Source organism: Dermacentor silvarum, chromosome 1 (genome assembly GCF_013339745.2).
Source record: "Dermacentor silvarum isolate Dsil-2018 chromosome 1, BIME_Dsil_1.4, whole genome shotgun sequence".
Lineage (NCBI taxonomy): Eukaryota > Metazoa > Arthropoda > Arachnida > Ixodida > Ixodidae > Dermacentor > Dermacentor silvarum.
The window spans coordinates 319,333,860-319,405,948 of NC_051154.1; the positions used below are offsets into that span (position 1 = coordinate 319,333,860).

At 47.0% G+C, this 72,089-nt stretch overlaps 3 protein-coding genes across 3 annotated transcripts; all 3 read right to left on the bottom strand.

Moving 5' to 3' along the window:
- Positions 1-10,246: 10,246 nt before the first annotated feature.
- On the bottom strand, positions 10,247-11,113 carry LOC119442695 (transcription factor SOX-18). Its single transcript, XM_037707666.1, has 2 exons — positions 10,763-11,113; positions 10,247-10,687 (listed from the first exon to the last, which is right to left on the bottom strand). The coding sequence occupies exons 1-2, from the start codon at positions 11,111-11,113 to the stop codon at positions 10,247-10,249; spliced, it is 792 nt and encodes a 263-aa protein (XP_037563594.1).
- Positions 11,114-22,793: 11,680 nt separating this feature from the next.
- LOC119442705 (sex-determining region Y protein-like) lies at positions 22,794-23,444 on the bottom strand. Its single transcript, XM_037707676.1, has one exon. The coding sequence runs from the start codon at positions 23,442-23,444 to the stop codon at positions 22,794-22,796; it is 651 nt and encodes a 216-aa protein (XP_037563604.1).
- Positions 23,445-42,127: 18,683 nt separating this feature from the next.
- On the bottom strand, positions 42,128-42,778 carry LOC119442711 (sex-determining region Y protein-like). Its single transcript, XM_037707689.1, has one exon. It carries the CDS (start codon positions 42,776-42,778, stop codon positions 42,128-42,130), a length of 651 nt encoding a protein of 216 aa, XP_037563617.1.
- Between the last annotated feature and the right edge of the window lie 29,311 nt (positions 42,779-72,089).

Sequence of the window (72,089 nt, forward strand, 5' to 3'; positions counted from 1 at the left end):
AAAGCTGGCTTGATCCTGAATTCCAAGAAATGTCGTTTCGGGGAAACTGAGACGTTAGTACTTGGGCATCTGGTCGACAAGAACGGCGTGAGGCCAGATCCACGGAAAATTGAGGCTGTCAGCTCCTTCGAAGCACCGAAGTCAGTGCGGGAGTTGAGGAGTTTCTTGGGCCTGTGTTCATATTTTCGTCGCTTCGTCCCAAGATTCGCCGACGTGGTGTACCCCCTAACATGTCTTCTCCAAAAAGCCGTCCCTTTCAACTGGACATCGGCTTGCGACGACGCATTCCGCCAGCTAAAATTTCTACTAACGTCAGGGCCCATATTGCGTCACTTCGATGCGTCCGCACCTACGGAAGTGCACGCTGATGCCAGTGGCATCGGCATCGGTGCCGTACTCGTGCAACGTCATCAAGAAGCTGAACACGTTGTGGCTTATGCTAGTCGCTCTTTGAATAAGGCGGAACGCAATTACACTGTCACCGAGCAAGAATGCTTGGCAGCTGTTTTCGCTGTCCACAAATTTCGGCCCTATATCTACGGACGCCCGTTCACTATCGTTACCGACCACCACGCGTTATGCTGGTTGGTGAATCTCCGTGACCCGAGTGGACGACTGGCACGTTGGGCTCTTCGAATGCAGGAATACGACTTCGTTATTTCCTACAAGTCTGGGCGTCGCCACACAGATGCGGACTGTCTCTCCCGTCTTCCTCTGACGACGACGACCGACTGTGACGAAGACAATGTTGATGACTGTTTTGCTCTCATTTCTTGTACATTCCCGGACTCGATGACTTTCACAGCAGAGCAGGAAAATGATATTAGTTTGGAACCTCTATTTGTAGCCGCATCGCGTCCTGGAGCCACCGGTCGATTTTGTGTCCGTGACGGCCTGCTTTACAAGACCAATTATTCGGCTAAAGGCGCACGCTTCCTTCTGGTGGTGCCGCAGAGTCTGCGAGCGGACATACTGAGAGCCATGCACGACGATGCGACTTCTGGCCATCTAGGATTCATCAGAACTTTGAACCGGACACAGGAACGTTTTTACTGGCCCAGAATGCGGGACACAGTCAAGCACTATGTCGCCAGTTGCGAACAATGTCAACGCTACAAGCGCCCTACGACCGCTCCGCCAGGTCTTCTCCAACCTCTGCCGCCGCCTCGCCTGCCATTTGAACAAGTGGGTATTGATCTTCTGGGCCCATTTCCCCGATCATCTAACGACAACCGATGGGTGATCGTATGTGTCGACCATCTGACCCGTTACGCGGAAACGGCGGCCGTACCATCTTCAACAGCTGCGTCCGTTGCAACCTTTTTGCTTCGCTTCGTTATTCTTCGGCATGGTGCCCCCCGTGTAATCATTAGCGATCGCGGTCGTCAATTCGTTGCGGACGCCGTAGAAGAACTGCTTCGTCTCTGCAATTCGCAGTTCCGCCATTCAACGCCTTATCACCCTCAGACAAATGGGCTTGTAGAACGTACGAACAGAACTCTAACTAACATGCTGGCCATGTACGTATCTTCCGATCACAGAGACTGGGATGACGTACTCCCCTTCATCACCTATGCTTATAATACTGCAAAGCATGAGACGACCGATTACAGTCCTTTTTATCTCCTTTACGCACGTCCACCGCTAAGCTGCATTGACACTATACTACCGTTTGACTTTCACAGCGAGTACTCTGTTGCCAAGACGCTTTGTCTTGCCGAAGAAGCCCGGCGTATTGCTCGTCTTCGTACTGTGGCATCGCAACACCGATCGAAAGAGCGCTATGACAGCCGACACCAGTCTGTCTCGTACGCTAAAGGAGACTTTGTGTGGTTGTGGACCCCGCTACGTAAGCGTGGCTTATGCGAAAAGTTTTTACCCCAGTACACGGGCCCATTCGTCGTTGTAGATCGCTTGAGTGACTTGACGTACGTGGTGGCACGCTTGACGTCAGCTGGTCGTCGGTCTAGCCGGACCCAGTTAGTACATGTTGCTCGTCTTAAGCGGTTTCACCCCACGCTTTCCGAGTGATTTGGACTTGCCCAGCGGGCTTCGTCTGGCAACCGGGGATTGCTACGGCATGAGCCGGGCAAGGAGAAGAGGAGGAAGACGTTAGCTGGCGCAGCCTCAGGACGCCATCTTGACTTCAGCATCAACCTCGTCCTTTAAATAAAGCCGGTTCAACATTAACCGTAACAATATATATATTTTTCAAGGCCACCAAAACTAGAATTTTTGTACCTGAAATTTAATATTCAAAAATTATTCCTTTAAGTGGCACCAAACTCGGGCTGTTTTAGTGTTACCATATATACAGGTTGTTTCTGTTAACTTAAGCCAAACTTTAAATAAATGCAAATGCTACATAGCTGGACAGAACCAAGGTAATGTTGTTTGCCGTCGCTCGGAGATACTCAGACAAATTTTTCTGTTTTGCCTAATTCGATAATTAGACTTAATTATTTATTCAACTTCTCAATTATTACAATTAGATGAAAAGTGTCAACGAGTAAATTGTAGAGCAACATGAGAAACTCCCAATACAGCTTTCTGTTGCTCAATACGTGCAACATAAAATGGTTTTTCCGAGCGTGAAAGAAGTCCGCCAATACACGCAAAATTGTCGTGAGACTGTCCGCTCGAGACACTACGTGTATTCGGGGGCATCTTTCACGCTCGGAAAAACACTTTTGTGTTGCACGTATTGAGCAACAGAAAGCTGTATCGGGAGTTTCTCATGTTGTTCTATACAATTGTCTAATTGACACTGTTCATCTAGTTATATAATTGACAAGTTGAATAAATAAATAAGCCTAATTATCTAATTAGGCGGAATACAAAAAATAGTCTGAGTATCCCCTACCGACGGCAAACAACATTACCTTGGTTCTGTCACGGCCGGGCTCGACTGGCATGCGCGCTCGCTACTTACGGCCTTCTCACCCGTCGGGGAAACAATGGGAGAGTTTCTCAGCGCGTTACGCCACCCGTCGGCGGTAGGGGCGCTGCGACCCTTACATGCGCTTGCCTTCGCGCTCGCACGATCGTTTTCCCGCGCATTTTATTCGGTGCTCTGTCAGTGTTGTTCAGTATGCAGTAATTTGTGGGATCCTGAAGACGGTCGTACAGCCTTGAGTACGAGCTGCTACAGCCAAGACTTCGCGCCGTTCATTGCACATCGGTATATAACTGCTGTGTGATGGTGTATTGCTGCCTTCCGTATTGCAAGTCCCGTTCCGGGAATTTTCACCAGTTCCCAAGCAATGAGTTTCTCGCCCGAGTTTCTAGCGCTTTTAGACAAGATAGCATCAACTAATAAAGGGGAATTATAAGATGGACATAACAAAGATCGTAGCCTTCTCCTCCGGATACGCTACTCGGCAAATACATAATTTCACTATAACTCCTTTTCCTCACGCAGCTACTCTTTTAGGTATTGTTTTTTTTTCGCGCACAATAGTGAACTTGAACCAGCTAAAAATTGACGTCGTCTTTGCGCCAACATTAACTTCTTTGGTATCATGTTTACAGTGACATCATTTAGTTTGTGCCATGTTTGCAGTGACAGTGTTTTACTTCTTTAGTGTAACGTTGCGTGTGCCCAACCTGTACGCTTTGTATTTATTCAAATAACAGTTTTTTTATTAACCTGTGCATTTTCTGTACATACCAATGTATTCGTTATGCTTGTACCATCCTGCTAAAATCACCGCTTGGTGATTGCAGTATTTATAAAATAAAAATAAATAAATAATATCGTTTTTTTTTCGATAAAGCCTCCGAACACTTATCACTCAGGAATGTACTAGAAGTACTCGAAAGAGCAGTCCAGCCCTATTTAGCTGCCCCATCTTCAGGGGAGTTCCCATCTTGAGCTGCTCTGAAGGTGTTGACGACAGTCATGCAATACGATCCGCAAATCTAATTGCCGAGAAGTTTCTGAGAATACTCCTTGTAAGTAAGTCAAACCAACTGACTGATGAAAACGACAAGCCTTCGGCCTATGTACACAAGCCGCGAAGGAAACACTTTAGATTGTAATTGTGAATAAGACACATTTGTGAGTTGCTGTGTCCGCGAGAGTTCTCGCGTGAAAGTATGGCAGCCATTGTAAGTGCATACGAACAATAAATATTTATTTTCATTCCTCAAAATGCATTTGATGGTGGAGAGCTGTTCTCCCGGCGCATGCATTCCCAGTGAATTTAAAGCTCGATGTATTAATACGGTTACACTGCATCCATTTATAAGAAGCCTAGATGAACCAATTACGCGTCCTCTACAATTAGGCGACTTGTTCTTGAATGCACGGTGAGGTAAGAAGTGCGCCCGACCCAATCTTCCAGCGTTGCGCGCGCTGCACAGATCGGCTGGGAACAGCTGAGCAGGGTGGGGTCGCAGCGCCCCCCTCCAAGCAGCGGGGATAGGCATGAACTAGCCCCGATGCGAAGGCCGTAAGAAGCGAGCGCGCGCGCCAGTGGAGCCCGGCCGTGGTTCTGTCCAGCTACGTAGCATTTGCATATTTTTAAGGTTTGTCCCAAGTTAACTGAAACACCCTGTATATAGGACCGATTTGATCAGTTATATGTAAAAAAACATACTTTTGTAGGAAATGTAAACTTTCGTGTACTTACAAATGTATTTGGTGATTGCGCGTTTTAGGTTGTTATTTATGTGTTATGTAGTTATGTATTCTAGCATGGAATAAATACATTTACTTTCCTTGAGAATGCAGTATCATATATGTCTTGCTGGTCTGTATTACATTTTATATGGTTATGTAAAACGCAATAACCATTGATGTAGATCTACACGCTCAGAAGTTATAATTTGCTAGGTTGCATTTGTGCAGTGAAGACGGGTTTGGCCCTGAATTACTCATATTTATTATGATCCACATGTATAAATGTTGTGTATATGCCTATCGTAGCTTCAAGCTTGGCTGTCAGACGCCGTGTTTGGTAACTGAACTTGAACCTTCTGGCACACACGAGTTATGCGTGGATCGCACTATAAAGTCGAAATTCAAGGCATGTACAGCAGAGCCTGCCTTCCGTATACTGTAGAAATAAAAGGGTGTACACCCTTTCAACACCTAAGAAAATGGGTGTTAATAAGAACTAACACCCTAACACTCTTCATAATTTTTGCTGGACACCCTTCTTCTAGGGTGCTGTAATAGCACCCCAACTGTAGGGTGTAGGAAACACCACCCTTAGGGTGTGCGTCTGGCGACAAACTGTTTTACACCCTTAAGGGTGTTAAAATGCTTAGTGTGTTGTCTTCTTTGAGACACTGTTGTCTGTTGGCTCTTTTGATCAGTCTCATAACGGTGTCTGTCTTGTTCATTAGCCTGTTCAACGCCTTAGTGTTGGCTCCGTTTGCTTCGATTACCATACCAAGAACTTCGATTCCACTATCGGAATTGCGCCGCCATTTCTAGTGTGAATATTGATGTTACGGTCCTTAGCGAAGAACCATCCTTTTGGCTTGGGTACGGGCCTAGTTTGGCGGTATAGGAGTTCTTCTGATTTTACTGCGGAGCATCTCAGGCCTGTTGATTCCAGATGTTCTTCAACTGCATAGATGGTATCCTGTAAAGTCGTTTCAATAAAGCCGTTGCAACCACCAGTGCACCATGCATATTGTGATATCATCGGCGTCCATTGTGTACTTGATGCCTTCCATAGTGCTGAGTTTTCTGCCTAGTCCTACCAGGGCTAGGTTGAAAACGGTAGGTGAAATGACTGCTCCTTGTGGTGTGCCCTTGTTACCTAGGGTGAGCATTTGCGACGTCAGCTCTCCCATCTTGAGCGTAGCTGTTCTGCTGGTTAAGAAAGAACTGACGTATGCATGGAATCTAGGGCCGAGATTAAGGTCCGAGATAGTCTCTAGTCAAAACTCATGTGATATGTTATCGAATGTTTTTTCGAGGTCGAGTCCTAATTTGGCTTTTAGGTCTCTGGATTTGTTGTCGATGATCTGATGTTTGATGAGTTTCATTGCGTCTTGTGTCGATAGCCCCGCTCTGAAGCCGATCATTGAATGTGGGTAAATTTCATTGTCTTCTAGGTATTTGGTAAGGCGTTTAAGGATAACATGTTCGGCAGCTTTGCCGACGCATGATGTGAGCGAGATTGGTCTCAGGTTATCTGTGCTGGGAAATTTGCCGGGTTTTGGTATTAAGACTGTTAGTGCCGTTTTCTATTTGGGGGGAAGGATGCCCTGCCTCCAGACTGTGTTGATTTTCTCGGTAAGGAACTTGATTGAGTTCGGTTCTAGATTCTTGATGATCTTATTGGTAATACCATCCGGGCCCGAGGCTGATTTGGTCTTGAGCTATTGTAGTGCGGTTAGCACCTCTTCGACCTGGAACTCTTGGTCTAGTATTGGATTTTGGTCTAGTATTGCAGTAATAAAAATAAAACAAAGTACGTCCTTTTTAGAGCTCGTAAGACCATCGCTAACAATGTTTCCTTACATTTTCGTAACAACCTGGCTACATCACGTTGTTACGAAAATGTAAGGAAACATTGTTAGCGATTGTTTTACGAGATCTAAAAAGGACGTACTTTGTTTCATTGTTATTACACTCTAATTCATTTCAATCCAGCCATTCAGAGAGTTAACGCAGCCAGTTATTCTCACCTGTTCCTACTTTTGATAGACTAGTGCCAGAAAAAAAAAACCGTTGGTGTCGCCGGCGTACAGGAGTATTTTTTGTGTGTATGTGGGAGAGAGGCTATATCATTTATGTACTGAAATAAAGCAGTGGTCCTAAGATCGAACCCTGGGGCACGCCCGCTAATATACTGGGTGTTCAAAATTAAGCTTTACGGAAATTTAAAAAAATCGCTTGTGGCAGATAGCATAATTCCTATCATTGAGCTGGGTTATTAGATGAAGCAGACATTAGTAGCACGAGAAATCAAAAAATAAATTCAAGTAATTCGCAAAAATTCACTAATTATCTTCTTAGTTATTTAGTTCGCGACACATATTGCAATTTACGAATTGCAGCCGGTGAGCTTGTCAGGCGTATCCACTTGGAATTAATTCACAGAATGACACCACTTTGAAGATATGCTTTATCAAACTCGACATAAAAATGCACTGTTGTTCCACTTACTTTTATACCAATATGCTGTTTTATACATTGAAGCAGACAAAAAAAAACTGGAACGCCCATAGATTTAAAATAAATTATGAGGTTTTACGTGCCAAAACCATGATATGATTATGAGGCACGCCGTAGAGGGGGACTCCGGAAATTTGGACCACCTGGGGTTCTTTAACGTGCACCTAAATCTAAGTACACGGGTGTTTTCGCATTTCGCCCCTATCGAAATGCGGCCGCCGTGGCAGGGATTCGATCCCGCGACCTCGTGTTCAGCAGCTCATCACCATAATTAAATTAAATTATGGGGTTTTACGTGCCAAAACCAGTTCTGATTATGAGGCACGCCGTAGTGGGGGGGACTCCGGAAATTTGGACCACCTGGGGCTTTTAACGTGCACCTAAATCTAAGTACACGGGTGTTTTCGCATTTCGCCCCCATCGAAATGCGGCCGCCGTGGCCGGCATTCGATCCCGCGACCTCGCGATCAGCAGCCCAACACCATAGCCACTGATAATGGTACCACAATTTTTGGTAATGAGTTGAAAATATGTTTCAAATTTTCGTGCTACTATTGTCCGCCTCTTCGAATTACCAAGCTCAACGATGAGAATTATGCTACCTGCCACAGGCGATTTTTAAACATTTCGCAAATCTTAATTTTGACCACACGGTAGGCTTTATGTTTCAGAAGCCTGAGTCATATGCCACACAGTTTTCGATCGTTTAGGTACCTTTCTATAAGTTCAAGGGCTCGCCCTCATATGCCCTATCTAGGAAGCTTACTTAGTAAGATGTGATGCTTGACGGAATCAAAGGCTTTCTTCATATCCAGGAATATTCCAATTATTAGTAATTTTTGTTCAGTGTTTTTTATAAGCCATTCTGTAACATACAAAGTGCTAATTCTGTTGACTTCGTTTTTTGGAATCCAAACCGGTATGGTGAAATTAACTTGAATTTCACTAAATGTTCAAAGAGATGACAAAAAGCACGTTCAATAACCTTCGAAACAATACCTAGCACTAATATCGGCCGGCAATTGTCGAAATCATTCTTCGCGCCTCCCTTGCGAATAACACTTATCAGGGCTAATTTGAGCTCATCCGGGAACGGCCCCTCTTAAAGCACGCAGTTGCATACATGAGTGAGGTGGAGAGCAAACATGGTAGCAACCGCTTTAATTGGTTCAGCTTTAATCTCATCAAGACCTGCTGCACTACTGTTGTTCAAGGAATTGATAATGCCCATCATTTTCGCCTCACTCGTAAGTTCTGAGAAAACGCTCTCTTACTTGTGAATGAACGTAATACATGTGATCACTTGCTCTTGTCATGGGGTTCTTTAATTTACCGGAAGATCAGAAGTGCTCATTAAAATTATCCGGCAGCTCAGTTATAGAAAGGGTCACTTCGTCGATAGCGAATTCTTCCAGGAACATATCAATGCTGCTTGTACCGCAAACTTCATTGTAGGCTTTCCAGAATCTATGTTGATCAGTATGTCACAGACCCCGTTGAACGAGGCGCAGACGCCGGACTAAATTCCAAAGCCGACTTATCAGCTTCCGAAAATAATCCCACGAATGCAAGGACAATTAAGAGTGGGCCCTCTGGTGCGCCAGCGAACGCTGGTTGCTGTCCAAAGACCGAGTCAGAGCCCAGATTTGTCAAAACACAACAAAATATATTCTTCACACAAGGCAGTTACACACACACTTGCACACTTAGGCTAGACACAACACAATACAAATCAGATGGGTATTAACAAACACAAGAAAGTAACGACAAGCACTGAGAGTCCAACACGTGAAACACAAAATAAAAAGGAACACTAAGTGTCCAATCGTATTCACCGTGCTGGTTGGTCTTGGAGTCGGACGATCTCGGCGTAACTTGGGGGCAAATCTCGAAGAAAGAACTTCTTCCGGAAATGCAGACGCTCGAAGAACTCGTCGACTAGCTTGCCAGGGAATCCCCTTCTTCCGCAGACGCTCTGTCTTCACGTTACATCACTTCACCGGTGCGGACTAACTCTTGAATTCCTCACTGGACTCCGCTAAACGATTCTCGCACGGCGGTTATATAGCTTCCACAGGCGTTCTCGAACATTCTTATCGGTGTCGTGATCTCGTAGCATTGCCATAGCTTGGGAAGCTTCTACTCTTTTCTCGTACCTTCGACCGCCGCTTTCGCAACATTCTGGAGGGGGGGTGATGACTCATGCTGATGGCGCGCGCGCTCACGCTGTAGTAATGTCTGTCGACTCGCCGGGTGAGAAGGTGTCTCGGCGCGCGCGTGTGCTCCCTCTCTCTCTCTACCTCTCCAGTTAACGTCGCTTCGTCGAGCCTCTTCCAGACGTTTCGGCGCCGTTGTTAGCGTTGTTGCTTGAGGCGTATGCGCTCTCCGTCTATGTTGAAGTTGCCGCGGGGCCGGCGTGTTCTTTCGCTGGCTTGCGTGATACGCGGCGCGCGCTTGGATTACGCACTCTTTTGTGACACAGTAGCATTGTCAAACGTGTGCAAATATTAGGCATCTTTAGCCTCTATAATTTTCGAATTCACTTTATTTTGCAATTTGCTGGATTTTTTAAATTTATAGCCTCCTTTCTTTTCTGAAACTCCACGTATAACTTTTTTTCTTTTTTGTATGCTGCTATAGAGTGCCGAAGATATCCAAGGCTTTCTTGCCTTTTTATGCCTTTTTTTGCAAACTCGGAGCGGAAACGCGCGATCGTAGAAATCGACCATTATTCTTTGAAAGCGAGAGAAAGAAGATGCTCCATTACTGTCACTAATCACCTCAGACCAGTCAGTGTGCATAATCAGAGATATTAACGTATTTATTGTTGCTTCGTTAATTTGTCTTTATCAAATGGACGGTTGCAATTCACGGCGACGCGCAAAGCAGTCCGATATGCAAAAAATAGACAAATGGTGGTCTACATCGACCACTAGAACACCGGAATCAAGTTTTTCCATTCAGAGCCGACCACGCCATGCAACGTCACCCTACAAAATACTTCCGCCTTCGATAGACAATTCTCGCCATCATCCTATGCCTTCACCAAAAAGGACATCATCTGAGGCACAAGTTCCACAATTATCCTTTTTTGGATGCACTTCCACGTTACGAGACATGACCTTGATTGCAGCGACGGTCATCCGACTGCCCGGTGAGCGAGTGTAGGAGCCCCATTGTTTGTTCGGGTGGTAACGCAGCAGCAGCCTCTATAGAACACAGCTCGGCAGCACGGCTCTCCTCAGGCTGCTTGAATGCTCCGAAGATCTTGATCAAGGTCAGCTCAGCATAATTGTGGAAGTGTTGCGGCTGCCTCTTCAACAATTCAGCCAAGGCTCTTAAGGCAGCCACTTTTACAGGCACCATGTGTCCTTCGAGATCCTTGGTCGTGGCCGGGACATTGTCCGTCGTCATAGAAGCCACAGTTCCCTGACCTGCGCCCGAAGCGCCGACTCGAGCAGCACTGATGGTACCACGGTGTTTGCTGCTTGGCGTCGGCGGCAGTGGTAGCGGATGCAGCTGCTGCTGGAACTTCAGGCTGCTTCGACCCTGGGCCGCGACCGTGCAAGTTGTCGGCTGCTGCTCCTTGTCCCAGGAACTGGCGTTCTTCAGCTAGCTGGTAACCTGCTTGGCAATGCGTTCCTGCTCCTTGCGCCGGCGGGCCTCACGCGGGTGGTGCGCGTAGTCCGGGTACTTCCTTCGGTGGACGGCGACTGCTTCGGCTAACTTGCGCTGGAGGGGCTCCTTGTCGGCGGCGCGGAGAGGACGCTGCATCTTTGTTAGGCGGCTGCTAACGCGCCGGTTGTTTTCTTTCGCCTTCATGGCGGCCACCGAACGCCTCTTTTCCTGTTCGAACGGCATCAAGGCACTTGGCGGTGGCGGAATGTGCGATCGCCGCTTGCAGCAGTGTTGCACCTCCCTGCTCAACGATGCACCCGCCACGGCGGGATGCGAGGCCTCATCGGGAACTGCCATCGATGCTTCTGCTGCTGGTGCGCAGCCTGTACAAACAGGCCCTGAATGCTTCCTAGGCACGTAATGGCGGTGCTTGGCTGAAGCGGATCCAGGGACCACCGACGATGGCTGGCCTTTGCTGCGACTTCACTCTGCGGAGCCGACAGCGTCTGGAAATCAGCCGTTGTCGAAGAATGAGCTGCCCAGAAAGGAGTCGTCACCTTCTTCGTCTCGTACAGGAGCGTGCGTAATAGGGATGATAATGACGATGGTACCGACGATGAAGCTCGCCATTTATGGCGTGTACTTTCTAAGGAAATATGCCAATATTAAGAGGAATTATTTTAAATGTTATTCTAAGAACAGAAAGAAAAAAAAGCAGGACTATACGAAAGACCAGAGAAACGAGTGTAGTACATAGGTGAGCAGTCTATTTGAAACAAAGTTATTAAATACCTATTTATCAAGAGAATAGAAAACAAAACAGTAAAGAATTCTCGCGATTCACTGAAATTAAAAACGTGAAATAAATTATGAACAGAGAAGTAGTGTGAAGCTACACAAATTTGCACGGACTTGTTTCTTTAAAAAAATTACCGACGATTACGAAACTTCCTAATGCGAAATATGAGCGCAGTACTGTAGCGCCCACCAACGCCGTAGCGCGGAGCGCTGTGGTCGGCGCTGCAAAGAGAAAAAAATAAAGAAGCGCAGCGCGTGCTCGAAACGCCAGCTCGGCACGCGCAGTGTCGTTTTGAAAGCTATCCACGCTGGTCGTCGCAGCCGCCGCTCGGTTCGCCGCCTTCCCCTTCTGCGTAGGGCACGAAGGCACGACCCGTACGGCCGCCGTCACGTTCCTCCTACAGTACTATACATGTATTCATTTCGCGAGACTTTGAGACCTCGCAGCCATCACCGCACCGACTGGCAGAGCCGCGACGCTATATACCATATAAACCGGAAAACAGTTGCCGGTGCTCCTCAATTGCAGCTTATGCCACCGTAATCTTTACCGGGAAACACCGCGAACGCTATGCGAGAAGGCGAGCTTTCTGGTTTCTCTTACTTCCCCCGCCTCGCCCGGCACCACCGCTGCCGCGGATGCGCGGACGTGAGCGCGAGCTGATGGTGTTTCAAGGTGGCTTCCTCCGTTTCATCCTCGCCCTCTCTTCGTTATCGCTGTCTTTCCCCCGCTATCCCCTGCTGCGCTCTGCGGTCGCTCTTTCATCACTCGCTGTGTTCGTTCGCTCCGTTACGTCGCCGAGCCACGCCGACGGTCAACGTGGGAACGGGCGCCTCAACGGCTTCCGACTGCCATTATATATATTTAGGCGGGCTCAATGCGATCGTCTGCTAAAACAATGCACCTAATAATGATAGCTGCAACGCCCGTACTTCTTGTATGTATATTTTTCTTGTGCTCGAAACGAATAGAAACGTGCTTTGGAAGTCCTTAGTCTGGATAATCAGCACTTGCCTACCGCCGATGTTGTTTACATTACGCGTTGGCGTAGCGCGTCCGTCGAGTTCGTAACCGGCGAGTGAAAGAACCCAGCTGAGAAAATCTGCCGAAGAAAATGTATTTTCAGTCCCGTTTAGCGCTGCAGAGATTTGAAGTATGGCACTCCTGACTTCGTGTGGTGTGTGGTGCGGTGAATGAACCGTGTGGTTCATTCACCGCACCACACACCACACGAAGAATGAATGAACTTCAGGTGGTGAACCGCGGCGTGGTTCGTGTTTGACTTATGTGGTCTAGGGGCCTTAAGTTTAGCGGGCGAGCACTGCGTTGTTTCCAGCGGCAAAGATAACTTTCGAAAGCGAAAGATACAAAAAGCCGAACAAAGGGAAGTACACCTTCAATTATGCCGTCGGCTTCAGATGAGAGTGCGCGTTTCGATTAGGCATGTGAAATCTAATTCAGCGCAAGGTCACAGTACTCCTTCACTCATGTCTTTCAAGTGCAGGCGCCTTATGGACTAGTTGGGGATAAATCGCTCAAGAACGCTTGCGCAGTGAAGGAAACGTGACACAGCGCTGTATGTTTGAGTCTGTGTCTTTGTACTTGAGCACCGCAAGAAGAAATGGTCTGTTCGCAATATTCGCAACGTGTGCAATGCATAGGAGGACCGGTACCATACAAGACCTACGCATGCACCCACGTGTACCAAGATTGCTTCGATGTCGGCTTGAAAATCAGCACGTACTGAGTGAATGAAACTATAATTGGATTTTTATCCTTTTTCTCTTTTTTATCGAAAGAGCAGATGTGAGTACATTGCGGGGAAGAGGATTGGTGTCATCAGTGCTTTGGGCAGTCGGTATGCCAAAACTGCCGAAATATTTTTAGCTTGCACTAAAATGATTCTCGCGTGATACCATACACTGTAGTCGGGAAAAAGATTACGTACTAACTATAGGTGGTGCCCTAAACATGGCCTCAATGGCGTGTTTCCCGCTCCGCAAAATCTTCTGGCGCAGGCATTTACCAAAGGACCTTATATATAGGTTTTTGTTACTTTGATAGGTTTCTGTTGCAGGATTTTGACACCACATGTTGGAGCCGCGCGCGTGCAGTTGCCAAAATGGGCGATAGCCTAACACGGAGATAACTTTAAAAAAAACAACTAGCGCGCAATAAAACGTGCAGGCCTTTGCAATAAATGTAGCAAGGTTGAAGCCTGTGGCCCTTTAACACATTTATCATTATTGTAAGTAAAAAGTCACGTACTTACAGACGGAATTAATGAACATGGCCGATACGATTTTGAAATTTATGTCAGATTGTGTGTACACCAATTTTGTGTTTCTGAGCAATAAATAGGATGGATTTTTTGGAAGGCCATGCATACATGTAACATATTGTCGCCGAGTTGTACAAGTCGTTGTTTCCTGTAATAAAGTGCTGCTGGAAGATAACGCTCTGTCTTGTGCATTCTTCCTTCATTTCCATGTACTTGTTCGCTCTGCAAACTTTTCCTTTGTACCTGGCGGGTGTGTGTAACGCATGCTTTGGAGCTTGTAGAATGCCGTATAGGCATTTATAGGTATCTGCTATACCTATACCTATATACCTATAGCTATATACGTATACCTATAGGCATAGGTATAGGCAGGTTGTTTATAAAGATAATTTCATCTGCGACAAACTTTATGTATGCAAGGTAGGCTGTGTCAATCGGAGATTAATGTAGCGCAAATATCTTTCACCGGTGGTGTGGGGGTTAACATTTAGATGGACTACAATAATTGTATGTGTGCTTCAAAATTTGCGGGCAGTGAATTTTTGTTCAGGCTCAGCCTCCCACACATAGTCAGACCACTTAGGGACATAATTGCTTGTCGGGTGGATTTTTATTATTCGTAACACTGTGACTGGTATCTAACGAACATGAATGTCATTTTCTGTTTAAATAACCAGGTTAGAGGGCGAAGTCAGAATATTCATACAAGTGGAGAAAGTAATTGTCTTCTGTTATACTTTTCGTACGCACTGTTTTGCATAGCATGTTGATGCTGCATCCTGGGTTTTTTAAGTCAGCTCGCGGTATGCGAAAATCGCTTGACGATTGTTTTTCGTCATCTGCCACAAAGCAACCGTCTAGACCAAATAAGTGGGAATTTCCCAAACGTTAGCACTCAAGCCACTTCGTACAGCTGCATATTATGTTGTGATGACTACGTAGATCATTGCCGAGCCAAAACTGTCTGTCATGAATCTAACTCTTTATTGGGCGAACGTGTGCCCAGAAAAAAAAAGTTACACTCAAAGCACAACGTCTGTGGCGAGCACAGTCGTGGATCGTCGAAACCTGACCAACGGGTCGAGTCCGCTGGCTATTTATACAGGGTATTTCTACGGAGACTTCAAGTAATATTAAAGAAACCGCCGTTTTGAAATAATTGGATGCTTCCTTCGGAGACATGCCACCAGTGGTGGCGACCACGGGGTATGGCTTGTATGGGGTAATAAGGCTGCTAATGATGACGTTATGTATGGAACCGTTATTCATGCATCATATCTTGCACAACATGAAGTTGGCAGCCTGTATGGCAAAAATAAGAGCTGGCTATCTTTTATCCGTCTTAATGCAGTCTGCCCGTATTAAACAACAGATTTTTTCACTCAACGCTAGGTTTGGCTTTGCTCCTGACAAACTTATGGTGACAGAAACGTGGTATCAATCCGAATCAGTGCTTAAATCGCCCGGCAACACAGGCACTATTGCACATGAGGAACAAAGGCACAGGCAACACAGGCACAATTGCACATGAGGAACAAAGAAAAATGAAGCCAAAAATGCATGTGTCTAAAAAAAAGGAAAATAAAAGAGCATGTCTAAAACACAAAGCTCCATAAGCTTAAAGAAGCATTACTTCAGTCAAAGTACCCTTAAAAGCAGCTACTGACGAGTGTGGTTGATTTATTTTAAGATTCTTATTCTCGTTCGAAAGTATAGGTATTTTATATTTTAGAGTTTGTTCATCGTTATTTGCTCTCAATTTGATACTCTATATTTTATTGTTCTAAGATAAAAATTCCGATTCATACCAATGAACGAAAGTTCAAAACTTTGGAGGTATTCTTTTTTTGTTTCTGTATGCATGTATGTCGCAAGCTTGCGTTTGTAAAGCAGGTCTACCCTCAATATTCCGAGGCAGCCTCGGAATGACGGTGTGCTTTCGCTATGTTTTAAGCCTACTAGAGCTCTAAATTACTAAAATGTTTTTAATATTTAAGCAGTAGTGGTACCCCATTACAATACAAAAATAAATATCGGAATGAATCATTGAAAAGTAAAGAATTCATCTGAATTACCTGGGGATTGAATTTCTTATTTTCCACAATGCTCCTATTACCCTGCAGAGTCTTAATTTCAGGTAATTTGTGTTATCCTTGACAGGTTTTCATGAAAAAAATGCTTAGGAATTTCATAGAATCCATACGGCTCTATCGCGTTGGTATGAAAATGTAAGGAAACATTGTTAGCGCTGGTTTTACGAGCTCTAAAAAGAACGTACTTTGTTTTTTTTGTATAACACTCTAATTCATTACTATCAAGCCATTCAGAGAGTTAAAGCAGCCAGTTATTCTCACCTGTTCCTAGTTTTGATAGACTAGTGCCAGAAAAGAAAAGAAACGTTGGTGTCGTCGGCGTACCGGAGTATTTTTTTGTGTGTGTGTGGGATAGAGGCTATATCATTTATGTACTGAAATAAAGCAGTGGTCCTAAGATCGAACACTGGGGCACGCGCGTTGATATACCGGATGTTCAAAATTAAGCTTTACGGAATTAAAAAAAATCGCCTGTGGCAGATATCATAATTCCTATCATTTAGCTAGGTTATTAGATGAAGCAGACATTAGTAGCACGAGAAATAAAAAACAAATTCAACTAATTCACAAAAATTCAATAATTATCTTCTTGGTTAATTTGTTCACGACACATTGCAATTTACGAATTGTAACCGGTGAGCTTGTCACGTGTCGCAGATCGCATCGACGCCATTGAAGCGCGAATGGCTTCATCCGCCACCGTCGTTCAACCGCTGCTGAGGGAAGCTAGACTTAAGTGTCCCACCAGCGCTCCGACAGAAGGTCCCATTCTTTGCGCAGCCCTAACTGCCCCGTTAGGTGGTAGTCCGTCCGGTCAGCCCAATAATGGATAGATCCAAAGAGAGTTTTCGCATTTGGAAATGGAACGGCAGGGGGTATTCTAACAGGAAAGCCCCGCTGCAGCAGTTTTTCAGGTCTTTGGTGATCAAACCTCAGGTCATTGCTCTTCAGGAAACATTAGTCTCCGCTGCCTCGCTCCAGGGCTACAGGGCCGTGTCGGGCCGGCCTGGGGGGCGAGGCATTTGTACCTTGATCGATAAAAGGCTCACTCATCTCACCCACGACCTCAAGCTGGGGAGCGGTAGAATCGAATATGTCATGGTTGAGATCCTGCTCGAGGCGCCGCAGCGGAATCAGCGCAGAAACAGTGTCTTCGTTCTCAATATCTATAGCAACCCCAGGGACTCGCGCCAACAGTTCAAGACCATCCTCAAGAAAGCAACCGACCTGGCCGGCCCACGACCCTTGGTCGTCGTCGGCGACTTCAACGCCCGGTACGGCCTCTGGGGTTACATCTACGACACTACCAAGGGGCGCAACCTGTGGCAAGACGCCAACGAGATGGACCTCACTCTGGTCACGGACAAAGCTTTTCCCACGCGCATCGGCAACTCCGTCACCCGGGACACGACACCCGACCTCGCCTTCGTCAAGAACGTCGAGGACGTGGGCTGGGAGAACACCGCCATGGAGTTTGGCAGCGACCACTACATTCTCGAGACCCACTTCAAGGTGGCTCGGAGTAGGGTCAAGGAATTCACGTTCGTCGATTGGGACCATTTTCGCAAGATTCGGGAAGAACCCGGGAGAGCCAGGGAAACCACCAGCCTCGAAGAATGGTGCGAATGCATCCGCAACGACGCTTCCGCGGCCACAAAGAAAGTGGAAACTGATCTCGACGTCGAGCGAATGGACAGCAGACTCGCCCATCTCATCGAGGCCAAAAACGCCCTGCTCCGTCGATGGAAGGGTCAAAGGCTCAATCGCAGACTCCAAAAGAAAATCTCGGAGCTCAACAAGGTCATCGATGACCACTGTAAAGCGCTATGCCAGCAGCAGTGGGACGAGCTCTGCGAATCCATTGACGGACAGATGCGCAATGGCAAGTCCTGGGGTATGCTGAAGCACCTTCTCGACGAAAGCGGCTCCAAGTCAAATCAGAAGCATACGTTGGCCCGGGCCCTTCACGAAGCCACCAGGTCTCACACGGTCGATGTACTCGTCTCCAAGCTCATTCAGAAGTACCTGCCCATCCGGCGCGACGGCGATCCGGCGACCCAACTCCCTGACTACCGAGGCCCTTCTCGCCCCGAGATGGACGAAGACTTCTCCGTTGCCGAGGTCAGACATGCCATCTTCGCGCTCAACCGCAAGTCTGCGCCGGGTCCGGACGGAGTCACCAACAGAATGTTGAGAAACCTCGACGACCCGTCGATTGTCTTTCTCACCGAAAAGTTCAACGAGTCCTGGAAGAGCAGCGTGGTTCCTGCAGAATGGAAGTCGGCCTGCACGGTGCTCATTCCCAAGCACGGCAAGGCCCCGAACATCGAGAACCTGAGGCCGATTTCTCTAACCTCCTGCGTCGGCAAGGTCATGGAGCGCGTCGTCCTCAACAGACTCAACGGGTACCTCGAAGACAACGACGTTTACACGTACAACATGATCGGGTTCCGCGCCGGACTCTCGACGCAGGATGCAATGAAACTAATCAAGCATCAGATTGTGGACGGCCGTTCCAGAGACGTCAAGGCTCTGCTCGGTCTGGACCTCGAGAAGGCTTTCGACAACGTGCTCCACGCCTTTATCGTCAAGACCATTTCAGACCTAGGTCTCGGTTCCATATTCCACAGCTACGTCAGCTCTTTTTTAACGGACAGGAAGGCCAAGCTTCGCATTGGAGACTTCAGCTCCGAAGATGTGCCCCTCGGAGCACGGGGCACTCCTCAGGGCGCCGTAATCTCCCCCACACTATTTAACATCTGTATGATTGGTCTTTCCGAGAGGTTGCAATGCGTTGAGGACGTCAAGCACACCATCTACGCCGACGACATTACCATCTGGTGCGCCGGAGGATGCGAGGGCAGAGTCGAAGAAGCCATGCAGGAGGCGATCGACGTGATCGAGGAGTATCTCCGCCCCACCGGACTTCGGTGCTCCCCCGCCAAGTCGGAGCTTCTGCTTTACAGAAAAGAGAAGGGAAGAAGACCCAACGATTGGAAGCCAGTCTCCGAAAGCAGCATCTGTCTTCACACTTGTGATGGAGGGGTGATACCCAGTGTCGACGTCATTCGGGTCCTGGGCATGTTTGTCGAATTCAACGGCGGGAACGGAACGGCTCTCCGCAAGATCATGGCAAAGACGGACAACGCCTTCCGCCTCGTTCGCAGAATCGCAAACAGACACAGAGGCATGAAGGAAGCCAATCTCCTCACCCTTATCAACGCCTTCGTATTATGCCACTTCACGTACACGATTTCTATGCACAACTGGCTCAGAGCGGAGCGAGACAAGCTCAATGCTCTCATCCGCAAAGTATTGAAAAGGGCTCTCGGGCTACCCATTAGGACCCATACTGAAGATCTCCTCAAGCTGGGGGTACACAACACCGCCGAGGAGATTGCCGAAGCCCAAGAACGCGCGCAACTCGCTCGTCTGACCACCACAGAGGCAGGTAAAATCATCCTCGAAGAGCTGGGTTACCCTCCTGTGGTATCTTCGAGGGTCAGTACCCCGATCCCTAGGTGCATTCGAGACAAGTTCGAAGTGGCCCCCGTGCCTCGAAACGTCCATCCCGTCCACAACGAGGGCAGACGCAAGGCGAGAGCAGTAGCAATTCTGAAAAAGATCTATCAACAAGGCACCAGAGCACGCTTCGTCTACGCCGTGGAGTACAGCAATGGAAAGACCTTTGCCGTCGTCGTGGTCGACTCCAGCGGCAAGCTTTCCAATAGCGCTTCAATTCGCACTTCAGACTCCGAAGTCGCCGAACAAGCCGCCATCGCCCTCGCCCTACTAGACAGTCGTGGGTCTGAGATCTACAGCGATTCCAAAACGGCAGTTAGGGCTTTTCAGAAGGGTCGCATCACCGAGCAGGCTGCTCGTCTTCTTAGCGTCTCCAATCCGGATGCTCTCACGCATCATTCGATTCACTGGTTTACCGCTCACGTAGGGTCGGTCGAGGGTGCTTCCCCGAACCTCAATGAGTCTGCTCACGAGGCTGCGCGCGACCTCACCGACCGCGCTTCCTCTGTAAGGAGAGCCGACACCCCTCCCCCCTACGGCCACAGGGATGCTCCCGCTACTCACAACGAGGTGACAAAATTTTTCTACATGTCCAGAAGGGTCTTTCCACCCCCTCATCCCAAATTGAATAGGGCGCAAGCTGTTTCGCTTAGACTTTTACAGACCGGCACATATCCGTGTCTGGCCGTTCTGCACGAAGTTTACCCTGACGTATATCGCGACGACGCCTGCCCATCCTGTGGGCAGACCTCCACTCTAGCACACATGCTCTGGGAGTGCGGGTCGAGATACCCCAAGTTCAGAAAGGATGAGTGGAACTTGCTTCTGCGTAGCCCCGCTCTAGACAAGCAAATCCTGGCTGTCCGGCGTGCCCGCGACCGGGCCGGTGGGCTAGACCTGCCGGTCCCGACGTGGGACTAGCCGGGTGCGCGACGAGTTCGAGTCCTCGCCGGACCTGTAATAAAAGATATTTCACTCACTCACTCACTCACGCTTGTCACGTGTATTCACTTGGAACGAATTTCCACAATGACACCACTTTGGAGATATGCTCAATCAAACTCGACTTAAAAATGCACTGTTGTTCCACTTCATTTTATACCAAAATGCTGTTTTATACATTGAAGCAGACAAGAAAAGTCGAACGCCCATGTATTTAAAATAAATTATGGGGTTTCACGTGCTAAAACCAGGATCTGATTATGAGGCACGCCGTAGTGGGGGACTCCGGAAATTTGAACCACCTGGGGTTCTTTAACTTGCACCTAAATCCAAGTACACGAGTGTCTTGGCATTTCGCCCCCATCTGAATGCGGCCGCCGCAGCCGGGATTCGATCACCATAGCCACTGAGAAACCACTGCGGGTCACCCATGTATTTCGTCCCGCACTTTGGGAAATAATATCTCGAAACTGGTGTTATATGTTCTGGAAATTCATTTCAAGTGGACGCGTCTTGCAACTTCACCGGCTACAATTCGTAAACTGCAATATCTGTCATAAAATAATTAAATAAGAAGTTCATTGGACAATTTTTGGTAATGAGTTGAAAATATGTTTCGAATTTTCGTGCTACTATTGTCCGCCTCTTCGAATAACCGATCTTAACGATAAGAATTATGCTACCCGCCACAGGCGATTTTTAAAATGTTCGTAAATCTTAATTTTGACCACACGGTAGGCTCTTTGTTTCAGAAGGCTGAGTCATATGTCACACACTTTTCGATCTTTTAGGTACCTTTCTACAAGTTGAAGGGCTCGCCCTCGTATGCCTTATCTAGGAAGTTTGCTTAGTAAGATGTGATGTTTGACGGAATCAAAGGCTTTCTTCATATCGAGGAATATTCCAATTATTAGTAATTTTTGTTCAGACTTTTCTATAAGCCATTCTGCAACACACAAAAGTGCTAATTCTGTTGACTTGTTTTTTTTTAATCCAAACTGGTATGGTGAAATAACTTGAATTTCAATAAATAGTTAGACATATGACAAAAAAACACCTTCAATACCCTCGAAAAAATACCTAGCACTGATATCGGCCGGCTATTGTCGAAATCGTTCTTCGCGCCTCCCTTGAGAATTACACTTATCCGGGCTAATTTGAGCTCATCCGGGAACCGCCCGTCTTGAAGCACGCATTTGCATACATGAGTGAGCAGGAGAGCAATTATGATAACAAGCGCTTTATTGGTTCAGCTTTAATCCCATCAAGACCTGCTGCACTACTGTTGTTCAAGGAGTTCATAATGCCCATCATTTTCGCCTCACTCGTAAGTTCTGAGAAGACGCTCTCTTACTTGTAAATGAACGTAATACATGTCATCACTTGCTCTTGTCGTGGGGTTCTTTAATTTACCTGAAGATAAGAAGTGCTCATTAAAATTATACGGCAGATCAGTTATAGAAAGGGTCACTTCGTCGATAGTGAATTCTTCCAGTAGCATATCAATGCTGCTTGTACCCCAAACCTCATTGTAGGCTTTGCAGAATCTATGTAGATAAGTAGTATTGTCAAACTTGTGCAAATAATACGCATCTTTAGCCTTTATGATTTTCGAATTCACTTTATTTTGAAATATCCTGTATTTTTTAAAATTTATAGCATCCTTTCTTTTCAGAAACTCCATGCATAAACTTTTTATATTTGGTATGCTGTTATCAAGTGCCGAAGATATCCAAGGCTTTTTTGCCTTACTATGCTTTTTTTCCAAATGCGAAGCGGAAACGCGCGATCATAGAAATCGACCATTATTCTTTGAAAGCGAGTGTAAGTAGACGCTACATTACTGTCACTAATCACCTCAAACCAGTCAGTCTGCATAATCAGAGATATTAACGTATTTATTGTTGCTTCGTTAATTTGTCTTTATCGAATGGACGGTTGCAATTCACGGCGACGCGCAAAGCAGTCCGATATGCAAAAAATAGAGAAATGGTGGTTTACATCGACCTCTAGAACACCGGAATCAAAATTTTCAATTCAGAGCCGACCACGCCATGAGACGTCACCCCACAAAATACTGCCGCCTTCGATAGACAATTCTCGCCGTCATCCTATGCCTTCACCAAAGGGACATCATCTGAGGCAGAAGCTCCACAATTATCCTTCTTTGGATGCACTTCCACGTGCCGAGAGATGACCTTGATTGCAGCGACGGTCATCCGACTGCCCGATGAGCGAATGTAGGAGCCCCATTGTTTGCTCGGGTGGTAGCGCAGCAGCAGCCTCTATAGAACACAGCTCGGCAGCACGGCTCTCCTCAGGCTGCTTGAATGCTCCGAAGATCTTGATCGAGGTCAGCTGAGCATAATTGTGGAAGTGTTGTGGCTGCCTCTTCAACAATTAAGCCAAGGCTCTTAAGGCACCCACCTTTACAGGCACCACTTGTCCTTCGAGATCCTTGGTCGTGGCCGGGACATTGTCCATCGTCATAGAAGCCACAGTTCCCTGACGTACGCCCGAAGCGCCGACTCGAGCAGCACTGATGGTACCACGGTGTTTGCTGCTTGGCGTCGGCGGCAGTCGTGGTGGATGCAGCTGCTGCTGGAACTTCGGGCTGCTTCGACCCTGGGCCGCGACCGTGCAAGTTGTCGGCTGCTGCTCCTTGTCCCAGGAACTGGCGTTCTTCAGCTTGCTGGTAACCTGCTTGGCAATGCGTTCTTGCTCCTTGCGCCGGCGGCCCTCACGCGGGTGGTGCGCGTAGTCCGGGTACTTCCTTCGGTGGACGGCGACTGCTTCGGCTAGCTTGCGGTGGAGGGGCTCCTTGTCGGCGGCGCGGAGAGGACGCTGCATCTTTGTTATGCGGCTGCTAACGCGCCGGTTGTTTTCTTTCGCCTTCATGGCGGCCACCGAACGCCTCTTTTCCTGTGCGAACTGCATCAAAGCACTTGGCGGTGGCGGAACGTGCGATCGCCGCTGGTAGCAGTGTTGCACCTCCCTGCTCAACGATGCACCCACCACGGCGGGAAGCGAGGCCTCATCGGGAACTGCCATCGCTGCTTCTGCTGCTGGTGCACAGCCTGTACGAACAGGCCCTGAATGCTTCGTAGGCACGTAATGGCGGTGCTTGGCTGAAGCGGATCCAGGGGCCACCGACGATGGCTGGCCTTTGCTGCGACTTCACTCTGCGGAGCCGACAGCGTCTAGAAATCAGCCGTTGTCGAAGAATGAGCTCAACAGAAAGGAGTCGTCGTCTTCTTTGTCTCGTGCAGGAGCGTGCATAATAGGGATGATAATGATGATGGTAACGACGATGAAGCTCGCCATTTATGGGGTGTACTTACTAAGGAAATATGCCAATATTAAGAGGAATTATTTTAAATGTTATTCTAAGAACAGAAACGAAAAAAGCCGGACTATACGAAAGACAGGAGAAACGAGTGAAGTACATAAGTGAACAGTCTGACTATTTGAAACAAAGTGATTTAATTCCTATGTATGAATAAAATAAACAAAACAGTAAAGAATTTCCGCGATTCACTGAAATTAAATTAGGTGAAATAAATTATGAACAGAGAAGTAGTGTGAAGCTGCACAAATTTGCACGGACATGTTTCTTTAAAAAAATCACCGACGATTTCGAAACTCCCGAATGCGAAATATGAGCGCAGTACTGTAGCGCCCACCAACGCCGTAGCGCGGAGTGCTATGGTCGGCGCTGCAAAGAGAAAAAAAATCACAGCGTATCCACGAAGTGAATGATGATGAGTGGGCGAAGCACCGGGGGATCATTTGGGTAAACCACAGCTACGGACGAGAGATAAAGAGAGCGCGCGTCGGGAACGAACACCCTTGTGCAATGCAGCGCCCCTAGCTACGGACGAGAAAGAGCGCGCGTCGGGAACGAACGCCCTTGTGCACCGCAGCGCCCCTAGCTACGGACCAGAAAGAAAGAGAGCGCGCGTCGGGAACGAGAGAAAGAGAACGCGCGTCGGGAACGAACGCCCTTGTGCACCGCAGCGCACCTAGCTAAGGACGAGAGAGAAAAACGCCGGAAGCGTTCTCCGGAAGTCGGAAGCTGGCTTCCGGAACCGGAAGTGGAAACGGAACCGGAAGTGGAACCGGAAGTGGAAACGGAAGCGGAAGTCGGCTTCCGGTTTTACTATACATATATGTATATATGCGTATACATACATGCATAGCGGTCTCCATGCCAACCAGAGGTACGGACTTCTAGTGAACACTTCATAAAACTACATGCGGCGTCTCTTTCATGATGATGATGATGATTTATTAGCATCCCCTTTGAAACGGGGCGGCGACAAATAGTCACCTAGCCTGCTTGATTTAATCAGGTATACTATACATGTTCTTTATCTAGCATTTTCGTATACCTCTCATTATTTTTATTTTTCAAAAATTTACCTTGTACCGCTGCCTATGATTTTAAGAGATCAGGTCGTATCCATATTTTCCCTGCTTTTTTTGCACCAGTACTCTGATCGTCTCTTGCTGATCTCTACGGCTGATCTGTTTATGTTTCCTTCCACTTTAAACCCAAGCGCTTCTGGGAGTTGCACGTTACCTACGGTTCTCGCTGGGTGGATCCCGTCGCATTCCATTAGGATGTGCTGAGTGGTCTCTGGATCTTTACTGCAGCATACACATGTCTCATCTAGTTCCGAATATTTGTTCCGATATGTTTTCGTCCTTAGGCAACCAGCTCGAGCCTCAAATAGCAAGGCACTGCCCTTTGTGTTATCGTACAGATTTTCCCTTCTAATTTCTTTCTTCTCATTCTTGTAAATCTCCATTGTCCTTTTCGTTTCCATTCTTTGCATCCAATTCACGGTCTCTGTTTCTCTCACTTTCTTTCTGATGACCCGTGGTTGTCTATTTACAGTTTCGATTATCCTGTACTTGGTTGCCAACTTCCTTGACCTGTTCCTCCATTCTGTGTCCACGCTCTTCATGTAGAGATACTTGTGCACTTTAGCCGCCCATTTATTTTCACCCATGTTCCTGAGCCTTTCTTCAAAACTAATTTTGCTTTGTGCTTGTCTGACTTCAAAAGAGGCCCAACCCATGTCACCATGCACTGCCTCATTTGTCGTATTACCGTGTGCTCCCAAAGCCAACCAGCCTACTGATCTTTGGTTAACTTCCAAACCCGCCAATATATCCGATTTTAAGCATATAATGGCATTTGCGAATGTTAGCGCTGGCACCATTACTCCTTTCGAGATTCCACGCACCACCTCATACTTATTGCGGCCCCACAGTGCTCTGTGTTTCATTATTGCTGCATTCCGCTTCCCCTTTATTTTCAGATTATCTTGGTGGTTGCTTGAGTAATTCTTTCCTTCGTTTATGTGTACGCCGAGGTACTTATATTGCTTCACTATGGGTATTACTTGCTGTTGAATTGACTCCACGAAGTTACTCGTGTGTTCATTAAAGATCATAATCCCTGATTTCTCTGTGCTAAACTTAAGGCCTAGATTTGTCGCTGCGTTCCCACAGATATTCGCAAGTATCTGTAAATCTTTTTTATTGTCCGCTAGTAGCGCAATGTCGTCTGCGTACATCAGTCCAGGGACCTTCTGTTGCACCATTTGTCCATTACGCATGTAGGATAAATCAAAACCTAATTCGCTGTTTTGCCCTTGACGTAAAGCTTGAACAACAATGGTGACAGAGGGCATCCTTGCTTCAATCCTTGGTGAATTCCCACCATTTCATTTCCTTTTCGGCCTTTCCATGCCACTTCTACTTGGTTGTCACGATATATCTCCCTCAGCAGCTCCACGAAATCGTCATCTATGCCTTCGTATTGAAGAATATCCCACAACAATTCCCTGTCTACGTTGTCATAAGCTCCTTTAATATCTAGAAATGCTATCCATAAAGGTCTTTTCTGGGCTACTGAAATCTCTATGCACGGAGTTAGTACAAACTTATTGTCTTCTAAGCGTCTGCCTGGCCTGAACCCATTCTGTAGTTCCCCCAATACACCGTTTTCCTCCACCCAATTCGACAGTTCTAATTTTATGGCTTGCATTGCCATTCTATATATCACCGACGTTACTATAACTGGCCTGTACAAGCTCGTCTTATCCTTATCTCCTTTGCCTTTGTAGATGAGATTCATCTTGCTTTTACGCCATCCAACGGGAATATTCTTTGTTCTAATCACTTGCTCTATGGCATTAGTCAGCAGTGCCTTGCTTTTTGGACCGAGGTTTTTGATTAGCTGTATTGGGATTTCATCGGGTCCTGCTGCCGTGTTGTTAGGGACATTTTCTGCTGCCTTTTTCCAATAAAAGCTTTCTATGCTAAATTTTGATCTCTCAGGCCTCTCTGTTGTTGCTGTATCTGTTGTCTGAACTATGCTTTTTCTCGTGCCGAAGTTATGCCTGATAACGTCTGTGATGTACCGCAGCGCATCATCGCCTTCATAGATGTTACCGTCTTCATCCCTTATAGCCGTTTGCGAGTTTCTAGTTGGAGCTCCGAGTGCTTTTATATGGTTCCAGAATCTTTTTGGGGCGCCTTTGTCTCTTTTGTGAATGTTATGCACCCAACGTTCAATTGCGCATTTAATTTTCTCTTGCACGAGCTCACTCGCAACCCTTTTTTTTTCTCGGTATGTATTCCATCTAAGGAGCACCTCTTCTTCTAATCCCAACTTTTTGGCTTCTCGATGAACCCTAGATGCCTCTTTACGCTCTTCTATAGCTTGTTTAATTTCCTTGTTCCACCACTTACGTGGTTTCCTCTTTCCAATCCAACAATTGTTTTGCCGTGTCCGCCTTATTTCATGCTGCATAACCTCCACCAGTTCCTTATATTCCCAGACTGCTGTAGGAAAAGCCTCAATTTTCTTCTCTATGTTGTTTGCGATCTCTGTTATTTGCTCGTCATTCATTTTTAAAAACTCTGAGGCTATTGGTTCATGTTCTGCGCTGGTATCTCGCCCAAACTTTAATGCTAAACGTCTATGATCGCTTCCATGGCAATTTTTTTCCATTTTCGTCTATTATCATTTGGTCTAGTTGTTCGTAGACCATTTCTGAGACTAAGGCGTAGTCGATACATGACTGCCTTTTTCCGCATTGCCACGTTACCTGTACATGACACTTATTCTCCCTGTTGACTACTATAAGGTTCTGTTCATCAAACAAATCCAGCACTAGAGAGCCGTTGTACTCCGTATATCCGTCTAAATCGTCCATGTGCGCGTTCATATCTCCCACTAATATCACCTGGCCCGAGTTACTGATCTCATTATTATCGCTTCTAATGCAATCGACCAATTCCTTATTTTTTTCTCTGCTATCACTACCTGTCCATAGGTAAGCTACTCCCAGCCACGTATTTTTACCTTGCCATGTACCACTAATCCATAAATGCTCTTTACATGTCTCGTTTACCCTTCGCCACTTCAGAACTCGCCTAATTAGTACGCCTATGCCTACGCCTTTCCTTGACCCAGTCATTCTGTTGCACCCTTCCCATACAAAGTTGTCAATAACAGGCGGCTGCTCCAAATCTCGTAGATGCGTTTCGGTCAAGGCGTACACACTAATCGCTTCATAATTCAGTTGCGTTTGAATTTCCAGCCATTTTTCCTGCTTGCGGTGACCACCCTGCATGTTAATGTAGCAAATTTTAGCTTTTCTATTCTTATCCTTTCTGCGTCTTTTCCTGACTCCTGGTCGCCTAATTCTGCCCTTTACTGGTGTTTCGCTATGTTCAAAACTCAATCCTGCTTCCTGATTGCCTGGGGCCCGCCTAAAAAAGCTAGAGCTCGTGCCACGAATCGACGTCCGACCGGTGTTGCTACACTTTCACTAAAATGTATCCCGTCAACCACAAAAGCGCCTTCGCAGCCTGCTCGGTGCACTTCTCGGTTGATGTCAATGACCGTAAAATTCATTGCTTTAGCTAGAGTCCAAATTTCCCTGTTTACTGCAAGAACTGCCCTTTGAATTTTATAACCCTGCCTTTCAAACTCTGGCACCGTGCACACCGCGATTTCTACTTCCTTTGAAACATTCCGCAGGTCGGTGACCCCTTTGGCTATTTGCTTTGTGATCCCTGCTCCTCGTCCGTGCAGTACGTCAATCACTCCGTCCATTATCACCACTAGGTGTCTCTCCTCCATTGTGTCCCACATGGGTTCCCTGGCCTTCGCTATCACCTCTCTAATCGGCTTTCCCGGAAGCGCGCTAACCTGGACTCGTTCGTCTGCCCCTACCCTCTCTGCTATCGCCGGTTCTACTTTACGCATGTTGGAATCCCCAACAAAGACAACTCGACGCTTTCCTTCCCCCTCATCGCCGAAAGCTGCCCCCGAAGTCACAATGCCCCCCCCCCCTCCTTTCTTATCCTTGCCCTTGGCTTTGTTTTCTTCCCCGGCCGCGTCAGTGGTATCCCCTTCGTGACTATCACTGACGTTTCCGCCACTGCTTCCCGGCGTGGAGGGTTCGGCTGTCAATGCACTCGCATCGGAGCCAGCTCCGTTCGCGGTGCTCGCCTCGATGCGTTCATCATTGCTTTGCAGAATGGTGGCGCTCAGCTGGATTTCTGCGTTAGCTAGCTTTTCTTCTGCCTCCTTCCTCTGCTTCTGCTCGATTTTAAGGTCCTTTTCTAGCTTTCCAACGCGCTTAGCTAACTTATCCTTGTCTTGCTCTAGGCGGTCTAGCCGCGACCCTAGCACACACATCCTACAGATAAAATCTGCACCATTCGCTTCGCGTGCTGACTTAAACCGCGTTTCTTCCAGCGCGTAGGAACGCTCGCACTCAGAACAACGCACGCGTGGGTTCCCCCTAGTACCAACCATCATCTCGTACTAACAAGGCGTAGATGTGGCAAAAAAATATTCTTTACCTACTTTTATCTAAGCGAGAAGACCAAGAAAGTGAAAAAGCATTGAAATAATTTATAAAGATTGCTTGGCTAAGCTAACCCTCCTAAAAAAACCAAAAAGTGAAATATAAAATAACAAAACTTATCTCTTTGGCACGCTGCTCCTGCTGTGCTTAAATGGCACCTCAACTCGACACGTCCGCTCCCGTCGGCTTCAATCGTGAGGACACACGTACTAGAGTTACTGTATATGAGTATATACAGCAACTCTAACACGTACGGACACACAACGCCATCTATTGAGCAATTCATAAACTAGAGGTGGCTACATACTACTATTACAGAGGAGGGAACGACCCACACCCTAAGGAGCTTCGCCCCTAAAAAATAAAGAAGCGCAGCGCGTGCTCGAAACGCCAGCTCGGCACGGGCATTGTCGTTTTCAAAGCTATCCACGCTGGTCGTCGCAGCCGCCGCTCGGCTCGCCGCCTTCGCCCTTCTGAGTAGGGCACGACCCGTACGGCCGCCGTCACGTTCCTCCTACGGTACTATACGTCTCTTCATTTCGCGAGACTTTGAGACCTTGCAGCTATCACCGCACCGACTGGCAGAGCCGCGACGCTATACCATATAGACCGGCCACACAGTTGACGGTTATCGGCAACTGCAGCTTATGCCACCGTAATATTTACCGGGAAACACTCTTTCATCCCTCGCTGTGTTCGTTCGCTCCGTTAAGTCACCGAGGCACGCCGACGCTCAACGCAGAAACGGGCGCCTGAAGGCCTTCCGACGGCCATTATATATATAAGCGGGCTCAATGCGATCGTCTGCTAAAACATTGCACCTAATAATGAGAGCGGCAACGCCCGTACCTCTTGTATGTATATGTTCTTGTGCTCCAAAGGAATGGAAACATGCTTTTGAAGTCCTTAGTATCGATAATCAGCACTTGCGCAACGCCGATGTTGTTTACATTACGCGTTGGCCTAGCGCGTCCGTCGAGTTCGTAACCGCCGAGTGCACGAGCCCAGCTGAGAAACTTTGCCGAATAAAATGAATTTTCAGTTCCGTTTAGCGCTGCAGAGATTTGAAATATGGCACTCCTGATTTCGTCTGGTGTGTGGTGCGGTGAATGAACCGTGTGGAACTTCGGGTGGTGAACCGCGGCGTGGTTCGTGTGTGACTTATGGGGTCTCAGGTGCCTTAACCTTAGCGGGCGAGCTCTGCGATGTTTCCTGCAGCAAAGATAACTTTCGAAAGCGAAAGACACAAATATCCCATCAATGGGAAGTACACCTTTAAATATGCCGTCCGCTTCAGATGACGGTGCGCTTTTCGATTAGGCATGTGAAATCTTATTCAGCACAAGGTCACAGTACTCCTTCACTCATGTCTTCCAAGTGCAGGCGCCTTATGGGCTTGTTGGGGATAAATCGCTCAAAAACGCTTATGCAGTGAAGGAAACGTGACACAGCGCTGTATGTTTGAGTATGTGTCTTTGTACTTGAGCACTGCAAGAAGAAATGGTCTGTTCGCAATATTCGCAACGTGCCCAAGTAACCACGGACATCCGGGCAACGTCCGACGGGCGTCCATTTTGGATATTCCAGACGTCCGTGGGATATCCGTGAATGTCCATCGTACGTCCGAGGGACGTCCCTGGGAAATCCAAAGGTAACCGCTTTGGTCGTCCGTAGGACGTCCGACGTGGATATCCAACACGGATATTCACAGGACCTTCAAGGTATATATAGATTTGTGTGCGCACACCTTGAATCATGAATAGTAGAATGCATTCAAGCACCTATATATATATATATATATATATATATATATATATATATATAAATGCACTGGTCGGGTGCTTCGATGCATTTCACTGTCACTGCTCTGCTGTAACAAAACGTAAAAAATAGGCCCACACAAGTTTCAAAACACAATAAATATTTTATTGCTAGCGTAAACATAAGTCCAAAATGCACACATGAATAATGTTCATAACAACAAATATACTCGCCGATAAAAAAGAAAATTGACAGAACCAGATATCATGACTGAAGCTGGGACAGCGCGAATACCTAAAATCAATAGAAACTCCTTTCAGCATGTTAAACAGAGTAACAAATATGGGAAAGGCAACACCATTGAATGAGGTGTCGTTCGATTATCACATTTACTTATTTGTACTGTCAAACCCTACGACGATTCATTACAGGCACAAGCTTTAAAATAAAGAAAAGAACAGTTACAAGCAAGAATATACGTGTGGCAGAAACCACAAAACGGCAGCACAGTACATAGTGTGCGCCTACCTCCTGCTCGTCGCGCGGGACCCCGGCCGGCACACGCGTGTCACATTGCTCCCAAGCAGGGAGCGGCTTCCCGCTGGCCGACGCGCGCCGTCCCGCACTTTCTGGAGCCTGCACATTCAGTTGCGCGGTACCGACCGGCGAACACAACGTTTGCACTGCTAGGAAATAAACAGTTGTTTCTTTACGAAGATGTGTTGACTTGCTACTCGGGCCGTTGACTGCTGGCTGCCGGTTCGACATCCGAAGCCCTCAAATACAGCATTTGTGTGCAGTGGCGCTTTCTTTCGCGTGTACGGCTTTTCACTCATTTTAGGGCTTGATGGCACCTGCAAACAAAACACATTCCGTTATTGTAATGGCTAAAATAGAGATCGATGTAGCCGTCATACCTCAATAGCTGAGCAGGCGACTTCGGCAGGAAGTGAAGATGGCAAATGAACCGACAGTGCACCGGCCGTATAGTGCCTAGCATATACTGGCCAGTATATTCTAGGCACTATACCGGCCGCATGGGCACTTCGCCGCCATTGAGACGATGGCTTTACCTCGGATTGGATTGGATTGGATCGCAACACGACACTGAATCGTCGCACAGCGTGCTTTGCCATGGGTTTTTGACACATCAACGTCAATATAGTTTGTTGAAACATTATTATTAATACTTAAAATTAGACAGCGAAACAATAACTTGTTTTAGGAATAAGTGGTGTCGTAAAACTAAACATTTTGGACGTGTTTCCAGCTTCCAATGAATTCAATTAGAGAAAGCGTAGTAAAAGTATAGCCTTAGAGATTGGCAACTACTACATGGCGCCTGTTTTATTTTTTGCTTCTGTAATCATTCATGCACCCAGCGAAAACATAGCCTTTGAGATCTGTTAGGCTGCTGAGATTAAGGTCGCGAGTTCGATTCAGGTCGTGGCGGCTGCATTTCGATAAAGGAGAAATGCAAAAACGCTCGTGTACTTCGATACAGGTGCATGCTAAGGAACCCCCAGGTGATCAAAATTATTAGATCATGGTCCTGGCAAAATAAATTCGAGAATTTGTCCCAGTTACAAGTTGGAGGGCGGGGCTCATAATCGGCCTTTCCGCAATGATGGATAGTTTTAGTACACTCCCTCCATGTTCCATAATTAGTGATTTCTAGTGGGCGATTCAATGTTCTGCAAGTTTTCCATAAACATAATTTTAAATGTTACTGTATTCATGATCTAGGCATGTAATAAATAATGCCAATTGCTGTACGGAGAAAAATTGCGCAATTTTCATGCTAGAGTGGGTTTGTCCAAATATTAATTTTCATAATTGTCATCTTAAGTTGCAAGGATAGGTCAGTTACTCGTTTCGCCTTCCAAAATGAACTCCAAGCATCCGGTAGAGCGCAGAAACATGGAAATATTAATTACAAACCTATACAATTTCCAACCATTTTTTTCATATTAGGACATTGATCCATCCATGTCCTAAAGTATGTTTGTCCTAGGCATGCACATTTATGTACAGCCACTGGACGATCAAAATCGGATGTCCGAAGGACATCCGAACGGGATATGGACATTCCTTGTACGTCCTATGGACGTCCGTGCTGGATATCCTGATGGATGGACATTCGGACTTGTGGCGGACGTCCCACGGATATCCGTGGTTAATTGGGTGTTGAATGCATAGGAGGACCGGCACCATACAAGACCGATGCATGCACCCACGTGTACCAGGATTGCTTCGATGTCGGCTTGAAAATCAGCACGTACTGAGTGAATGAAACTATAATTGTATTTTTATCCTTTTTTATCGAAAAAGCAGATGTGAGTACTTTGCGGGGAAGAGGATAGGTGTCATCAGTGCTTTGGGCAGTCGGTATGCCTAAACTGCCGATATATTTTCAGCTTGCACTCAAATGATTCTCGCGTGATACCATAAACTGTAGTCGGGAAAAAGATTACGTACTAACTATAGGTGGGGCCCGAAACATGGCCTCAATGGCGTGTTTCCCGCTCCGCAATCTCTTCTCGCGCAGGCATTTACCAAAGGACCTTATATATAGGTTTTTGTTGCTTTGATAGGTTTCTGTTTCTGGATTTTGACACCACATGTTGGAGCCGCGCGCGTGCAGTTGCCAAAATGGGCGATAGCCTAACAAGGCAATAATTAAAAAAACAACTAGCGCGCAATAAAACGTGCATGCCATTGCACTAAATGTAGCAAGGTTGAAGCCTGTGGCCCTTTAATGAATTTACCATTATAAGTAAAAAGTAACGTACTTACAGACGGAATTAATAAACATGGCCGATAAGATTTTGAAACTTATGTCAGATTGTGTGTACACCCATTTTGTGTTTCTGAGCAATAAATAGGATGCATTTCTTGGAAGGCCATGCATACATGTAACATATTGTCGCCGAGTTGTACAAGTCGTTGTTTCCTGCAATAAAGTGCTGTTGGAAGATAACGCTCTGTCTTGTGCATTCTTCCTTCGTTTCCATGTACTTGTTCGCTCTGCAAACTTTTCCTTAGTACCTGACGGGTGTATGTAACGCATGCTATGGAGCTTGTAGAATGCCGTATACGCATTTATAGGTATATGCAATTCCTATACCTATATACCTATACCTATATACTTATACCTATAGGCATAGGTATAGGCAGGTTGTTTAAAAGATAATTTCAACTGCGAGCAATTTTATGTATGCAAGGTAGGCTGTGTCAATCGAAGATTGATCTAGCACAAGCTATCTTTCACCGGTGGTGTGGGGTAAACATTTAGGTGGACTGCAAAAATTGTATGTGTGCTTCAAAATTTGCGGGCAGTGAATTTGTGTTCAGGCTTAGCCTCCCACACATAGACAGACCACTTAGGAACATAATTGCTTGTCGGGTCGATTTTTATTATTCGTAACATTTTGACTGGTATCGAACGAACATGAATGTCATTTTATGTTTAAATAACCAGGTTAGATTGCGAAGTCAGAATCTTCATATAAGTGGACAAAGTAATTGTCTTCTAATATCCTTTTCGTAAGAACTGTTTTTCTTAGCCTAAACATAGAGATGAAGATGTAACAGCGCGTGGTAGGTTGCATGGCATGTTGATGCTGCATCCTGGATTCTTTAAGTCAGCTCGTGGTATGCGAAAATCACTTGACGAGTGCTTTTCGTCGTCGGCGACAAAGCAACCGTCTAGAACAAATAAGTGGGAATGTTCACAACCGTTAGCGCTAAAGCCACTTCCGTACAGCTCCATATTATCATGTCGTGATCACTACGCGTAGATGAATGTCGAGCCAAAACTGTCCGTCATGAATCTAACTCTTTGTTGGGCGAACATGTGCCCAGAAAAAAAGTTACACTCAAAGCATAACGTCTGCGGCGAGCACAGTCGTGGATCGTCGAAACCTCACCAACGGGTCGAGTCCGCTGGCTATTTATACAGGGTATTATTACGGAGACATCAAGTAATATTAAAGAAATCGGAGTTTTGAAATAATTCGAAGCTTCCTTCGGAGATATGCCGCCAGTGGTGGCGACCACGGGGTGATGGCTGATATGGGGTAATAGGGCTGTTAATGATGACGTTATGTATGGAAGCGCTATTCATGCACCACATGAAGTTGGCAGCCTGTATGGCAAAAATAAGAGCTGGCTATCTTTTATCCGTCTTAATGCAGTCTGCCCGAAATAAAGAACAGATTTTTTCACTCAACGCTAGGTTCGGCTTTGCTCCTGACAAACTTATGGTGGCAGAAACGTGGTATCAATCCGAATCAGTGCTTAAGTCGCCCGGCAACACAGGCACAATTGCACATGAGGAACAAAGGTACAAAGAACATAAGGAACAAAGGCACAGGCAACAGAGGTACAATTGCACATAAGGAACAAAGAAAAATGAAGCCAAAAATGTATCTGTCGCAAAAAGGAAAATAAAAGAGTATGACTCAAACACAATGCTCAATAAGCTTAAAGAAGCTATACTTCAGTCAAAGCACCCTTAAAAGGAGCTACTGATGAGTGGGGTTCAATTATTTTAAGATTATTATTCTCGTTCGAAAGTATAGGTATTTTATATTTTAGAGTTTGTTCATCGCTATTTGCTCTCGATTTGATACTCTATATTTTATTGTTCTAATATGAAAATACCGATTCACAACAAGCAGTAGTGGTACCCCATATCAGGAGACAAAAATAAATATGAAAATGAATCATTGCAAAGTAAAGAATAGCTATGAATTTCCTGAGAATTAAATTTCTTATGTTCCATAATGCTCCTATTACTCTCCATAGTATTAATTTCAGGTAATTTGTGTTAACCTTGACAAATTTTTATGAAAAAAATACCTAGGATTTTAATAGAATCAACACGCTCTATGACGTTGTTACGAAGGAAGGAAGGAAAACATTTATTAGGTCCTGCAAATTGTGAGTTGCCTCAGAAAGTGCGCTGCTCCCACGTTGGGACCGGCACGCAGAGCCTTTTGGCTGCGTCGTGGGCTTGCTGGACGGCCCATAGTTGCTCGATCAGGTCCGGGCTGCGAATCGCCGCCTTAAGCTTGTCGCAATCCTTGGCTAAATTTTCGTTGGTTCGGTTGCACGACCAGAGCATATGTTCTAAGTCAAGTGGTGCATTGCAGTCTGCACACTGTGTGTTGGGGTATTCGTCTGCCATGTAGAAATGCAGTCTTCTTGGTGTGGGATAAGTGTTTGTTTGTAGTAGTAACCTCACATTAAAAAGGCCTGTGACCTTTTTAATGTGAGGTGTAGAGTGCTAAATTCTCTTCGGATGAGATAGAAATTTTTTGTGAGCTCGTTGAATGTGGAGAGAGCATCCGTGTTCTCTTGGAGATGGTTTGTACGCTGGAGGGTGGCGTTGCGGAGGGCCAGTTCTCGCGTGCTCTTATGAGCCATCTCGTTGAGATTCGGGGGGCCTTCTCTATATTGCCTAGGTGTGCTGGGAACCAGCATAAGGAGTGGTAATAGATCTTGCTCTTTTTGATTATGCGTAATGCCTGTTGTGATATTGTACCTTTCTGAAAAGCTCGGACTGCACTTCGTGAATCGCTATAAATATATGGACTACTTCTATCAGTTAGTGCTAGAGCGATCGCTACTTGCTCCGCGATCTCTGGTTTGTCAGTGTTGACCGTGGCTGAGTTTATGGTTTTGCCTTTGTTGTCTACTAGCGCTACAGTGAAAGCTTTTCAGTCCACATGTTGGGGGCCGTCTACGAAGCACACTCTTTGGTTTTCTTTGCGAATGGTCCGGAGTAGGCAGGCTCCTCTGGCTAGTCTTCTCCCTACATTGTGTTCAGGGTTCATGTTGCGAGGCAATGGTCTGACTTCATATTGTTTGCGAATGTCCAGTGATATTTCTGCATATAGGGAGTTGATCATTGCTGCGTCAAAGTCTAGTTCTTGCAGTAAGGCTCGACCCGATCTGGTGTTTGATAGTCTTGCGATTTGAGTTCTTTCTTGTGCTTCTGCAATCTCCTCTAGGGTGTTATGTATGCCAAGTTGCATTAGACGTTCCGTGCATGTGCAGTTAGGGATACCTAGCGCTTGTTTGGCTATTTTCCTGAGCTGGACATTTAGGTTTTCTTTCTCCGAGGCTTTCCATTTGTGCATTGCCGCTACGTATGTGAAGTGGCATAAAGCGAAGGCGTGCATTAATCTCAGCAGGTTCTCTTCTTTGAGACCCTGTTGTCTGTTGGCCCCTCTTTTTTGAGTCTCATAGCGTTGTCGGTCTTGTTGATTAGCCGTTTCAACGTCTTAGTGTTGGCTCCGTTTGCTTCGATTACCATGCCAAGAACTTTGATTCCACTATCAGAATTGTGCCCCATTTCTCGTGTGAATATTGATTTTACGGTCCTTAGCGAAGAACAATCCTTTTGGCTTGGGTCCGGGCCTAGTTGGGGTGTATAGGAGTTGTTCTGATTTTGCATGAATCGCACTTCATGCATGCTCGCTTATACTCTCTGGACCCAACCCTAAGCCTTCGAGTACCATCAAGGCTTCGCCGAGGAGACGCAACACTTTTGTGCAGATTATGGGTGGGCGTTGCGTTTACCAACGCCTATGCGTTCCGCATAGGAATGGCCGACAGCGCAGCCTGTGACCACTGCGGCAATGAAGAATCAATTGTACATATTTTGTGCGACTGCCCGCAGTACAATGCGCAACGACATTCTCTTACCAACGCGTTCAACCAATTGGACGACCGGCCTCTGTCGGAAGAAAAAATTCTCCACCACAGACTGGACCCAACGTCACAGAAGAAGGCCGTGCAGGCGCTTCTGCGCTTCTTGAGAACCACCGGCCTATCTGACCGACTGTGATTCGAACGCTCTTCCGGTGCAACGAAACAATCGCACACCTTCTTTGTGAGTGCCCTCGTTTTAACCCGCACAGAGCAGCTCTCTCAGCCACGATAGGTCAACTGGACAAACGCTTAATAACGCAAATCAACATCCTTGTAAACTGGCCTACACGAAGCAACAGCGCGAGCCACCTTGAAGGCACTGCTGCGTTATTTAAAAGACACCGAACTGAGTGACAAATTGTGACTCTACACTGTGTGACGTAGGATGGGACGTTGACACTATTCAACACTAGAACGCCTTCGCAGACTGCGTGACCATGCCCACAGAAACAGTTCTGTTTGTTTGTGTGTGTGTGTGATTTTTTTTCTTTCCTTTTTTCCCCTTTTTTGTACTTATTTTTTCTCTCTCTCTCCTGTCGAATCCCTTTACCCCTCCCCCGGTACAGGGTAGCCAACCGTAGCTAATGTCTGGTTAACCTCCCTGTCTTTCCTTTACCTTTTTTCTCTCTCTTGCTGCGGAGCATCTCAGGCCTGTTGATTCCAGATATTCTTCAATTGCATAGATGGTATCCTGTAAAGTCGTTTCAATAAAGCCGTTGCTACCAGCGGTGCACCATGCATATTGTGATATCATCTGCAAACATTATGTACTTGATGCCTTCCTTAGTGCTGAGTTTTCTGCCTAGTCCTACCAGGGCTAGGTTGAAAAGGGTAGGTGAAATGACTGCTCCATGTGGTGTGCCCTTGTTACCTAGGGGGAGCATTTGCGACGTCAGCTCTCCTATCTTGAGCGTAGCTGTTCTGTTGGTTAAGAAAGAGCTGACATATGCATGGAATCTAGGGCCAAGATTGAGGTCCGGGATAGTCTCTAGTATAAACTCATGTGATATGTTATCGAATACTTTTTCGAGGTCGACTCCTAGGATGGCTTTTAGGTCTCTGGAGTTGTTGTCGATGATCTGATGTTTGATGGGTTTCATTGCGTCTTGTGTCGATAGCCGCGCTCTGAAGCCGATTATCGAATGTGGGTAAATTTCATTGTCTTCTAGGTATCAGCTGAGGCGATTAAGGATAACATGTTCTGCAGCTTTGCCGACGCATGATGTGAGCGAGATTGGTCTCAGGTTATCTGTGCTGGGAAATTTGCCTGGTTTTGGTATTAAGACTGTTAGGGCCGTTTTCCATGTGGGGGGAAGGGCGCCTTGCCTCCAGACTGTGTTGATTTCCTAGGTAAGGAACTTGATTGAGTCCGGTTCTAGATTCTTTAGGATCTTATTAGTAATACCATCCGGGCCCGAGGCTGATTTGCTGTTGAGCTCTTGTAGTGCTGTTCGCACCTCTTCGACCTCGAACTTTTGGTCTAGTATTGGATTTGGTCTAGTATTGGTTAGTATTGGTCTAGTATTGCAGTAATAAAAAAATAAAACAACGTACGTCCTTTTTAGAGCTCGTAAGACCATCGCTAACAATGTTTCCTTACATTTTCGTAACAAACTCGCTACATCACGTTGTTACGAAATGTTAGGAAACATTGTTAGCGATAGTTTTACGAGCTCTAAAAAGACGTACTTTGTTTTATTTTCATTACAATCTAATTCATTTCTATCTAGCCATTCAGAGAGTTAATGCAGCCAGTTATTCTCACCTGTTCCTACTTTTGATAGACTAGTGCCAGAAAAAAAACCGTTGGTGTCGCCAGCGTATAGGGGTATTTTTTGTGTGTATGTGGGATAGACGCTACATCATTTATGTACTGAAATAAAGCAGTGGTCCTAAGATTGAACCATGGGGCACGCGCGTTAATATACCGGGTGTTAAAAATTAAGCTTTACGGAATTTAAAAAAATCGCTTGTGGCAGATAGCATAATTCCTATCATTGAGCTGGGTTATTAGATGAAGCAGACATTAGTAGCACGAGAAATCAAAAAATAAATTCAAGTAATTCACAAAAATTCACTAATTATCTTCTTAGTTATTTAGTTCGCGACACATATTGCAATTTACGAATTGCAGCCGGTGATCTTGTCCCGCGTATCCACTTGGAATGAATTTCCAGAATGACGCCACTTTGGAGATATGCTCCATCAAACTCGACGTAAAAATGCACTGTTGTTCCACTTACTTTTATACCAAAATGCTGTTTGATACATTAAAGCAGACAAAAAAAAAACTGGAACGCCCATATATTTAAAATAAATTATGGGGTTTTACGTGCCAAAACCAGGATCTGATAATGAGGCACGCCGTAGAGGGGGACTCCGGAAATTTGGACCACCTGGGGTTTTTTAACGTGCACCCAAATCTAAGTACACGGGTGTTTGTGTTTTCGCATTTCGCCCCCTTCGAAATGCGGCCGCCGTGGCAGGGAATCGATCCCGCGACCTCGTGTTCAGCAGCCCATCACCATAGCCACTGAGCAACCGTGGCGGGTCGCCCATGTATTTCGTCCCACACTTTGGGAAATATTATCACGAAACTGGTGTTATTCTGGAAATTCATTTCAAGCGGACGCGTCTTGCAACCTCACCGGCTACAATTCGTAAACTGCATTATGTCTCGTAAAATAATTAACTAAGAAGTTCATTAGACAATTTTTGGTAATGAGTTGAAAATATGGTTGGAATTTTCGTGCTACTATTGTCCACCTCTTCGAATAACCAACCTCAACCATAAGAATTACGCTACCTGCCACAGGCGATTTTTTTAAAATTTCGTAAATCCTAATTTTGACCACACAGTAGGCTCTATGTTTCAGAAGGCTGAGTCATATGTCACACAGTCTTCGATCTTTTAGGTACCTTTCTATAAGTTCAAGGGCTCACCCTCGTATGCCCTATCTAGGAAGTTTACTTAGTAAGATGTGATGTTTGACGGAATCCAAGGCTTTCTTCATATCGAGGAATACTCCAATTATGAGGAGTTTTTGTTCAGTGTTTTCTATAAGGCGTTCTGTAACATACAAAAGTGCTAATTCTGTTGACTTCGTTTTCTGGAATCCAAACTGGTATGGTGAAATTAGCTTGAATTTCACTAAATAGTCAAAGAGATGACAAAAATACAGGTTCAATAACCTTCGAAAAATACCTAGCACTGATATCGGCCGGCAATTGTCGAAATCATTCTTCGCGCCTCTCTTCCGAATAACATTTATCCGGGCTAATTTGAGCTCATCCGGGAACCGCCCGTCTTGAAGCACGCAGTTGTATACATGAGTGAGCTGGAGAGCAATCATGCTAGCAACCGCTTTAATTGGTTCAGCTTTAATCTCATCAAGACCTGCTGCACAACTGTTGTTGAAGGAAATGATAATGGCCATTATTTTCGCCTCACTCGTAAGTTCTGAGAAAACGCCCTCTTACTTGTAAATGAACGTAATACATGTGATCACTTGCTCTTGTCATGGGGTTCTTTAATTTACCGGAAAATAACAATGCTCATTAAAATTATCCGGCAACTCAGTTATAGAAAATGTCACTTCGTCGATAGTGAATTCTTCCAGGAACATATCAATGCTGCTTGTACCGCAAACCTCACACCCCACGTATAACCTTTTTCCTTTTTGTATGCTGCTATCAAGTGCCGAAGATATCCAAGGCTTGCAAAAGCGTAGCGGAAATGCGCGATTGTAGAAATCGACCATCATTCTTTGAAAGCGAGAGAAAGAAGATGCTACATTACTGTCACTAATCACCTCAGACCAGTCAGTGTGCATAATCAGAGATATTAACGTATTTAATGTTGCTTCGTTAATGTGTCTTTATTGAATGGACGGTTGCAATTCACGGCGACGCGCACAGCAGTCGAATATGCAAAAAATAGATAAATGGTGGTCTACATCGACCGCTAGAACACCGGAATCAAGTTTTTCAATTCCGAGCTGACCACGCCATGCAACGTCACCCTACAAAATACTGCCGCCTTTGATAGACAATTCTCGCCGTCATCCTATGCCTTCACCAAAAGGGACATTATCTGAGGCAGAAGCTCCACAATTATACTTCTTTGGATGCACTTCCACGTTACGAGACATGACCTTGATTGCAGCGACGGTCACCCGACTGCCCGGTGAGCGAGTGTAGGAGCCCCATTGTTTGTTCAGGTGGTAACGCAGCAGCAGCCTCTATAGAACACAGCTCGGCAGCACGGCTCTCCTCAGGCTGCTTGAATGCTCCGAAGATCTTGATCAAGGTCAGCTCAGCATAATTGTGGAAGTGTTGTGGCTGCCTCTTCAACAATTAAGCCAAGGCTCTTAAGGCAGCCACCTTTACAGGCACCACTTGTCCTTCGAGATCCTTGGTCGTGGCCGGGACATTGTCCGTCGTCATAGAAGCCACAGTTCCCTGACGTACGCCCGAAGCGCCGACTCGAGCAGCACTGATGGTACCACGGTGTTTGCTGCTTGGCGTCGGCGGCAGTCGTGGTGGATGCAGCTGCTGCTTGAACTTCGGGCTGCTTCGACCCTGGGCCGCGACCGTGCAAGTTGTCGGCTGCTGCTCCTTGTCCCAGGAACTGGCGTTCTTCAGCTTGCTGGTAACCTGCTTGGCAATGCGTTCTTGCTCCTTGCGCCGGCGGGCCTCACGCGGGTGGTGCGCGTAGTCCGGGTACTGCCTTCGGTGGACGGCGACTGCTTCGGCTAGCTTGCGGTGGAGGGGCTCCTTGTCGGCGGCGCGGAGAGGACGCTGCATCTTTGTTATGCGGCTGCTAACGCGCCGGTTGTTTTCTTTCGCCTTCATGGCGGCCACCGAACGCCTCTTTTCCTGTTCGAACGGCATCAAGGCACTTGGCGGTGGCGGAACGTGCGATCGCCGCTTGCAGCAGTGTTGCACCTCCCTGCTCAACGATGCACCCGCCACGGCGGGATGCGAGGCCTCATCGGGAACTGCCATCGCTGCTTCTGCTGCTGGTGCGCAGCCTGTACGAACAGGTACTGAATGCTTCGTAGGCAAGTAATGGCGCTGCTTGGGCGAAGCGGAGCCAGTGGTACCGACGATGGCTGGCCTTTGCTTGGAATTCACTCTGCGGAGCCGACAGCGTCCAGAAATCAGCCGTTGTCGAAGAATGAGCTGCGCAGAAAGGAGTCGTCGTCTTCTTCGTCTCGTACAGGAGCGTGCGTAATAGGGATGATAATGATGATGGTACCGACGATGAAGCTCGCCATTTATGGCGTGTACTTACTAAGGAAATATGCCAATAATAAGAGGAATTATTTTAAATGTTATTCTAAGAACAGAAACGAAAAAAGCCGGACTATACGAAAGACGGGAGAAACGAGTGTAGTACATAAGTGAGCAGTCTGACTATTTGAAACAAAGTTATTTAATTCCTATGTATGAGGAAAATAAAAAACAAAACAGTAAAGAATTTCCGCGATTCACTGAAATTAAATTAGGTGAAATAAATTATGAACAGAGAAGTAGTGTGAAGCTACACAAATTTGCACGGACATGTTTCTTTAAAAAAATCACCGACGATTACGAAACTCCCTAATGCGAAATATGAGCGCAGTACTGTAGCGCCCACCAACGCCGTAGCGCGGAGCGCTGTGGTCGGCGCTGCAAAGAGAAAAAAATAATGCGCAGCGCATGCTCGAAACGTCAGCTCGGCACGCGCAGTGTCGTTTTGAAAGCTATCCACGCTGGTCGTCGCAGCCGCCGCTCGGCTCGCCGCCTTCGCCCTTCTGAGTACGGCACGACGGCACGACCCGTACGGCCGCCGTCACGTTCCTCCTACAGTACTATACGTCTGTTCATTTCGCGAGACTTTGAGACCTCGCAGCTATCACCGCACCGACTGGCAGAGCCGCGACGCTATACCATATAGACCGGCCACACAGTTGACGGTTATCGGCAACTGCAGCTTATGCCACCGTAATATTTACCGGGAAACACTCTTTCATCCCTCGCTGTGTTCGTTCGCTCCGTTAAGTCACCGAGGCACGCCGACGCTCAACGCAGAAACGGGCGCCTGAAGGCCTTCCGACGGCCATTATATATATAAGCGGGCTCAATGCGATCGTCTGCTAAAACATTGCACCTAATAATGAGAGCGGCAACGCCCGTACCTCTTGTATGTATATGTTCTTGTGCTCCAAAGGAATGGAAACATGCTTTTGAAGTCCTTAGTATCGATAATCAGCACTTGCGTAACGCCGGTGTTGTTTACATTACGCGTTGGCCTAGCGCGTCCGTCGAGTTCGTAACCGCCGAGTGCACGAGCCCAGCTGAGAAACTTTGCTGAAGAAAATGAATTTTCAGTTCTGTTTAGCGCTGCAGAGATTTGAAATATGGCACTCCTGATTTCGTGTGGTGTGTGGTGCGGTGAATGAACCGTGTGGAACTTCGGGTGGTGAACCGCGGCGTGGTTCGTGTGTGACTTATAGGGTCTCAGGTGCCTTAACCTTAGCGGGCGAGCTCTGCGATGTTTCCTGCGGCAAAGATAACTTTCGAAAGCGAAAGACACAAATAGCCCATCAATGGGAAGTACACTTTCAAATATGCCGTCCGCTTCAGATGACAGTGCGCTTTTCGATTAGGCATGTGAAATCTTATTCAGCACAAGGTCACAGTACTCCTTCACTCATGTCTTCCAAGTGCAGGCGCCTTATGGGCTTGTTGGGGTTAAATCGCTCAAAAACGCTTATGCAGTGAAGGAAACGTGACACAGCGCTGTATGTTTGAGTATGTGTCTTTGTACTTGAGCACCGCAAGAAGATATGGTCTGTTCGCAATATTCGCAACGTGTGGAATGCCTAGGAGGACCGGCACCATACAAGACCTATGCATGCACCCGCGTATACCAGGATTGCTTCGATGTCTGCTTGAAAATCAGCACGTACTGAGTCAATCAACCTATAATTGGATTTTTATGCTTTTTTAATATTTTTTATGGAAAGGGCAGAAGTGAGTACATTGCGGGGAAGAGGATAGGTGTCATCAGTGCTTTGGGCAGTCGGTATGCCTAAACTGCCGAAATATTTTCAGCTTGCATTAAAATGATTCTCGCGTAATACCCTAAACTGCAGTCGGGAAAAAGATTACGTACTAACTATAGGTGGTGGCCGCAACATGGCCTCAATGGCGTGTTTCCCGCTCCGCAATCTCTTCCGGCGCATGCATTTACCAAAAGACCTTAGATACTGGTTTTTGTTAGTTTTGATAGGTTTATGTTTCTGGATTTTGACACCACATGTTGGAGCCGCGCGCGTGCAATTGCCAAAATGGTCGATAGCCTAACACGGAGATAACTTTAAAAAACGACTAACGCGCAATAAAACGTGCATGCCATTGCAGTAAATGAAGCAAGGTTGAAGTCTGTGGCCCTTTAATGCATTTACCATTCTAAGTAAAAAGTAACGTACTTACAGACGGAATTAAAGAACATGGCCGATACGATTTTGAAACTTATGTCAGATTGTGTGTGCACCAATTTTGTGTTTCTGAGCAATAAATAGGATGGATTTTTTGGAAGGCCATGCATACATGTAACATATTGTCGCCGAGTTGTACAAGTCGTTGTTTCCTGTAATAAAGTGCTGTTGGGAGGTAACGCTCTGTCTTGTGCATTCTTCCTTCATTTCCATGTACTTGTTCGCTCTGCAAACTTTTCCTTAGTACCTGGCGGGTGGATGTAACGCATGCTATGGAGCTTGTAGAATGCCGTATAAGCATTTATAGGTATTTGCTATACCTATACCTATATACCTATAGCTATATACGTATACCTATGGGCATAGGTATAGGCAGGTTGTTTATAAAGATAATTTCATCTGCGACAAGTTTTATGTATGCAAGGTAGGCTGTGTCAATCAGAGATTAATGTTGCACAAATATCTTTCACCGGTGGTGTGGGGGTTAACATTTAGATGGTCTGCAATAATTGTATGTGTGCTTCAAAATTTCCGGGCAGTGAATTTGTATTCAGGCTTAGCCTCCCACACATAGACAGACCACTTAGGGATATAATTGGTTGTCGGGTCGATTTTTGTTATTCGTAACATTGTGACTGGTATCTAACGAACATGAATGTCATTTTCTGTTTAAATAACCAGGTTGGATGGCGAAGTCAGAATCTTCATATAAGTGAGGAGAGTAATTGTCTTCTGTTAGCCTTTTCGTTAACACTGTTTTTCTTACCCTAAACTTAAATATGAAGATGTAACAGCGCGTGGTATGTTGCATGGCATGTTGATGCTGCATCCTGGAGTTTTTAAGTCAGCTCGCGACAGGCGAAAATCACTTCAGTGCTTTTCGTCGTCTGCGACAAAGCAACAAATAAGTGGGAATTTTCACAAACGTTAGCGCTAAAGCCACTTCCGTACAGCTCCATATTATCATGTCGTGATGACTACATTGTAGCGCCCACCGACGCTGCTAAGCGGGAACGCTAAGGTCAGCGCTCTCGGCCGGCGCCTTGGGGCTGGCTGCGACTGACGAGAAAAATAGAGTTGGGCGGCGCGTGCCAGCGGCGCAAGCACGGCACGCGCTAGTCCGTTCTGAAAGCCTGATGAGCTGGTCCTCTTGTTCTGGCGCTCCGCTGCGACCCCTCAGTTCCCCACAGTGGTGACTCCGGCCGTAGAGATGACCGACCCCAGCAACCTCCCGCCCTCAGGTAACCTTCCGCCTGACGCTACCTCGTGCCCGCGTGACATCGCAGCTCTACAGCTCCGCCTTCCCACGTTCTGGCACCACAACCCGCAGGTTTGGTTCGCCCAGGTTGAAGCCACCTTCGATCTGCACCACATCACCTCGGAGACTTCGCGGTTTCGCCACTTACTTTGCAACCTGTCTCCTGAGGTGGCTCAGGAAGTGGCGTACGTTATCGCTGCACCTTTGAGTGATGCCCCATACCCGCAACTGAAGCGGAGCAGTTTAGAACGTACCATGGCGTCGGAGAGCGCGCGCATCGAGCAGCTGCTTACCTCCGAGGACCTTGGAGATCGCCGCCCTTCCCAGCTGCTCAACAGCATGCGACAGCTTCTGGGCACAAACAACGTGGACTCGAACAGTGCGCTGTTGAGGGAGCTCTTCCTGCAGCGCTTACAACAGTCCACCCGCCTTGTCTTGGCCGCTACAGAGGACTTGACCCTCGACCGCCTCGCCCAGCTCGCTGATCGAATCCACGACGCGACTTTTCCTTCAGTCGCCGCCCTCTCTTCAACGCCACAGTCCTCAACCATGGCCCGCTTAGAGGCCTGGATCGACCAGCTCGCCTTTTCCATCGACGCCCTGCGGACGTCCTCCCATGACCAGCGCGGCTCCACCTCATGTCCCAGCCGCCGTCCTTCTTTCCCGACCAGTCGCCGCTCGCGCAGTCCTCGACGCTCGCCTATCTGCTGGTACCATCGCACTTTCTGGCACCGCGCCCGTCAGTGCAAGTCCCCATGCGAATGGTCGGGAAACGCACCTCGAGATCACTGACAGCGGCATGTGACCTCGCCTTACAACCCGGCCGCCTTTTCATATTCATGGATCGCATTTCCGGCCTGCGGTTCCTTGTAGACACGGGTGCCGAGGTCAGTGTACTGCCGTCCTCCAAGCGTGACCGCGCTTCTAAGTCACCTGGACCTACGCTCCGCGCGGCAAACTCTACTTCCATCGCCACGTATGGTCTGCGGTCCCTCACTCTCACTCTCGACCTAGGCCTGCGGCACACATTCCGGTCGGTCTTCATCGTAGCCGACGTCCATCAGCCTATCCTCGGTTCTGACTTCCTGACTCATTTCGACCTTGACGTCGGCATCTGAAAGCCTGATGAGCTGCTCCTCTTGTTCTGGCGCTCCGCTGCGACCTCTCTGTTCCAGACAACGTATATGAATGTCGAGCCAAAACTGTGCGTCATGAATCTAACTCTTTATTGGGCGAACGTGTGCCCACAAAAAAGTTACACTCAAAGCACAACCCTCGACGTCCCCTCATGGGAGGCTTAGGCCCGGCCATCTTAAAGTGCTGGTTCCGCAATAAAAGTTTATTCCTCCTCCTTAAGGCACAACATCTGTGGCGAGCACAGTCGTGGATCGTCGAAACCTGATCAGCGGGTCGAGTCCGCTGGCTATTTATACAGGGTATTTCTACGGAGACTTCAAATAATATTAAAGAAATCGCCGTTTTGAAATAATTGGAAGCTTCCTTCGGAGACATTCCACCAGTGGTGGCGACCGCGGGGTGTTGGCTGATATGGGGTAATAAGGCTGCTAATGATGACGTTATGTATGGAAGCGCTATTCATGCATCATATCTTGCAATACATGAAGTTGGCAGCCTGTATGGCAAAAATAAGAGCTGGCTATCTTTTACCCGTCTTAATGCAGTCTGCCCAACATAAAGAAGAACAGATTTTTTTCACTCAACGCTAGGTTTGGCTTTGCTCCTGACACACTTATGGTCGTAGAAACGTGGTATCAATCCGAATCAGTGCTTAAGTCGCCCGGAAACTCAGGCACAGTTAATTGCACATGAGGAACAAAGGCACAGGCAACAAAGGCACAAGTGCATAACAAAAAAAATTAAGCCAAAAATGCATCTGTCGCAATAAAAAGGAAAATAAAAGGGCATGTCTAAAACTCATTGCTCAGTTAGCTTACAGAAGCGTTACTTCATTCAAAACACCCTTAAAAGCAGCTACTGACGAGTGTGTTTCAATTATTTTAGGATTCTTATTCTCGTTCGAAGGTATAGGTATTGATATTTTAAACTTTGTTCATCGTTATTTGCTCTCAGTTTTGGTACTTGATATTTTATTGTTCTAAGATACTTTCCGACTTTGATGGTCATTTTTATTTCTGTATGCATGTAGGTCGGAAGCTTGAGTTTGTAAAGCTGGTCTACCCTCAATATTGCGTGGCAGTCTCGAAACGACTGTGTGCTTTCGCTATGTTTTAAGCCTACTAGAGCTCTAAATTACTTTTTTGTGCGATAAAAACGGTTTCAATATTTAAGCAGTAGTGGTACCTCATTACAACACAAAAGCAAATATCAGAATGTATCATTGAAAAGTAAAGAATTCATCTGAATTACCTGGGGATTAAATTCCTTATTTTCCACTATGCTGCCTTACTCTGCAGAGTTTTTTTTTAGGTAATTTGTGTTATCCTTGACAGGCTTTCATGAAAAAAATGCCTAGGAATTTAATAGAATCCATACGGCTCTATCACATTTTTGCGAAAATGTAAGGAAACATTGTTAGCGCTGGTTTTGCGAGCTCTAAAAAGGACGTACTTTGTTTTATGTGTATCACATTTTTAATTCATTTCTATCTAGCTATTCAGAGAGTTAACGCTGCGTATAGGACTATTTTTTGTGTGTACGTGGAATAGAGGCTATATCATTTATGTACTGAAATAAAGCAGTGGTCCTAAGATCGAACCCTGGGGCACGCGCGTTAATATACCGGGTGTTCAAAATTAAGCTTTACGGAATTTTTAAACCTCGCCTGTGGCAGACAGCTTCATTCCTATCATTTATCTCGCTAATTACATGAAGCAGACATTAGTAGCACGAGAAATCAAAAAACAAATTCAACTAATTCAGAAAAATTAACTAATTATCTTCTTAGTTAATTAGTTCATGACACATATTGCAATTCACGAATTGTAGCCGGTGAGCTTGTCGCGCGTATCCACTTGGAATGAATTTCCAGAATGACACCACTTTGGAGATATGCTCCATCAAACTCGACGTAAAAATGCACTGTTGTATTGTGTAGACTCGCTTTTATACCAAAATGCTGTTTTATACATTGAAGCAGACAAAAAAGTGGGAGGCCCATGTATTTAAAATAAATTATGGGGTTTAACGTGCTAAAACCAGGATCTGATTATGAGGCAAGCCGTAGTGGGTGACTCCAGAAATTTGGACCACCTGGGGCTCTTTAACGTACGTGCACCTAAATCTAAGTACAATGGTGTTTTGGCATTTCACCCCCATTGAAATGCGGCCGCCGTGGCCGGGATTTGATCCCGTGACCTCGTGTTCAGCAGCTCATCACCATAGCCACTGAGCAACCACGGCGGATCGCCCATGTATTTCGTCCCATAATTTGGGAAATAATATCTCGAAACTGGTGTTATTCTGGAAATTCATTTCAAGTGGACGCGTCTTGCAACCTCACCGGCTACAATTCGTAAACTGCAATATGTGTCGTAAAATAATTAAATAAGAAGTTCATTAGACAATTTTTGGTAATGAGTTGAAAATATCTTTCGAATTTTCGTGCTACTATTGTCCGCCTCTTCGAATAACCAATCTTAACGATAAGAATTATGCTACCTGCCAAAGGCGATTTTTAAAAATTTCGTAAACCTTAATTTTGACCACACGGTAGGCTCTATGTTTCAGAAAGCTGAGTCATAAGACACACAGTTTTTGATCTTTTAGGTACCTTTCTATAAGCTGAAGGGCTCGCCCTCGTATGCCTTATCTAGGAAGTTTACTTAGTAAGATGTGATGTTTGACGGAATCAAAGGCTTTCTTCATATTGAGGAATATTCCAATTATTAATAATTTTTCTTCAGTCTGTTCTATAAGTTTTCTGTAACACACAAATGTGCTAGATCTGTTGACTTCTTTTTTTTGGAATCCAAACTGGTGTGGTGAAATTAACTTGAATTTCACAAAATAGTCATAGATATGACAAAAAAAAACACGTTCAATAACTTTCGAAAAAATACCTTGCACTGATATCGGCCGGCAATTGTTGAAATCATTCTTCGCGCCTCCCTTGCGAATAACACTTATCCGGGCTAATTTGAGCTCATCGGGAAACCACCCGTCTTGCAGCACGCATTTGCATACATAAGTGAGCTGGAGAGCAATCATGGTAGCAATCGTTTAATTGGTTCAGCTTTAATCTCATCAACACCTGCTGCACTGCTATTGTTCAAGGAGTTAATAATGCCCATCATTTCCGCCTCACTCGTAGTTTGTGCGAAAGCGCTCTCTCTTACTCGTATTGAACGTAATACTCGTGATCACTTGCTCGTGTCGTGGGGTTCTTTAATTTACCGGAAGATAAGAAGTGCTCATTAAAATTATCCGGCAGCTCAGTCATAGAAAGGATCACTTGGTGGATAGTGAATTCTTCCGGTAACATATGAATGCCGCACTGACCGCAAACGTCATTGTAGGCTTTCCAGAACCTATGTTGGTCAGTAATTTTGGCAAACTTGTACAAATAATAGGCATCTTTAGCCTTTCTGATTTTGGAATTCTTCATTTTGAAATTTCCTGCATATTTTTAAATTTATGGCATCCTTTGTTTTCAGAAACTCCACGTGTATACTTTTTATTTGTTGTATGCTGCTATGAAGTGCCGAAGACATCCAAGGCTTTCTTGCCTTTTTAAGCTATTTCCAAATGCGGAGCGGAAATGCGCACTTATAGAAATCGACAATTATTCTGTGAAAGGGAGAAAAATAAGATGCTGCATTGCTGTCACTAATCACCTCAGACCAGTCAGTGTGCATAATCATAGATATTAACGTATTTATTGTTGCTTCGTTCATTTGTCTTGATCGAAAGGACAGTTGCGATTCACGGCGACGCTCACAGCAGTCCAAGATGCAAAATATAGGCTACTGGTCGTTTACGTCGACCGCTAGAACACAGGAACCAAGTTTTTTAATTCAGAGGTGACCACGCCATGCAACGTCACCCTGAAAAATACTGCCGCCTTCAGTAGGCAATTATCGCCGTGATCAGACGCCTTCAGCAAAACAGGCATCATCTGAGGCAGAAGCTCCACAATTATCCTTCTTTGGATGCACTTCCACGTGCCGAGACATGACCTTGATTGCAGCGATGGTCATCCGACTGCCCGATGAGCGAGTGTAGGAGCCCCATTGTTTGCTCGGGTGGTAGCGCAGCAGCAGCCTCCATTGAACACAGCTCGGCCGCACGGCTCTCCTCAGGCTGCTTGAATGCTCCGAAGATCTTGATCAAGGTCAGCTCAGCATAATTGTGGAAGTGTTGTGGCTGCCTCTTCAACAATTAAGCCAAGGCTCTTAAGGCACCCACCTTTACAGGCACCACTTGTCCTTCGAGATCCTTGGTCGTGGCCGGGACATTGTCCGTCGTCATAGAAGCCACAGTTCCCTGACCTACGCCCGAAGCGCCGACTCGAGCAGCACCGATGGTACCACGGTATTTGCTGCTTGGCGTCGGCGGCAGTGGTGGCGGATGCAGCTGCTGCTGGAACTTCGGGCTGCTTCGACCCTGGGCCGCGACCGTGCAAGTTGTCGGCTGCTGCTCCTTGTCCCAGGAACTGGCGTTCTTCAGCTTGCTGGTAACCTGCTTGGCAATGCGTTCCTGCTCCTTGCGCCGGCGGGCCTCACGCGGGTGGTGCGCGTAGTCCAGGTACTTCCTTCGGTGGACGGCGACTGCTTCGGCCACCTTGCCCTGGAAGGGCTCCTTGTCGGCGGCGCGGAGAGGACGCCGCAGCCTTGCCAGGCGGCTGCTAACGCGCCAGTTGTTTTCGTTCGCGTTCATGGCGGCCACCGAACGCCTTTTCTCCTGCGTGAACTGTATGAAGGCGCTAGGTGGTGGGGAACACGTGATCGCAGCTTGTAGCAGTGTTGCGCCTCACTGCGCAACGATGCACCCACCATGCCGGGATGAGAGGCCACAGGAATGGTCATCGCTGCTGCGGCTGCACAGCCTCGGACACGTTGCGGCGGTTCTTTGCTGCAGCGGACCCAGGGGCTAGAAACGATGGCTGGCCTTTGCAGGTCTGCGGAGCCGGAGAGTCCCGTTCTCGAAGAACGAGCTGCCCAGATAGGAGTCGTCGTCTTCTTTGTCTCGCGCAGAAGCGTGCGTAATAATACTAATGATGATGGTAACGACGATGAAGATCCCCATTTATGGCGCGTTCTCACTAACGAAATGTGGAAATATTTGGGCGGCAGGACGAAGTTTACGATGAAAAAATTGAAATGTCATTCTAATAACAGAAACGCAAAAAGGAAACCATACGAAAGACAGGTGAAATGAGTTTAGTACATAAGTGAGCAGTCTGACTAATTGAAACTAAGTTATTAAATACCTATTTATGAAGGGAATAAAAAACTAAACAGGAAAGAATGTCCGAGATTCGCTGACATTTAATTCAGTGACATAAATTATGAAAAGCGAAGTAATGTGAAGCTATACAGATTTGCACGGACTTGTTTCTTTAAAAAAATCACCGACGATTACGAAACTCCGTAATGCGAAATTTGAGCGCAATTCTATAAGTGTCTTGATTTCGCGATCCATTGAGGCATCGCACTGATCACCGCACCGACTGGCAGAGCCCTGACGCGCGACGCAATACTATGTAGACCGACCACACAGTTGCCGAGCTTATGTCACCTTAATACGCCGCGAACGCTATGCGGAAAGGCGAGCTTTCTGGTACTTCTAACAGTGGAGCTGTTGTAGGTCGAGGCTGCGCCGTCCGTCTGTCCACCGCTGTCACGCATCATCCATCACAAACATCACCCATAAGCGCACGAAATCCTCTAGAAAACAAACACAATCACTGAAACTCCCACACGATCACAGAAACTACCAGATAATCTCAGCAAATCACACAAAATCAGAGAAACACAAGAGAACCACAGATCCGCTGTTTCATGAGATTTCAAATTGAATGGAAATGCGTTTACTTTTTTCTCTGCCCGCTCTGCCGGCGCAAATGTATGGGCTCTGCTTCGTTGTCTATGTGGCTTGCTCGCGGTAAGGAAAGAAGAGATGGAATGATAAGCGAACTTCATATATCCGTTAGGTGGCGTCCAAAATAGTAAAATTGCGAAAAATAGCTGCGTGTTCGTAAGATGGTGCATGGATTCCGAGATCGCGCCGTCCCGCGGTTGCCACGTACAACGCAATACGACTCTATCTCTGAGCCTTTCCTTTTGGGACGCCGCAATTTCGCCGTTGGTTCCAAAGTTAGTAGACCGAGTCTGGTAACATTCATTCGTCGGAAAAGCGGAAGGCACTGCACCCAAGGCTAAATGCATCGAAATAGCAGAGTTATATCTACTGAAATGAATTTAGAGCGCAATAGGCTTGGTTGCCATCTAAGAAATTACAATTGGCATAATTTACAGCCCGGCGACATTAAACAGCTAGTTCTGGAGAAACAGGTGGTGTGCAAATCGCAGCTCCTACGACAGCTGTCGTGGAATAGCTGAAACCAATATCGAACGCCATGCGTTTGTGTTTTGAAAGCGCAGAAAGCAAATGCAAGGGCCAGAAGCACGGTATAGTTGCCATTATTATTTAGTCTGCAAAACATGGTTATCTTGATGTGTTTCCGCCTCTTGCATTTGCTTTTTGCATATGCTGTCTGCAAAAGCAATGCCTTGACACTCGGTTACGCTGCTCGAAGGTACAGCTTGCTGGGGCGCGGATTTAGAGAACACGTATTACTTATAGAGCTTACCGCAAATTCAAGGGCTCAAATAAAAAGCATGAAAAAAAAAACGAAGTCGAGCGTGCGCTGTGCGTTTTGTTTTCCCTTTTTCGTCCACCGCTTGAATGATCGCAACTTCGTATTCTTTCCGCCGTACGTCGCGTCGCTTCTGCCTGAATACGGTTGGTACATCCTTGTCCCAAATGTACGAAGTCACACAAATAATAACATTTTCACAAGATATATATTTCGAGTCCCACTACTCCTAATGAGTCCTTAACGTTTAATTTTAGACAGACTTTCGCTGGAATGTGGCAGTGTCGCCATACTTTAATTCTGAAGTATTTTCGTAAGCATATATTAACGCGTTATGGGAAGGAAATTCCATGTGATTATTAGCCGTAAAATAATTATACGCACGTTTCCATCTAGATTGAACTCCGGCGACAGCGTACACGGGAGCTTCAAGTACGGCGCGTCAGTATAGAGAAGGCGTTTTTGTCTTCCTCCTCTATCAGAAGCAACCTGCGCTATATACCGTATTTACACGCATAATGAGCGTACTTTCGTCCCGAAATATATGCGCGAAGTTGTTGGGTGCATTTATTATGCTGGGTAAAAGTTTGAGCAATCTTTTTTTCCGCGGCACCTCTTAAAAAGCCGCAGTTTCGCCCAAAAAGCGAACTAACGATTGCTATAGCAAATGCGTAGAGAGCGATACGAAGTAAGGATAGTAGTTTTATCAGCCGTATAAACTTTTAACCAGCATGGTGCCAGCGCGTACAGGCAGACATGATCCAATCACACCCGATGACCGCGGACACTTATATATATGACAGTATTACCGGAATATTTATTCGTACTCCAATCTGTCAATGTCGAGCTTCGAGCATCTTCTTTCTCTGGTTCCAATATCATCGGCAGAATAAAAAAACTGGCCCGCCGTTTCAATCTTGTTCCAGGTGTTGCTTCAAAGAACATATATTTGTTGCTTCGCCTCTTGAAGCCGTTGGTTGCGGTGTTTTTCGGGGCCGAAGTATCGTCCAGCGCGGTGCGGCTCCTCGCTATCGCAGAGCACTGGCTGCCCACTGCTGGGTGACATTCACAGAACGCCGTTTAGAGGGGCGCGGCTGACTGACTGACTGAAAACTTTATTGGCCAAAGTATTGACAGGGAGGGCGTGGACCGATCCTTAAGAGACGTTCCTTATAAATACTAGGTGGGCTCCTCATTACAGAAGCCCATTGGCTATAGCCGAGGCTTGGGCACGCACGACCAGGGCCTTCTGGCTCGCCAGGTCGGAGCAGCCGAGCAGGGCCGCCTCCCAGTTCTCCCGGATAGGGTTGGGTATAGGGGGAAGGTGCGAGGTGGATTGGCATGCAAACACCATGTGGAAAATGTCCGAAGAGTTTTCCCCACAGTGTGGACACTCCCCTGTGCAAGCAGGGTCGAAATGTTTTAGGACTGCCGGGCACCAGGGGCGTAGCTAGGGGGGGGGGTTCAAACCCCTACCCCCCCCGAAATTTTCCCCGCAACCCCCCCCCCCCCCCCACTTACCCACCCTATGTTCTCGTCGCTTCGCGCTGACATAATTCATGAAACCGGTGCTACTATCACAATTTCATTCCTGGGTGCTTCCGTTTGGGTTGGTAACTTACAGCGAATCATGCCTTCATATGGAAAAAAAATGTCGCGGTGTTTGTCAAGGGTTTGACACTTTGTGAAGTTTTGGGCGAGAATGTGACAGCCGCATTCTGAAGCAACCAATGCGCAACAAATGCAGCAGCCGCATTTTAGATGATGGCGAAAACGCTCGAGGCCCGTTTACTTAGATGTAGGCGCACGTTGAAGACCCCAGGTGGTCGAAATCTCCGGTATACATTTCCGCCGCTTCCCTTCAGGTGCTGGTTAGGTCGCGCTCGCGCAGGATTTAGGCTACGTTCACACTTGGTCTCGAAGCTGTCGGAAGCGGGAAAATCTTGCAAAAATCTGCCCGCCTAGGCGGCAAAACAGACAGAAAAACAGGCTGTGAGCCAAATCGGTCTCGGGCCTATTTTTTCGCCATGGCGAAGCAGAAACGCGGCGGAAAGTCGTTCTGCTTCACTGGAAGCTACACTATCATGTAAACAACCGGTCGTAAAATTGAACATGGCACCAAAAGTGTAGGCTGTAATGCTGATCGACGCGATCAAGAACCAGCCCTTGCTCTACGACAAGAGTGGCACTAAAACGTACTGTCAGCAATACTCCGATAGTATTCAACGTCGCGCGACCAGAGGTGCGGCAACGAAGCCTTGGCGTGACCCAACTTCTCACGCTTTTGCAAAGCCAGGCGAACCTACCACCGCCGTTTCCGAGGTGTCCGCGTCTTCCGTTTATTCATTATCCATTTCTAGAAAACAAGTAGGTAGAAGTATAAAAGCCATTTCTTCATCCACTTCCACGGCAGACAATAGTTAGGCAGATTCCTCGTTGGCGCTCCATAATTCTCCTCGCACGTGTACGGTATGCTGCAGAAGTCGCGGGGTGCTTTTCTCGTCACGACGATAGATTGGGAGCGTAGGTCTCACGTATAGGACGCGCAGGCTTTGGCGAGCCCCAACACAAGGGCCAGCCCGGGTTTTAGCTGTGGTGTTCCCGTCACCCCTTTGGTGTCCTGGAGGCACCGACAATACGAAATGATGAAATGTTATTACAACTTGTAAATAAAAGCTATTAAAGAAATATTGTCACGCCTAGGCACCAGGCGTGATAATATTTCTTGTACACTCGGAAAAACACTTTTATGTAGCAACATTCCATTGAATTCCAACATTCCAACGTACCGTAATTCTCCTCACACGGGCGCGGTAGTGTGTGAGGAGTATTACGTTCGCCAACGAGGAATTTACCGAAGGTCGCAGATGACACGCGAAGTTGCGTAAAATGATCACTTGTGATGACGGTACGTGGGTCAAAGAATGAACATACCGCTCGAAATAGTGCGATAATGAGCGCCACCACGCCGACAAACGTACGCACACGAGATGGATCTGGACGAAAACGGCAGCGGCGGCCGCGGCGGTAGCAAAACAAATGTGAACAACTTGGACAAGCGCGGAAAAAATTTCCCAGCCGCTTTGGCCTTTCCGCCCGCTTGCCGCTTCCCAAGTGTGAACGTAGGCTTAGTTTGCGCGAGAAACGTCTCTTGTTTGCGATTGCGCCCCTACGGAAGGCTGGTAATTACTGTTGTGTTAGTGAATCCCAAACCAGCAATTACGGAAGGCTGATAGTTGCTGTTTTGTTGTGGAATCCCAAACCAGCAATGTACACACGAAGGGGTTGATGTCAGCAGTGAAATTCCACCGACTCGCAACAGAATGCACGAAACAGACAGCCGACAAGCATGAATTACTGCTGTGCGCAGTACAGCGTAAGTAAACTCTTGTTGCAGGCGCTGACAGTTATTGTCGGAGTTCACGCGTCCTGAGAAATTGATTATGTGCACTATGTACTGAACAATACCGGAGTTCATTCCTGAATCACTATAGTACACCAATCAGTCGAGATTCTGTGAGGTACAAGTCCGCTCCTGTGTTGCACCGGCGTAAGTGAAGCAGAAATGAGTTGCACGCACTACTTAAAATGCGTACACATGCCATATCTATGCTGTGCGGTGAAATATTCTGTACAATTCTAAATCTTTTGACGTAAAGGCAAATGTCGGCTGCATGCTTGCACACAGCCGGAGACACAGCGCCCCATGCACTTGCCGCAGGAAATGCAACCCTCTCGTATGAGGGAGCCGGGCGACGAAAGCTTCGAAAAAAAAAACAGCCTTGCGCGTTTTTGCGCGTATTTAAGTTTTCTAGCTCAAAGACGCAGCGAACAAGCTATTGCTATGGGAGTAGGTATAGCCTGGTCACACGTGGATTTTCACGCGTATAGCCAGCCGTCCTTGATTTGTGAAACGCACTTCGCCCCGACGAGGACGACGCCATCTACGCTTAACAGAAATTAACAATTAATGATGTCTTCTCCGATCGCACGGGTCGTCTCAATGATGCGTTTTCGAAGACTGGTCTATGCAGTGGCGCGATGAGAGACCGTTGCTCCAAACGCCCACTGTACATGTCGTACTTACTGTATTTACTGAGCTTACTTTACTTTTTACTTAATTTCTTCACAAGCACACGCGAGGGGGGGGGGGGGCGGTCCCATGTCTTTGATATACATGTATAGAGTCTGCTTAAACTACCGATATTTATTATCGATCACGTGACGTAGAGGCAAGCAGAAGCTTGCCCCCCCCCCCCCCCGGTCGGGCCGGTGAACCCCCCCCCCCCCCCGAAAAAATTGCTGGATACGCCCCTGCCGGGCACAGCAGTGTTTAATATAGAGGCGAAAGAGTAAACACTCCTCCGCGTTCGTGAGGCCCTTACAGGGCTTAGGAAAGATTGCGTGGCCGAATTGGCAATGTTGGGTGATTTCCTTAAAGGTAAAAGCCGGATTGGGTTCGGAGTCCGCATCGAGGGCAGGCGAGGGCGATGCCCAGAGAGTAAGCGCGCGGGCAGCGGCGTCAGCTGCTTTGTTGCCCTCGAGACCCGTGTGCGCGGGAGTCCATATTATCGTGCGGGACGTGGGGGCCCCGAGATAATCGCTGTTTTGAAGTATGCGGTGTGCAAAATAGTGTATAAAGCCTTTTTCGATGTTCCTGCAGGCCCCTTGCGAGTCGGTGATGATCACCCGTGAGTCCTGATCTGCGGCGGCGAGCGCGATGGCCACCTCTTCCGCATGTGTTATGTCTTGTACTTTGAAAGTAAGGCCGTTCACCGCGGTCTTTTGATGGACGACTGCGGCCGTGTACCAACCCCCATGGTGTGGGCCGGAGGCGTCCACATAGAATACTCCATGTTTGTTCCCATAGTGACGTGCCAAGGCTTCTGCCCGCGCGAGGCGCCGGCCACTATGGTCGTCTCGTGTCATGTTGGCCGGAAGAGGGCGCACGTGCAGGGCGCATCTCCAGATTTCGGGGATGCGCACGCGCTCTTCCGTTAGTGTTGGATGTAGTATGTGTAATCGGGCAAGAAGGCGGCGACCCAACGGCGTCTTTGAGAGTCTTTTGTAGTGGTTCATCAAGTGTGCTTCTCGGAGCTCCGTGAAGGTGTTGACCATTCCGAGGCCCAGGAGGCGCTGGTTGGCCGTGTTGACCGGGAGTTCGAGAGCACGCTTGTAAATTTTGCGGAGAACCACCTCGAGGGCGTTCACATCAAACTTGCGAAGGTGGAGGTAAGGAGTTGAGTACAAGACTCGACTGGTTACGAATGCGTGCACCAGCCGCAAGGCGTCTTTGCACCGTAACCCCCCGCGTTTATTGGAGACCCGGCGGACCATGCGGCCCACCTGGTCCCCCACCCTGCGCAGTTTGGCCAGTGTTGTGTCGACTCGGCAGTGTTTATGAATAAAGAGACCCAGTACTCTGATCTCATCGTGTTCTGGGATGGGTCCGTTTGCTAGGGAGAGTTCAATTTTGGTAGTGCACTTTGGCGAGGGGTGAATGTGCACAAATTTCGATTTGGCAGGGGAGCATTGAAGGCCACAGCGGCGGGCGTAGGCGTCCACGATCTCCGCCGCTTGCTGCAGGTTGGCTTCAATGTCTCCTACTGATCCGTGTTTAGCCCAGATGGTAACGTCGTCGGCATACAGCGCGTGCTGTATGCCTTCTACATTCTCCAGCTGAGCCGGGAGTTTCATCATTGCCAAATTAAATAGTAGAGGTGAGAGGACCGCGCCCTGCGGGGTACCTCTCGTGCCTATTGGTAGGGGCCGTGTTCTTCATCTTGTATCCGGATATACGATTGCCGGTCGGCGAGAAATTGCCTAACGTACTGAAACGTGTTGTGTCCACAGTGGTTTGGGAGAGGTGCGTCAGAATTATGTCGTGTGTGACATTGTCGAAAGCCCCCTTCAAATCGAGGGCGAGTACTGCCTTGTCATTGAGGGGGTATTCGACGGGATTTAGAATTTCACGGTCTAGTTGAAGGAGGACATCCTGCGCGGACCGGTGCGGGCGGAACCCGAACATGGTGTCTGCGAATACGGTTTGGTTTTCCAAAACCTCGGACAGCCTATCTCGCACCATGGCCTCCATCAGCTTTCCCGCACAAGACGTGAGGAAGGTGGGGCGGAGGTTGTACGTGTTTATCGCTTTGCCGGCTTTCGGAATGAAAGTGACCAGAGCGGTCTTCCATTCGATTGGGAGGGGTGCCTCAACGAGCCAGATTGAGTTTATGTATGCGAGGAGTGCGTCGTAGGCTGGGTCGGGAAGGTGTGCAAGTAATTTCACTGTTATTTTGTCTCTTCCTGGCGCCGTTCCTCGCTTCATTTTAGTCAGGGCCGCCTTCAAGTCATGGAGCCGGAACGGTTGATCCAGCTCCGCGTTCTCGGAACCTGTATACGAGCACGCTGGCCCTCGGGGGTCATGTTGGATACAGAGGTATTGATCGCGTAGTTTGCATGCTAATTTTGAGGTGTCTCCGTCGAAGCCATGGATAGCCCGTTGGAGATGTTTTTGTGTCTCGACTCTGGTTTGACTCGGGTCGATCAAGGGGCGAAAGAGACGCCAAGTGCTCCGGCTAGACATTTGTCTAGCGGCCGTGTTGCATCGGTCCACCCAATTCGAGTCGGCGAGCTGGGCCGCGTACTCTGCCGCTCGTTGGGTGAGCTCGGCGATGCGAATTTTAAGCTTCCGATTGTGTTTTTGGCGGTGCCATCTGCGGACGAGGCAGTGCCGCGCCTCCCAGAGGTGCAGGAGGTGGTTGTCCACCTCCGGCGTGGCCTCCGATAGTTGAACTTGAGTTTCCGTCCGACGAAGGTGTGTAACCAATTCTTGTGACCACGCGTGGTAACCTTGTTCGCGGATATTGGTCGAATTAGTGTAGTTTTGCCGGAACTTTGTCCGGTCGCGTAAGCGGGCTTGGGCGTGGGATCTTGCCAATGGTTTGATTCGGTTTGGTTCGGACGGTGGTGTTGAGTATGCAGTGGTCACTGCCGAGGGTTTCCTCGCTGTTGGCCCATTCTGCGTGTCTAATGTTTTTGGTGAAGGTAAGGTCCGGACACGTGTCCCGAGTTACGAAGTTACCCACCCGCGTTGGATGTGCAGGGTCGGTGTGAAGAGTAAGGCCCAGCGTGGACGCAAGTTCCGCCAGCTTGCGCCCGCGCTTCTCTTCACGCACGTACCTCCAGAGTGTGCTGTGAGCGTTGAAGTCGCCCACGATCACCAGGGGGTCCCTGCCGCAGCCTTCAGGGCACGACTGAAGAGGGCTGCGAAAGTTACATTTTTTAACTTGGGAGAACAATAGATGTTGAGTATATGTAATGGTGCATTTTGTTTCTTAAGCGGAAGAAGGGTGACCATCACATACGAATATTCAGTATTCAGTTCCAAATCAACCTGGTTGGCTGTATAATGTTTGTGCACGCATATACAGGAAGAAGGGTCCTGTTGGAATGTGACATAGTTTGTAAGGGTGGCGCCGATCCCTGGCTCCTGGAGGGCAACCACCGCGGGGAATGAAGCGAATGTTGAGAGGAAAAGCCGGAGGTTTGCCCGCTTTACGAGGGAGCGGAATCCCCGGCAGTTCCATTGGGTAATTTGGATGGGGGTGGCCGAATTGATACGGGGAGAGCGCCTAACTTGAGGGCTGCCCGCCATAGTCATTGAAATGAAAGAGCGGTTGTAGGGACGCAGCTCCGGAGCCAGCACTCGCGGGGAGGGGGGCATCCTGAATTCCGGAGAGCGAGCAGCTGTCCTCGTCGTCTAGTTCAGTTTCAGTTACGCGACGCGACGTTTTGGGATAGCGGCCAGGCACGTCTTTGATAAGACCGCCGGTTCGTCGGACGCCACGCGAGGATTGTGCGATGTGCTGTGCGACGATTGTGGGTATTATTTCGGTTATTTTGGCGACCGCGGAGGTGATGGCCGCGGAAATTTGAGTTTCTAGGGCATTGAAACGGCCGTCCATGCGGGCCTCTAGACGAGCCTCAAGGGCAGCTTCCGCGCTCAGTGCTGCCTTCGGTGCCGCGGGCTCACTCTCCTTAGCCTCGGGTGCGGGGGGAGAAGGGGGAGTGGTAAGCTGTTTTGATTGCGATTCTAGGAGCGTAATTTTCTTGAGCAGCATCTGAATTCGGCGTTCGAGAGCTGCTATTTTGGTTTGCTCGGCACTGCGTGCCGCAGGGAGGGAGGAGGAAGGGAGGAGAAGGCACTCCTGCCCCTAACGCTCACCTGCGTTCCGTGTTTCGCGGCGTTAGCCCAGGCCCTGGCTTCGCCGCGTGGTGGCGCCGTCGACAGTTTTCCAGTGTCGCCGTGTGGTAGCGGCTGCATCGGCGTTCGTTTGCCGGCTCCGCCGGCAGATGGCGCCGGCTTCTCGGTGTTGCTGTCCATGGAGGAAGGAAAAAAACTAGGAGGGAGCGTCACGTGACAATCTTGAAGCCTAGTCATAAAAAATTTAGAGGAATGGGATGATGGGAAATAGGCCGTCACGTGATAGGCAAGCGGTAGATTTTACTCGGCTCGCTTCGGTGGTTTCGGTTTCGTCTGCTGCGGGGGTTTCGGAGTATGCGCACATACTCGGCGTGGCAAACGCGCGCCGAGGTTAGTGAAGGAATTCGAGTGTGTGAAGCAGTTGAGTCTCGCCGCCTAATTAGCAGACGGGCGCCAAGGCTGTTGCGAACGGAGGCGTCGGTTAACCGGCATTGCGCCGAACAACCCGGGAGGACCACCTCAAGGACGACTGGTTGCGTTTCGGTGTGGTTTCAGGGAAACGAGAGAACCTTTCGCCCTGCAAACGTGTGGAGGCAACCAAGCCGCCCTTCCGACGACGATTCTTTGCTTTTGACGACGTCTTCTGGGAAACAATGATGCGTTTCGCCCCCGCAAAATGTGCACGCGATTAAGCGAGCGTACAGGGTCCGAAGCGACTGTCCCTACGGGAAAAAAATGCGTCCCGGCCGTCTTGTGCCCAAGGATGGACTGGCGAGCCGGAGACTCCGAACATATTTAGGGCCGTGCCGGCCCGTAGCGCAGTCGACACTGTTGCTCGAGATCTGCTCAAAGTCTTCGTTCTCTTAGCAGACCGGCGAGAACTCCCGTCAGCAGTAGGCGCACCTGCGTGATGAAGTGTTTTGTGCCAGGATGCCCTAATCGAACAGAAAATCGGCGCGATGGCCTGTCCTTCCATAGGTAAGCACAATGAACGTTTCTTTTATTTATGAAAATGGAACTGCAATATTCGCGATCGTTAGTGACTACGTGCTCGTGTCAATTATAACTGACGAAATAGTGCTGCAATACTATTCAAGCCATTTTTTTTCTTCAACTGTGCATCTGGTGTTTCGTTTGCACGGTCAGCAATTTCAAGTTATGTTGCAGTAAGCAGTCCCTCCTCATTGCACTTGGTGTATTTTGTCCAGTCTCCCAGTCCAAGGCCCTCCAGGACGCTCAAGGGTGAAGCTTCTGCAGCACTGCCTACACACAACCCAGCGACACCTCGAACAGCAAGGCATACTATGGTGAGGATAACACTCGACCACTACAATTTTTCCATACTTGTTTCCTTAGGTAGCTGCAAGTGAAGTGGCATATATTTTCGTGGCAACTGTTTAATAGCTCAAGCATAATAAATGTCACTCAGTGAACTGCACTTGGACACTAACATTTATGATCATGGCAGCCATCTAATTAAATACTGAAACATTCATATTTCTTCGCAGCGGTATGAGTTTCCTCAGGGTTTGCATTAAACACCAATTATCGGACAGTAATCCTTTTTCAATTTTTCTTTTCCATTCAAATGACACAATAACTAGAAGACCAACAGGTTTTTCACAATTTTCTGTGCTCTTTATATGTTCGATCGGTCACAATGAGCCGTGATATATGAGCTCAGTATATTTTGCCCGCTCAATCTAAAAGGCTTCTTTAAAACACCTCTCATTGAACTATGCTACATTGGCCTCTTCTGTGTTAGTTGTTTTGTACTTCTACCTTTCCTGCCTGGGCCCAGATGGGCCTGCAGTATTTAGCAAATAAATAAACAAACAAAATTAAGTGGCACTAGCAAGCTCGTGTGGATGGCAGTTTTATGCCGCAAAAGTTTTAAGTTCACAAAAGTGTAAACGGAAACCGTCGTGAGCAATGTAATGACCTAAAATTTAGCATTATATTCGTCATAACTTGCACAAGAGTGTATGCCACAATAATTAAGTACTTTGTTCTGCGTACGTGCTTTGTGTCATGTTGGTTGCTCATGCACCTGTTACAGCGCGTGATATTTTGCAGCCACAGCCAGCAAAAGACGCACCTGAAAAGGCCTTTCTGAGGCATGAAGTATGGCGTTACACAATTACAAACTGCGACCAAGAAGAAGATGAAGACTCTACGGCAATCCCATCAACGGCTTTTTCAAAAGGTTGCTCATCTCGAAAATGTCATAGAAGATTTATCTGACAATCGCATCCTAGGAAATGAGGATGTCGCCATATTGCAGAGGCAAAAAAGGTGGGGCAAAAAAAGACTTGCTCATGCGTCAAATGCCACATAAGTCTGGTGCCAGCAATGTCACCCGCTTACTCGCCAGAACTCAGGCCATTTGCACTGACTTTGCATTTTTATTCCCCTAGAGCATACAGATATATACGAGCTGTTTTCAACACATGCCTCCCGCATCCAAAGACACTGTGTAAATGGTATCAATCCATTGATAGGGCTGCGGACTTTTCAAAAGAGGCAATGACTGCATTGGCTATCAAGGTAAAGCACGGCTCTCCACATTATGCAGTCTGGTTGTGGATGAGATGGCCATTCAAAGAAGTAGTGTGGGATGGGAAAAGCTTCCATGGATATGTTGACATAGGCATTGATGTCAATGATGACAGCTTTCCAGTTGCCTAAGATGCATTTGTTTTAATGCTTGTTGCAATCAATGGCAGATGGAAGCTGCCGATTGGCTACTTTCTAGTACATGGCCTTGGTGGTGAGCAGAGGTGCAATTTGGTGCTGCAAGCTGCTAGCTTCACTCACGAAAAAGGTGCACACATTGTGAGTTTGACCTGCGATGGCGCTGCAGCGAATTTGTCATTGCTGCACAGCCTTGGCTACAAGATGGACCTGACTGAGCTGGATGCTTCTTTTCCACATCCAGTGACAAAAAAAAGCTTTCCTTTGCCATGTTGGATCCCTGTCACATGTTGAAGCTACTGCGGCACACCCTGTTTGATAAAAGGCTATTGTGATATGAACAAACAGTTCATATTGTTGGAACACATTGATGAGCTGCATGAAATCCAGTACACAGAGGGCCTACATTTGGCAAACAAACTTAGACAAGCACATATTACCTGGAAAAACCAGCCCATGAAAGTCTCATTGTTGGCTCAAACGTTTAGTCAATCGGTAGCAGATGCTGTTAGTGACTGCAGAGCTCAAAATCAAAATTTTGAAATTCCTTGCCAACAGAAGAGTTTATCAGACATGTCAACAATGCATTCGACATTTTAAATTCAAGACATCCAAGGCAAGAAGAATAGAAAGGACCGCTGTGTCCTGAAAATGTGGCTCCTGTCACTGCGTATGTCAAAGAACTTATGGCCTACTTTTGCTCGCTTAGGGAGTCTGCAGCTGGTAAACTAATGACAGGGACCAACCAAAAGACAGGCTTCATTCGCTTTGTGGTGTGCTTAGACAACCGTCTATACAACCACTTAGTTACAGAAAATGGCCTATTGGCATATCTTCCCACTTCCAAGCTCAGTCAGGACCACCTTGAGTTACTTTTTTGTGCAATAAAATCATTTGGGGGCTGCAATGACAACCCAATAGCAAAGCAGTTTGCAGCAGCATTGAAGCGTCTGATAGTTCGCAATGAGGTCAACGACATTGATGGCGGAAATTGCTTTCTATTGGAACTCATCGAAATTCTCTTTGTACGCTCCTCTGAAAAAACCATACTCCATCGATGTAATTAACCTCACTGCCCGTCAGAGAAGCCCTGCAGCCAGTGAACCACTCACAGCAGCAATTTTACAGGATCATGGTTACTCTGCTGACCCAGGCAGGGTGTATGAGCTTGGGAGCCTGTGGCTCGCAGTACTGGAAGAATTGCTACACAAGTTTTCTCGTGGGTGAATTATGTTCATGATGGCCCACACAATTAATTCCTTTATCCATCAACTTCAGCTGTCCCACCAGGTTTTATGTTAAGGCATTTATTTGTTTTTTGAGTGACTTTGTAGAGTGCATATATTGTTCAAGAGCGTTGTATGCAGATGTCAAACTTTTATAGAGGGAAAATGTGATACCTTATTGTAAATTCTGCAAGTACATGTTTGTTGTCTTGCTGAATGTTGTAGCTTGGATCGCCTGCATGCAAACTATGCTTAAACAATTGTTCTGTTCAGCCCAAACTAAACAGTGTGGACAATGACAGTAGGTTAGCTGGCCTACCTTTAACTAGCGCAAACTGTGTGATGACATGGACATGCTGTGAATGCTCTCAATGGATTATGTGTGAGCTAGGTATACGCTTGAGGATGACAATGTTTTTTTAATGTTTATCCTGTATGTCTTTTACCTGACCTTTGTGGAAATTTGCCACTGCCACCTGGAATGCCATTGGTGTTACTATTTAAATAATTTAATGTGCTCACTCTGTTCACTTGCTTTACAATAGCCTTTTATGATGCCAGATTCACTGTAACCACAAACATTTGGTGTATACCACTCAATGAGTGTTTTAAATACCGTGAAATATTCATTCATTTGAGGTTCACAACGCAATAGGGCCGTCGCGTCCTAATTGCGATGTGTTGGCTCAGCTTGGACGGTGCTAACTTTTTTGTAGGTATGTGATACAACATAAGCTTTGTTGTACATTTTACTTGCAGCAAAATGCATTGTATTTTAATGTTGACATACTTACTTTGTGGGTCTGACCTCACATCAATTGTTTCAACTTTGACTTTGTGAACTACCACTCTTTTTTAATTTCTGCATATGTATTGCTTACTTTTCTGACAAGCACAATCACCGAAGTCTTTCGATATTTGTGAGGACAGCGCAGATATAAATATTATACAATTATAGCCCTGTATTGAAGGCGTTGCATACAAGGCATTGTAAGCAACACTGCAGCTACATTCAAGGACAGCTGATCCCATTGACCCGTTTTAGTAAAGGTATCAATACTACGTGTGATATAGTTTACTTTGTATAACATTATTATACAAATGCCCTGTGGCATACACGTATGCTAATACTGATACCGAAGAGCAGTGGCACAATAAGTTTTCCTACTTGCTGTTTATAATTTTCCTTTGTGTATTATCTTTGCAATGTACTTCATTCAAATTATAAATGTGGCTTCCTTCTGTATTTGTGTGAAATCTCCTGGCTTCTATAGGTGCAATAAACACTGAATAAAGAATGAAACAATTACTGTTGTCATAAAAATGTGTTTTCCTTAGTACAAGTACACCAGCAACACAATGAATCCACAAGTGCAAATGAATGCTGCAATTTTTCCCTTGCCGCTATGTATTCAGTTTTCATGCCGGTTCACACTAGCAGAGGAAGAAGGGTCCCCCTGGCAGTGTTTGATTCTAGGACATAATTATGCTGTGGGGCTATACTCGCATTCGGAAACAGATGAATAAACTCTAGATAATGCACACATTCCGTCCATTTGCTTTATTATATAACGAAAATGGATCCCCGAGGCGCTTCTCAACAGCGTCATCGCACCACACAATCTTGCAAAATAGTACACGTAAATCTGAATAAACGGCGACGACTTCGGCGTTTAGAATGCACGCTAATGCTATTTATTTCTCTCAAAATGAAACACGCCCACCAGAGCCTTTTATTAAGCGAAAATGCGACAGAAAAGTGTCCTTCAAAACATCTCGTTTCTTGCTAGGTGCAAGACAGCGGGACGAAAAATTAGCAAGATAATACGCACAACAGCTTAAGGTGCACAACGGCTGATTTGACGAAACTTGAGTACGTAGGAAAAATAGACCACACTCGGGCGTCTGGACGGGTTTCGAGCGGCGAGCGCTGGCAACGACACTAACCGCGGTGGTAAGCGCAAGTGACGCCTTGAAAATTTTCCGTCTTCATGAGTCAGACGCCCCAGTCTTGCTCCACGTTTTAAGGCATCGCATTTGAAGCGAAGAACGACGCACGCAGTAGCAGAAAACCACCACCCGCATACGGGCCTCCAAGCCAGTGACGGCACTTGCAGATCATAATTGGATTTCTAGTGACGGCAGGCGCCACTAAAAGTTACCACGTACCAAACAATCACGAATGTTCCGGCAACCTTGTGGGCCTTTTCCGCCCCAGAAGGCACCGCGCACGGGGCCCCTAAGAGAGGGAGGGGTGGCTTCAGAGGAGGTTGGCTTGCCGAGGCTAGCGGAATCACGTGACGCTCCCTCCTAGTATTTTTTACCTCCATGTTGCTGTCATCCCGGCTCGGTGACTCGCCGGGAGGGCGAAGATGACGGCTCTTCTTCTTGGCCGCGATTTGATTATTTGTCCCACCCTTTGGGGCGGCCGTCTTGTGTGTGCGGAATTTTGCCGCACACTCCCGCGAATTTGTGGCGTGTCCACCGCCACAAACCGAGCACCGCGGAACACACTCGTGAGGGGCCCGCACCCCCTCCACAAGCGGGGCTTGTTGCCCGCAGAGTCCGCATATGCTCGGCTGCGTGTTGGGACAGGCATCCGCTCTATGGCCGACGGCCCCACACAGGCCGCAGGCCGGGATCGTCCGGTAGTAGTTTTGCACTGTGATGACCATGTTCGCATAGTGCACAAAACGCGGTTTCTCCCTCCCGGCGAAGGTGACCCGAGCTTTGTTTGAAGAGCCGAATTTCCTCATCTCGACGATGGTGCCTGCTCTCCATTGCACCTGCTGCCGAAGCGATTCAGTTGTGTCCGTGTTGCTGACGGCGATGACGCCGTGGCAGACATCGCCTCCGTCTTGTCGAAGGTATCCGTGGAGCGGTATCGCCCCACTCTCGGTTTTTATGGAGAATTCCTCGAGGAGCCGATCTGCCGCCGCAGGGTTCGGGGTGTGGATCACGATAAGGTTTTGTTCACGGGACGGCATAACCGTAACCGACCTTGCCACCTCGGGCCCGAGGTAGGCTGTAAAAGCGGCGCCGTAGCGGTTTTGCGAAAATGCTTGGTGCAGCGACACATGTTCGCGTGGCTTGAGCACGACCACGAAGTCGTCCGGGCCCGGTTTTGGGAAAGGGCGAGGCTTCCAGTTAGTAAGGGCCTTGCATTTGCTTCCTACAGCGTGCGAGACAGGAGGATGCGTTTTGTCGGCCGGTGTGCCGGATGTCATGGCGGCCTTGGATTGAAGAAGCGAGCGGCGCGCGACCGCTTCATTGAGGGATTCGTGCGGAAATTTCGGAACAGCAGAATTTTGGGCTTCCGATGTTGTAACCGTCGTCCAGGCCATGCCGTCGGGATCGTAACCCCTCTGGAATGACGTGGCGGCCGCCATTTTGCCTCGGGAGACCGGTTCAACGCCGCCGGCCGTCGGTGTTCGACGGCGTTAGGCGTAACGCCGTAACGGCGTCTCCCCCGTGATCGGGTGCGCTTCGGCCGTAAAATCTTCAAAAGTGGGCCCACCTGGTGAAATTTAGTATCCTCGTGGTCCAGATGCTTTGCTGCGTCGATTGACGTCGGTCTTGTTGGGGTAGAGAAAATTGAGCCGTGGCTCCAGCCGAAAATCGACGGAGCCGATACGCCACACGTCTAACTCCGTCGCGCGCTCGCAGCGCCCCCCCCCCGCCCCCCCCCCCGCGGCTCTGCACTCCCCTATAAACCATAAACATTGCCTGGATGTCCATTAGATATTTCAGTTGGACATTCAATACCTCTATTAGAGGTTCAAATAGATCTAGTTTACGTAAAATCTACGTAGGTGGTACTGTCAATTCCCTTACAAAAATTTTTGTAGAAAGTCTATATAAAGTGTGTAGACATTTGTCTATGAAGTCAACAGACTTTTTGTAGACATTTCTTTAGACTAGTCTACAGACAGTCTATGGACTTATGGCTATACACTAATTGTAGACTAGTCTACAAAATGTCTGAGTCTATAGATTGACTATAGACTGTCTATAGATCAATGAAATTTCACTTTTGTAGACAAATGTCTGTAGAATGTGTATAGACAAAAGTCTATAGGCTTGTATAATTCTGCTTTTGTAGAAATAAGTCTACAAAATGTCTATAGACAGATGTCTATAGACTGTCTATAGACTATTCCTATAAACGAGTCCCTAAACAGTCTATGGACTTATGGCCATACACTTTTTGTAGACTAGTCTACAAAATGTCTGAGTCCATAGACTGACTATAGATGGTCCATAGATCAATGAAAATTCACTTTTGTAGACAAATGTCTGCATACTATGTCCTACTTTTGTATACATAAGTCTATAAATTATCTACAAACGTCTATACACTATAGACTATTCCTATAGACCAGTCTATAGACAATCTATGGACTTATGGCCGTACGCTTTTTGTAGACTAGTCTACAAAATGTCCTGATTCTATAGACAGACTATAGACGGTCTATAGATCAATGATAATTCACTTTTGTAGACAAATGTCTGCAGAGTGTCTATAGACAAAAGTCTGTAGGATTATATAGTTTTACTTTTGTCGACATGTCTGTGAAATGTCTATAGACTATAAACTATTCCTATAGACCAGTATATAGTCTGTCTATGGACTTATGGCCTTATACTTTTTGTAGAATGTGGTACAGTCTGCCTACAGAGAGTTCCTGTAGATCAGTCTATAGCTAATCTATAGACTTCAGGCTTACAATTTTACAGGGTGTCCCAGCTAACTTAAATTTAGTGAAGCTGTTCAATGAAAAATAATATTAAGAAAAGACGCTGCACTAAGATCTGATTTTAAGACCTATGGCGTGCATTCGGCCGTGAGTTCAGAGGTCTGACCTGTAGGTCTTTTTATGATCATATATCTTGCACCGTGTTGTTTTTAACCTTTCATTTTCATTGACCAGCTTGGCTAAAATTACTTGGACACCATATATACTAGATAATACACCACATTTTGCCAACTATGTTTCGGCAGGCAATGTTATTCTATAAACACTCGCTGCTAGGGTTTGCTAATAAGCAGTTTATTGGAAATGTCTACAAAAATTTATTGTACCCAGTATGCATATGGGAACATACAAAGGGAAGTGTACATAGAAAAGCATGCATGCCGATGGAAGCAGTCAAAAATCTAAAATGTGTGCCGCCGTGAATCATTATGTAAAGCTGCATGAGCATTTGTGTAATTGCACATTGAAGAAAGTTTAGTCGCATGCAATGCATTCGCTTGAATGAAATCTACTATCTGCAAGTTAGTTAAAATTTTTGTTTACATATGGCAGCAACAAAATTTTGAACGTATATTATGCATGTGCACCTGTTGCTTCCCATCTGCATTTATGCATTCATGTTAATAGATTATTAATGATCCTGAACCAGCTGCACTCTCATATGTTGCAGAAACAAATATTTCAAGCAATTCCACTAGTGCAGACTCATGCAGTGCAACAAAAAAAAACAAGTGCACCGATATTGAATTAACTGTTTTTATTGAACGATATAATACATTAATTTATTAAAATGCATGTCTTATGCTATCATCAAAAGAGAATATTTACATATTTACAGCTCCTTCCCCTTGGCAAGCATGGTTGCCAGGCTGGCCTTGACCTTCGTGTAAGC

Bases quoted from the DNA above. Each gene is read 5' to 3' on its own strand.
- LOC119442695 (XM_037707666.1), bottom strand. From the start codon at position 11,113: ATGGCAGTTCCCGATGAGGCCTCGCATCCCGCCGTGGCGGGTGCATCG. The intron at 10,688-10,762 runs GTTACCAGCTAG...GTCGCGGCCCAG, and splicing joins AGGAACGCATTGCCAAGCAG to GGTCGAAGCAGCCTGAAGTT.
- LOC119442705 (XM_037707676.1), bottom strand. From the start codon at position 23,444: ATGGCAGTTCCCGATGAGGCCTCGCTTCCCGCCGTGGTGGGTGCATCG.
- LOC119442711 (XM_037707689.1), bottom strand. From the start codon at position 42,778: ATGGCAGTTCCCGATGAGGCCTCGCATCCCGCCGTGGCGGGTGCATCG.